This window comes from Narcine bancroftii, chromosome 4, assembly GCF_036971445.1.
Source record: "Narcine bancroftii isolate sNarBan1 chromosome 4, sNarBan1.hap1, whole genome shotgun sequence".
Taxonomy (NCBI): Eukaryota; Metazoa; Chordata; class Chondrichthyes; order Torpediniformes; family Narcinidae; genus Narcine; species Narcine bancroftii.
This window is the reverse complement of record NC_091472.1, coordinates 267,435,974-267,508,062: the sequence shown is the minus strand read 5'-3', so window position 1 is coordinate 267,508,062 and position 72,089 is coordinate 267,435,974. Positions and strand designations below refer to the sequence as shown.

Here is a 72,089-nt window from a genome sequence, read left to right as displayed (position 1 = left end):
GTGGCCACCCATTTCAATTCCCTGCCCTGTTCCTTTGCTGACATGTCTGTCCAAGGTTCCATGCATTACCAGACTGACACCACCCGCAAATTGGAGGAACAGCACTTCATATTCCATCTGGGTACCCTCCAATCGGATGGCATTAACACAGACCACTCCAGTTTCTGTTATCCCCGCCCCCAACCCTATCTTTTCCTGTGTCTCCTTTTACACAGCCCAAAACAACCCTGGCTCCCCCAATCAATTCTCATGTTTCCTCTCTCCTATTCCCTTACCACATCCTTTTGTCAGACTGTACTCCTCACCCTGCCATTCTTCTTAATTCATCAATCTTTTAATTACAGATTGTAATGCGCGTCAAAAGAACCAAAGACTTGTTGATCCAAACCAAGGCTTTTATTAACTAAAAGACTGGAGGATATATCAAGTAGGACAACCAGTCCAGAATGACCTGGTCTGGCTTAGAGCAATCCTTTAAGACCTGCCAGTAGGTATGGCTACACTCTCAGCCAATCACAGTCATCCTACACTACCATCTGTACATATGTACATATACACATTGGTGATAGAATCTGTACTATCACACAGATACCTGTCTGTTTTTTTACTCATATCTTGAGGAAGGGCTCAGGCTTGAAACGTCGGTAATACATTTTAATTTCCTATGGATGCTGTGAAGCCTGCTGAGTTCTTCCAGCATTTCTGTGTTTTTACCTCAATCACAGTGTCTGCAGACTTTTGTGTTTCACTGACTAAATGAACTGTTAACACTAATCCTCTGAGACTCTACTATTTGTGAAACAATATCTGTTTATTTTTTTATCTGTATATTTGTCTGCATATGTGTTGCTTGTCTGAATGTGTGTTATGTCTGGTTGTGTATTTGCATGTTTTGCACTGAGAAATGGCAACACTATTTCATCAGGTTGTACCTGTGCAATCGAATGATAAATAAACTTGAACTGAAAGGAAATTAATGGAACTGAATGCAACAAAGCAATTGCTTACTAATCACAGAGCACCGATGGCATAGGATTACTTAAGGTGGAATGTGAGTATGGGGAGGGGGGGCAGTTTAAAAACCACTGGTCTATATTGTAGAATATGGCTCACCGCCATCTTCACAAATAAATTAGATATAATCAATAAATCTTGTTCCTCTACATATTTCTGCACTCACATATCATCTGCATGCACAGTTATTTTAGTGAGAGAAGAATGATTAGGTACAAGGTTAAAATCTTCTCTCATCCAGCATTGTCTAAAGATCTCCAGGTTCGGAGGATCAGCTCTATTGCACCAACATGATAGTCTCCATTTCTCACTTCAGTTCCAATATCTTTGCTGCATTCAATGGCTAAAAGCATTGGATAGACTGAAGGCTAGTCACGATAATGTTCTGACAATAGTACTGATGATCTGTGCTGCATAATTGGCCATGCCCTTCACCAAACTACTCCTAGTCATCTCCAATACTGGCTATTGTGGAAAATTGCCCAATGTATTGAATTGTGCTCAACAAGCACAAATCCATGTGGCCCATTTGACCCGTATTGGACCACTCTTGATCAGTGGCTAAGTAATGGAATGGATCGTTTATAGTGCTATCAAATGACACTTACTTAGCAATAATCTGCTCACAGAAACTCATTTCAGGTTTCACCAAACTTGTCTTGCTCCTGACCGTATTACAGTCAAGTTGGTAGTGGCGGCGGGTATGGTGGGTCCCTGGTAGGCAGTGGTGGCGGGTCCCTGGTTGGCAGCGGCGGCGATGATGGTGGCGGCGGGCTCAGTGGTGATAGTGGCAGCAAGTCCCTGGTCGGCAGCGGCGGCGATGATGGTGGCGGCGGGCTCAGTGGTGATGGCGGCAGCAGGTCCCTGGTCAGCAGCGGCGGCGATGATGGTGGCGGCGGGCTCAGTGGTGATGGCGGCAGCAGGTCCCTGGTCGGCAGCGGCAGCAGCAGCGGCTGTTGAGGTCGGGGCTGGGGCCTGGTCGGATGTTGTTTCGTGAGGGAGGGTGGACGTCATTGCGGCGAGGGTGGGTTGTACCTTCTGTGCTCGGCGTCTGCCCTGTGATGTCAGGCGCTGCCGCCCGCTGGAGCCCTCGCTCTCGTTGGATGAGGGCTCTGAGGAAGAAGTGTTTGAATGGGAGGGTGGCAATTGGGCTTCACATGAGGCACTGTGTTTGACGGTGGCCATTTTGGAGCGACAGACTACAGCAAAGTGGCTATTTTTAAGGCACTTCTGGCATTTGGCTTTTCTCGCCGGGCACTGGGACCTGCTGTGCTTGTTCCTCCCACAGAAATAACACTGGGGTTGCGTCGGGCAGCGTAGCAGCAATCGACAGGCCATCGGTGTGCCAGGGGGTAGTATGGTAGAGGGAGGGCATCCTACTCACATCAGAGAGTGGGCTCCAGCCCCAAGAGTACACGTCCATACTTAAGACCACAGCCTCCATTGTCTCTGTGTTCCGGATCACGTCCTCTAGGTTTTTTTCCCCATGCTCAAGCAGGCGCTGCCTCACCTCATTCGATCGAACCCCGGCCACATAGGCATCCCGAATGACATCGTCTATGGTCTCCGCAGCAGTTTTGTCTGTGCAGGCACAGTCCCTGCCCATTGCCCTTAGTGCCTGAACATAAGCTCTACAGGACCTACCGGGCTGTTCCTTCCTTGTTACAAGTTTGTACTGAGCATAGACCCTGTTCAATGGACGTTCATAGAGCCCTTACAGCACCTTCATGGCTGCGGCGTAAGTGGTCGCATCCTAGATGTTCTGGTAGACTCTCGGGGTCACCATAGTCATCAATATTAGTAGTCAACAGCTGTCCTCTATCGTGGCAAGGTCAGAGAGCTGTACGTATGTTTTGAAGCATCTCACCTAGTGCCTAATGTCATTCGAGGCTGTAGCTGACTGTGGGTCGATGTCGAGGAGTTCCAGTCGTAGCATATGCTCCATCCCTTCAAAACCTTTTTAGTTAATAAAATTGTAGAGCGTGTCAAAAGAACCAAAGACTTGTTAATCCAAACCAAGGCTTTTATTAACTAAAAGACTGGAGCATATCAAATGTAGGTCGACCAGTCCAAAATGACCTGGTCTGGCTAGGAGCAATCCTTTAAGACCTGCCAGTAGGTGTGGCTATGCTCTCAGCTAATCACAGTCATCCTACACTACAATCTGTATGTATACACATTGGTGATAGAATCTGAACTATCACACTGGGTGAGATGGAGAATAAAAACTGAGATTAATGAAGGTTTAGTGTAAATGGGGGTTAAGCACCACAGTTTCAATGGACAGAAGGAATTTTTCCATGCTACATCTCTTATACCCCAATTACTCTAAAAAAATAAAGTCAAATGAACAATTTCTCAACTAAAACAGCATATTTTATCTGCACTTTTAATGAGCGGCCATCAATACTGTATAATCAGTAGAACGTGTAAAAGGAGAAAAGTTTTTGTTGATCTTTTTGTACTCTCAACTGTCAGAAGGCTTTGTGCCGATTGTTCTGATCCAGAGATATTTCCTTCAATTTCAGTAGGAACACAGTGAACATCTAAATGAGGACTGTCTAATGTTGTCTACTCAACAATCTTAGAATGGATGAACTGAAATTTACCTGTGAGGCAACGGAAGAGTTATGTTCTGGCCAACATTAAAAATACAGCACAGAACTTGAAAAGTTAACCATTCTTATGTGGCTAAGGGTTATGTAAATGCATTTTATCTCACTGTTCAAAGAAAATAGCCTTCCTTGACTCCAGTGAAAGCAGGATAGCATTTATTTGTCTCCAAAGATCAGGTCTTGATTAATTCTATCAATTACAATTTGTCACCATATTGAGTCCAGCCTTTGTGATTTTTCATTTTTCCCCTCATAATCTCCAGTTAGTCTGGCCAAAGAATTCCTTCAGTTTGAAATTCTATTTGAAAGTTCTCTTTAAGCAAAAATATCTTTTATTCCTCCTCTAAACTTCTTTTAAGGCTTTTAAAACAGACCAACAGTTGTTTGGTTCATTAACTAATTATGCAAATATTCTAAAGATAGAAAACAACACAATTATTACATTCTAATCTGGGCTTGATTTGTACCTATTTTTACAGGTACTAGATGATATACCCTTGTCATACAACAATTTACAATTGAATTCATTTGTTTATTGAAACTGTATTTCTCTGGAGATCTCTCAAAAGATTTTCTCATCAAAGAGGAAATTATATTGCAAAACAAAGGATTCAGTTTGATATTTAATTTCCATAACCCTACCCTAACATCAATAACCAAGAGCAAATAGGAGTAAATAACATAGCTAGTTTGCAATGTAAACTATAAAATTAAAGTCCAACTGCATAGCAAATGTATCCCCATAAAAAAAGATTCCCAACAAGCAAACTTAATTGGGTCAAATCAAGCTGATTGACACTCAGTTGTCAGCTGCAAGAACACAAGAGAATAGGAGCAGAAGTACAAACCTGTTTTATTCAACATGATCACAGTTGGCTTTAGCTCTTTATCTGTGCCAATTCCCCATAGCCCTCAATTCCTTCATATTTCAAATATTTACCCATCTACAACAAATAGATCTCGCCATCTGAGATGTAGTAAGTAACAATTAGACTGGGGCTGTGGATATCTCAACTAAATCGTTTTATTGAGGTTGCATATTATGCTTTTGATAAATACGCATCACAAGACATCTAAATTGCAGTCAAACTACTTAAACATGTTTAATTCTGATTTTCTATTGGAGTAGGTGTGTGATTAGCAGCTGTTGAGTTCCTGATTGGCCACTTTGTCTGTGTTTTCATCACAGTATGGCAAACAGTCCCAGGTTTCCTTTATAAGATTTCATCATGTCGGCTCTGACTATAAATGTCTGTGACGAGTTTTGTCTTTGTTAAATTCACAGTCACAAATTATCAGTTCACCAGTCAGATCTTCCTGCTCCTTGATAAAACACATAAGAAAATAAATCCAAGGTTTCTGCTTATAAACTTTCCACTGTTGTACCTTTATTCCAAAGATTTTAATTTAACCATATGACCAATCACTGATAAGCTAGAGAAAGAGGGAGAGGTGGAATGCACTATATTGTAAGTCTCTCCTCCCTCTAATTTTTTTGTCATTCAAACTTACTTGAGTAGAGTTTAAATGTCTGTATTTGAGGTACTTTAAAATAGTTTATAATGTTTTGACAGCAACCAGTGGACATTCTGGGAATGGTAGCTTGGCAGGAAGACAGCTGAGGTTCTATTCACTTTTTAGAGCTTGCTCTGCTTCATAGGCCACCTCGTTGGCACGGTCTCTGGCTGCTTACCCTCCCTAACCTGTCCAGGTAAATCTGGGCAATCTGATAAGTGTCCTGTCGGCTGGATCCAGTACAATTCAGCACAGTATTGAAGAATCTTCACTGAATAACTTTCTCTGCATAACAACATCAGTTTGATGTTAGATACAGAAATTATATTATGACGATCATGAAAGAAATTCATGCAGAACATTTTGCAACATTGGGGGTCCTAAATCACTTAGCAAGGGCATTAATTTTGAATAGTCGCAAGCTGTTAAAGAAAACACACCTACCAATTCATTCACCACAATCTTTCCCCAAAAACAATGCATTACTGACTGGATCACTTGTTTTGGGGTGTTAGTTAAGAGGTAAATATTGGAGATTTCACTATTCTTACTTGAAATAACTGTGATATCTATAAACTATTTTCCTGGGAGTGGACAGAACCACAAAGAACAACACATCTGAAAGACAGCACCTCTGATAGTTCAGTACTTCCTCTGCACTGCTCTGGAGTGCCAGCCTAGATATTTGCTTTCAAATCTCTAAAAATGTACTGAATTATTCTCAAAACAAAATGCTCTCGCTCTCGCTCTCTCTCTCTCTCTCTTCGGTATATCGAACAATTTTGTGTTTCATGCTATGATTTATATGATGAAAGTCAATTAGCTTAAAAAGAACAAAAAGCATGTAACATGAGTGAAACAAAACCATTTGTACATATACACAATCCAGGAATGGAAATTGTTTAGGTATTTATAGTCTAAGGAAAGATATACAATTATAAAAGAACTGACCTGGTGTTTTAATATTTAGTGTACTGGTGCACAGAATTGAAGTTGTGTTATATTGAGAACTAGATTGTGAATTCAAATCCCACTAGTGAGAGTGTAAGAATTTGGATGAAGTTCCTGATGCTCAATTCCATGACTCTCGAGCAGCCATTCTCAACTGGGGCCATATACCCCTCCCCCCTCCCCCCTCCCCCCTCCCCCCTCCCCCCTCCCCCCTCCCCCCTCCCCCCTCCCCCCTCCCCCCTCCCCCCCCACCTCTCCAGGGACCACAGCACATTTAAGGGGGGAGGGGCATGGTCTAAAATCATTAAAAAAATTATGTTTTCATGCAATTTGAGAAGTATGGAAGAAACTAACTAAACTTGTCAGCTTCACAAGGAAGAGAGGCCATAAACTTTGAAGAGAGTCCTAAAGGGGCCAAAGCCAAAACAAGGTTGATAATGGCTTCTCTAGAGGTCAGCCAAATTATTAATCTCTGTACCTCCCTCAGAACTGGTATTTTTTTCTCGTAATGTTTTGGAACTTACAATGAATGATTTTACATTGCACAATTATTATGTGACTGACCACAAAGTACAGTCCAATGCTGGGAAAAAAGTTTTTTGGATTATGTTCAGGAATTTTTTTTAAAGCCTCGTTAAACCACAGGAAAAAGGATGTAGGGCCTCGTTTCATTTTCTCATCCAAAATGTAGCCACCACAGACTATGCAACTTTCTTCATGAATTGTACTGAAATATTGACCTTGTATAGATGCTCAAGAATGAAGTTCAAACCATCAACTGCCTGACTCTGTGACAAAACTTTAAACTCAGTAATTTCCTTGCAAAATCCAATTAATTTCTTATCCTTAAATACTCTCCTTTATTTGTTCCAGACCTCAAAATTGAATGGCAGAATTTCTTCTGAGAAATTCAGTGAGTCAGAGCTTCCAACTAAGGCAAGTTGATATGTTTCAAACACAATATAATAGACTATGAAAGAACTCATGTTAACTTTATCAAGAATGTTAACAGGCCACTGTGCACAGTTTTTGATGCCTTACAATAAAAGCCCACAGCAAGATTGATTTGCTTGAACAATGACTGAAATTGAAAGTATTTTCTGTTCAATTTATTGAAGCATTTCAGAATGCCTGGTCCAACCTTGAAAAGATAGTGTTAATCCACCTTCCTGAAGCATCATAATCTATCCTGTAAAGGTCTCCCATTGTAGAAACATAAACTACAGAACAGTGCAGCATAGAAAACAGGCCCTTCAGCCCTTCTAATCTGTGCTGAACTATTATTCTGCCTTGTCCCACTGATCTGCACCCACTTAATATCCCTCCATAGCCCTCCTATCAATATACTTGCCCAAATTTTTCTTAAGTGTTAAAATTGAACCCGTATTAGATAAAGTGTTCATCTTTAGGCTCCTGTACCTTTTCCTATTTGCAGAGAGAAGAGGGTATGGCCTGGGTGATAGGGGTTCTTGAGGATAGAGGCTACTTTCTTAAAGCAGTAGAGGCCATTGGAAGATGTTGAGGTATAGACAAAGTGATTAACCATAACCATATAACAATTTCACAATAGAATCAGGCCATCTTGGCATCTCTAGCCTGTACTGATTTAAGTTATCTTCTCTAGTCCTACTTACTTGCACCCTGCCCATAATCCTCCAATCCCCTCACATCCATGCACCTATCCAACTTTTTCTTAAATGACAAAATTGACCGCTGCAACCACCTCTTCCGGACGGTCATTCCACTCAGCTACCACTCTCTGAGTGAAGATGTTTCCCCTCATGTTACTTCTAAACTTTTGCCCCCAACCCTTAACTTATGACCCCTCGTTCCAATTTAATCTACCCTCAAGGGGAAGAGCCTATTCACATCTACTCTATCTATCCCCCACATAATTTTAAATACCTCTATCAAATCCCCCCTCAACCTTCAACACTCCAATGAATAAAGACCCAGTCTACTCAATCTTTCTTGTACTCTAGATACTGCAATCCAGGCAATATTTTAGTAAATCTTCTCTGCACCTTCTCTACCTTATTGGTATCCTTCCTATAATTTGGGGACCAGAACTGAACACAGAATTCCAAATTTGGCCTCACCAATGCCTTGAGTAGTCTCAACATCACTTCCCAACTCCTATATTCTATGCTTTGATTTATAAAGGCCAGCAGACCAAAAGCCTTCTTTACCACTCTATCCACATGAGCATTCGCTTTCAAAGAATGATGAACCATTATTCCAAGATCTCTCTGTTCCTCTGCATTCCTCAATGCCCTCCCCTTCACTGCATATGTCCTGTTTTCCCAAAATGAAGTACTTCACACTTATCTGCATTAAACTCCATCTGCCATCTTTCAGCCAACTCTTCTAAGCAGTCCAAATCCTTCTGCAGTCCTCAAAAACCATCCTCACTATCCACAACTTCCCCTATTTTTGTATTGTAGGCATATGTATTCAGTGCATCCACTTCCCCACAAGCTCCCCAGGACTAGCAAAGGTTCTGTTGGCCCAAGAGACGTCACTTTTTGTTTCTTGCACTAACTGGAAATGTGAATATTTATTCATCTATTCTTTGTTAGCTATTGCCTCTTTTTACATCTCCCATTTCTTATAATAATTTTTTTTTTAGTTGGTGTATCTTCCACACCTTTTTAGTTGCAGCAAGAAAGAATTTTAGTGCATCTCTACACTGCACTTGTGTATATGAAATGTACTCACATTGAAGACAGCCTGCATATTATGGAGGGAGCAAATGCTCAGGATAAGAGATGAGTTGGCGATTTTGGACTGTTTTGTCCAGAACAGTTCTGGTTACTTGGATTTGCTGGGGCTGCATTAATCCAGGCAAATGCCCCTTTCCTGTTTTGGAATGTCAAGAGGTGAATCGCACACCACAGGATACCCAGACTCTTATCTGCTTTGGTAACCATAGTGTCAGGCATGAATAATTAGATACTGTCTTGATGTAAGTGATCTCTGCCTGGACTTTGTTTGACAAAATGTTATTTGCCAAATATTGTGGCAGGTCTGAATTTTTTTGAAGTCTTGATTTAGGCAGATACTTGTTCAAAGGAGATATAGGACTATCCCCATTGCCCCAACCCATGAATAGGAGTTTCAGGAAATAAAGACATACAGTATATCTTCATTTCTTCTTTGGCTTGGCTTCGCGGACGAAGATTTATGGAGGGGTATGTCCACATCCGCTGCAGGCTCGTTGGTGACTGACAAGTCCGATGTGGGACAGGCAGGCACAGTTGCAGCGGTTGCAAGGGAAAATTGATGGGTTGGGGTTGGGTGTTGGGTTTTTGCTCCTTTGTCTTTTGTCAGTGAGATGGGCTCTGCAGTCTTCTTCAAAGGAGGTTGCTACCCGCCGAACTGTGAGGCGTCAAGATGCACAGTTGGAGGCGAGATCAGCCCACTGGTGGTGGTCAATGTGGCAGGCACCAAGAGATTTCTTTAAGCAGTTCTTGTACCTCTTCTTTGGTGCACCTCTGTCTCGGTGGCCAGTGGAGAGCTCGCCATAGAACACAATCTTGGGAAGGCGATGGACCTCCATTCTGGAGACGTGACCCACCCAGCGCAGTTGGGTCTTCAGCAGCATGGATTCGATGCTTGCGGACTCTGCCAGCTCGAGTACTTCGATGTTGGTGATGAAGTCATTCCAATGAAATATTGAGGATGGAGCGGAGACAGCGCTGGTGGAAGCGTTCTAGGACCCACGATTTGGAGCCGAACAGGAGCATGGGTATGACAATGGCTCTGTACACACTGATCATTGTGTGTTTCTTCAGGTGGTTGTTTTTCCAGACTCTTTTGTGTAGTCTTCCAAAGGCGCTATTTGCCTTGGTGAGTCTGTTGTCTATCTCTTTGTATACAATATATTCTCCATACCTAATTCATCTTTCACCTCTCCATATAAAACTAAACAGAAGCATAGGGAGGTTTTGGAACAACTTCATCTGTAAATAAGACAGTAAAGAGACAGTTATCTCTCATTTTAATAAACTGTTTTAGTTCCACTTGGTCAGTCTCCTGCACTAATCCAACAAAGCTCTTATGAATTGTAATGTGACTGATTGCACTCAGGGACAAGTGAGAAGAACAAACACGTTTTTAATAGCTGACAATCAATGGCCGGTAAACTCAATGGTCCTCAGGTGAATCTGAGGTAAGGCAGGAAAACCAGGGTTTATATTGGGGTAGATGAGGGTGGAGCCAAGGGAGGAGCCCACCATCTGAACAATACATGGACAGTGAATTTCACTGCATTCATCCCTTCCTTCAGAATTGAGCCCTTGGGTGAAAAACAGAGACCGTTCATTCAAAAATAAAGTAATACTTTACAAACATTTACAAGTTAAGTCTGTCAGGAGGTCTGGTAATTCTGGTCGAGCGCCACAGTACTAGAGAACTTTGGGCTTCCTCAACCTCCTGGACCCCCTGTGGTACCGGGTCAGTGGGTCTCGAAGGCTCCAGCCCAGGTCGTGGGTTGGATTGGACCACTTCCTGAGCAGTCTCCTCCAGGACCTTGAGTGTGGTACTCAATCATTCCTGGCTCACTTGAGGCATCGGATCCTCAGTTCTGGCGGTGCCAGGTCTCCGATCGAGACAGTGTCCACTCTGACATCAGGGTATGCCACATAGACATACGTTGGGTTGGCGTGCAGCAGGTGCACCTTCTCGATCTGTCTTGATCCTCCTCACATACTTTCTCAGCAGGACTAGCCCTGTTGTCATTAGCCAAGCTGGGAGAGTAGTCCTAGATGTGGATTTCTTCTGGAATGTAAACATAAGCTCATGAGGAGTTGCGTTGGTCGCCATTCAGAGGAGTAACCTTATGGAGTGGAGCGCCGCGAGTAGGACTTCTTCCCAGCATGTGTCTGGAAGGCCTTTGGATCGAAGAGCCAATTTCATGGCCTTCCATACAGTCGCATTCTCTTTTTCAACTTGTCCACTCCTCTGGAGATTGTAGCTAGTCGTTCTCCTTGAGGTAATTCCCCTTACGAGCAGGTACTGGCATAGCTCTTTGCTCATAAATGATGAACCCCAGTCACTATGGATATAGCTAGGATATCGAACAGCATGAAAATAGAATGCAAGCCCTGATGACTGTGGTGGTGGTCATGTCTGGGCAGGGGAATGGAAAACATGAGTACTCATCAATGACATTGAGAAAGTATATGTTTTCATTGGTGGAAGGGAGGGGACCCTTGAAATCGACACTGAGTCATTTGAAGGGGCGGGATGCCTTTATCTGCGCACTTTGTCAGGGCAGTAGAAGTGTGGATTGCACACCACGTAGACCTAGTCATTTCCCTGATGTCCTGAAGTAGGGCAGGTTGCATGGCTTGATGAAATGAGCCATGCAAGTGAAGCCTGGGTGGAAAAGCTCATCGTGTAGTGACTGCAACTGGCTGGTGTGTGCAGAGGAACAGCTTCCTCTTGACAGGACATCTGGAGGTTTATTGAGAGTACCAGGCCTGTATATTATGTCGTAATTATAGGAGGAGAGTTCAATCCTTCAACTAGCAATCTTATCGTTCTTCATTTTGCCCCTTTTTACATTATTGAACATAAATGCCACTGATCGCTGGTCGGTGAGCAGTGTAAATTTTCTGCCAGCCTGGTAATACATCTAGTGCCTGATGAGTTCAATGGCTTGAACCTCTTTCTCCACAGATGTGTTCGGAAGCTCATGGCCTTGTAGAGTGCGGGAGATAAAGGCAACCAGCTTACCCGCCTGGTTAAGGGTAGTGGCCAGAGCTACGTTAGAGGCATCACTTTCCACCTGGAAGGGTGCATTCTCATCCACTGCATGCATGGTGGCCTTTGTGATGTAGCTCCAAACATAGTTGAAAGCTGCCTGGGCTTCAGCTGACAATGGGAAAGTGGGGGGGAGGGGGGGGGTGGACCTTAACTGTGTAGTGAGGGACCCACTTGACGTAGTAGGAGAAGAAGCCCAGGCACCTCCTTAAGGCTTTCATGGTCTTCAGGATCAGGAGGTCGAATAGAGGATGCATTTGATCGGGGTCAGGGCCAATGACGCCATTCTCCACCACATAGCCCAGGATCTCCAGACATTTCGTCCAGAATATGCACTTACTGGAGTTGTATATGAGGTTCAGGGCATTGGCCATGCGGAAAAACCTCTAGAGGTTGCCATCATGGACTTCCAGAGAGTGTCCACAAATGGTGACATTGTCAAGATAAGGGAAGGTAGCTTTCAACCTGTACTCGTTGACTATTTTGTCCATCTGTCTCTGGAAGACAGAGTCCCTATTAGTGATGCCAAAAGGGACCCTCCAGAACTGATAGAGCCCTCCAAATATCTCAAATGCTTTGTAGGGGTGGTCCTCAGAACAGATCAGTAACTGATGGTATGCAGCTTTCAGGTCAATGGTCGAATCGACCCGATACTGCACACTTTTATTTACCATGTCCAAAATTCGAGGGAGGGGGTACGCGTCCAGGAGTATGAAATGATTAATTGTTTGGTTGCAGTCTTCCCCTTTCACGACTACCACCTGGGTTCTCCATGTTGCTAGGCTCAATGATATTTTCTTTGAGCAGCCGCTGTATCTCGGCTCTAATAAATTCCCAATCCCCCGCACTGTATCGCCTACTCTTGGTAGCTATTGGTTTGCAATCAGGAGTCAGGTTCGGAAACAGTGGTGGGGGGGGGGGGGACACATTATTTAAGGTGGAGAGATCGCATGTGGCCTCTAGCTTTTGGGACCTTCCGTTCCATACTGTGATTGGAGGGAATGGGCCAGAGTACTCCATGGTCTCACTTTTCAATTGACACAGTAAGTCCAAGCCCAGCAATACAGGAGCACTCAAATCCTTCAGTACGTACAATCAGAACTTTCAGAATTCCTCTCCCCCCTTTTACAGTTAGATGTACTGGATCATCATACAGTGCGAGTGCGAAGCTAGGAAAATTTGATAGTCCATTGGGTACACTCTTAAGTTGTACCGCAGAGCCATCACAGAGTTTATAAAGCTCTCTGTGGAACCAGTGTCTACTAAGCAATCAGTCAAATGTCTGTTTACCCTCACCTCCATCATCAAGATATTCAATTGGTGAGGTATTGCCTGATCCAGGATGACTGATGCCAGTGCTCCGGAAACCCCGCCACTCGCCGTGTTAATGTTGACTCTCTTCTCCTGGCCCATGGGCAAACAAGATGGTGTTGACCATGAGGTGCAGCAAGATGGCCACCCTCCATCTTGATCCAATGAAGGACTAGGTGGCGCCGACCTTGAGGTGCAGCAATATGGCCGCTGTGGCTTCCCATGATGCTTTACTTCTGGTGGCAGGTCCCACCACGAAATGCAGCAAGACACTGGTGGTGATTAGCATGGAGAGCCTAAGGCCGACACTGTAGTACTTGGGCACGGGTCGAGCGATGATTCGGGGGTTGCACACGCAGTCGCCCTCTTTGCGTTCCCTTTAGCCCAGAAGACCTTCACCCAGTGCTTTTTCTTACCACATCCTGAGCACACGGTGTCCTTCGTGGAGCATCGGGCACAGGGATGCTGTGCCTGTCCACAGATGTAGCATCCTCGGTCACACATGGCCACAGCGGTATTGGTCACTGGTGCCCCAATGATCTGGTCTTCTGAAAAGGCACTGCTTTCGCCCGTGGGGCCGTTAGTTCCCAGTTGGTCCAGTTTGAGTACTTTCGCCAGCTCCATGTGCTGGCCAAGTCTTTATTTTCCATCTCGAGCAGTCACTGCTTCACGTACTTCGACCTCACTCCTGACACGAGTGTGTCCCAGATTTGTTCCTCCTCTCTCACCCGGGCCATGGCCACTTGGTAGTGGCATTTTCTAGTCAGGGCCCACAGTTCAAAAGCATAAACATCCAGCAACTCACCCGGACGCTGCTGATGCTGGGAGAGCTGGTGCCTCACCAGCATGTCGTAATGGGGCCTCATGTAATGGGCCTTCAAGCCTTCTATGGCCGACTCATATATAGCACAGTCTCTGATGACAGCGAATCCCTTGGGGCTGACTCGAGAGAGCAGTGCAGATTTCCAGAGACTATTAGACATCTTGTGTGGCCATCAGGTAGGACTGGAAACACTCTAGCTAGTAGGCGAATTCCTCCAGGTCCTCAGGGGACAGAGGGTTGACCTGGAGAATGCCTGGCTTCAACATTCTGCTTCAGAATTGTAATGCGACTGATTGCACTCAATCAATGGCCAGTACACACAATAGTCCTCAGGTGGGAAAACCAGCGTTTATATTGGGGTAGGTGAGGGTGGAGCCAGGGAGGAGCTGGCCATCTGAACAATACATAGACAGTAAATTCCAGTTCACTGCATGATTCTTAATGATTCTGCACTAAGTTCAATAATTTCAGTGGATTGGTTTAATATTGTCTTGACGCATACTACAGAATATTGCACAAATCAGACTGGAAACATAGCTCTTTATTAGGGCAGTTGAGTACCAAATGCACCTAAAGTGCTGTGATTACAATGTTGCAATGGTTACCCAAACAATAGAATTCCTTATCAAAACAGTGACTGCCATCAATATTTACACTAATAGGCACATATCACTGGTTTTTTTCATTTTTGAAAACTAAGTGGTGCTGCATATTTACATTCAAGTTAAAACTATAGGTTTAAGCCTATTACAATTCAAGTTTATTTACCATCTGATTGTTCAAGTACAACCCAATGAAACAGCATTTCTAATTATCTGAAACCTTCTCAACAATGCAGATTTGTTTTGAATTTCCTTTACATTTGGATGTTGGTGATTTTTACCCTGAGGCAAGATTTAGGTTTGATCCTTGCAATAAGTTATGACTCCAAGTAGTCTACAAATACTCCAAGGTTCTACTGTTCTGCTTGCCCTAAAAGAATGAACATCTTCACTTGTGTTATGTCTCTGTATTACTTGGAAGGTTACTCAAATAACTTAGAGATGCAAGGTTCAAATAACAGAAGAGATTTTTCTGATGCCTTCCACCATCTCAGGAAATTGTTCACACACACATATACATATACATACGCCCGCACTACAGTTACTAAAGTGAGAAGGGTATATTCTTACACAATTACAAAATAGTTCACATTATCTTGGCTATATAACAACCTGGTCTTCTACCTGTACTTGTGGTCTCTGAACTCAGAATTTTTGCCTCTGGCCCAAATTTAGATGGATTAGTCTCAACTGAGGGGGTCACATCCTATACTTGAATGGGAATTATACAAGATGTTGGATTACTGAGTGGCTGGATCCCAGATGGATATGAGATTATAAAGAGAAATCAAACTGTGCTTAATTCCATTGTACTGAAATTCAAAGGTTGCAAACAGTGTTGAATGGAGCTCCAAAACATTAAAGTGACAAATTCTTCTGTAAAGTCATACAATTAAAAAAATCCCATCATGATATTTCAGTAAAGCACTCCATGATTTGACAGGACACCATTGAGAAAACTGATTATCTGTCAGAAAGAGATAGGTATCTATTCACAATTGAGAAAAATCGATGTACTCTCTATATAATTATCATGGAGTAGACCGTTCTCATATTTGTAAAGGAGTTCTAGCTAGCAGTTCTTATGGGCATGCATTAATCAGAAGCTTAAAGACCTGTTCAAAATAGGAAAACTTGATTCATGTCCATTATATGGACCATGCCCATGCAGTGAGTCTGAACATCTGTGAATTAATGTATTTCCAGAATAGTAACTTGATCATTCTGTTTCACACAATTTTGATATGGTTTATCCATGCTTCTCCTTCCTGAATTAACTGCATTTCTGCGCTGATACCAAATTCTGATTCACAGCAGCCCAATATAGACCCAAGTAGAATATTTAATTGCTGACATTCAGAGTGATCTTATAATTATCACCTAACAATGCAACTATATAAATAAGTAAACTCATCCACTTGCTGAATTATTAGTTTATTCATCCCGAGATCTTTAGTACCACCTCTGAGTATATTCACAATATGATGTCACTGCCACAGTAGAGTCTCATTAAAATTGTGATTATTCTTGCAGTCCCCAACACTGAGCTTGTATATCAATGTTCATTTTTTAATGAGACCATTGGCCCTAATGATTATTGAGTATCATTTCAGCCTTCCACCTAGCTAACAGTGGTTCCATAAATGCTAGCTTTCCTTTTTAAATCTACTTTTACATGCCTCAACGTATCAAAGTTAAAGCAAATCCAAGGCCAATTGCTTTATTATGTTAGAAAGCTTTCCCAATAATCACACATGATTTGCAACTTCCACATTGAGATAAGAACATCTGCTGAGGTCGAGTGCAATGCACAAAAGTGCTGGAGAAACTCAGCAAGGCACGTGGCATGACACAGGGCTCAAGCCAGAAACGTTGCTTATCTTTTACTTCCTTTGGCTGCTTCATGAACTGCCGAGTTTCTCCAGTACTTTTATGTATACCTCATTGAGCCTGTCTTCTTCATTCATGTGAGTACATTCTGATGAAGGTACAAATGACATCATTGCCCGTATCAGCAGCCCTCTGCACGCTGGAACTGTGCACTGATTGACGTTGCCCCATATTCTTCATTGCAACAGCAATCCAATGTGCTGATGTGAAAGTGGATGTATGCAAAAGCTCATCAATAAGCCTCAGTATCCTTCAAAACCTGGTCCAGAATTGTTTCAAAATTGCACCATTTCCCCAGGTTTCTCAATTTACAACATAATCACCAATTCCCCCTTCATCTGATTACCCATACTAATAATGCAGATTATTACCCATACTAATAATGAAGATTTGAAATGTTTCAAAATATGCTGCATCAAATAGAGCCTTTAACATCTCATTAAACATTGAAACATAGAAAATAGGTGCAGGAGAAGGCCATTTGGCCCTTCAAGCCTACACTGCCATTCATTAGGATCATGGCTGATCAGTACCCGGTACCCTGCCTTCTCCCATACCCCCTAATCCCCTTGGCCACAAGGGCCAAATCTAACCTACACTTAAATATTGACAGGGAACCAACCTCAACTACTTCCTGTGGCAAAGAATTCCACACATTTACCACTCTCTGAGAGAAGAAATTTTTCCTCATCTCAGTCCTAAATAAATTCCCCCTTATCTTTAAACTATGGCACCTGGTTCTGGTTTTTTCCAGCATTGGAAACAACCTTCCTGCATCTAGTCTGTCTAAACCCTTAAGAATTTTATGTTTCTAAAAGATTCCCCCTCAAGCTTCTAAATTCCAGAGAATACAAGCCTAGTCTATCCAACCTTTCTTCATATGTGAGTCCCTCCATCCCCGGTATCAGTCTAGTGAACCTTCTCTGCACCCCCTCCAAGGCAAGGATATCCTTCCTCAGATTAGGCAACCAAAACTGCACACAGTACTCCAGGTGTGTTCTCATCAAGGCCCTGTACAACTGCAGCAGGATCTCCCTACTCCTGGACTCAAATCCTCTCACTATGAATGCCCACATACCATTCGCCCTCCTCACTGCCTGCTGCACCTGCATGCCCACTTTCAATGACTGATGCACAGCAACACCCAAGTCTCGCTGCATCTCCCCTTTTCTAAACAGATACCATTTAGATAACAGTCCTCTTTCCTGTTCTTACCTCCAAAGTGGATAACCTCGCATTTTTCCACGTTAAACTGCATCTGCCACGTCCTGGACCACTCACCTAACTTGTCCAAATCACCCTGCACTCTCCTAGCATCCTCCACACAGCTAACCCTGTCACCCAACTTTGTATCGTCTGCAAATTTTGAGATTCCCACATCTAAGTCGTTGATATATATCGTAAACAACTGCGGCCCCAGCACTGAGCCCTGCGGTACCCCAGGTGTTTTCAATTGCAACTGGCTGCCATTCTGAAAAGAACCCATTTATTCCTACTCTTTGCTTCCTGCCTCTCAAGCAATTCTCTATCCACCTTAATACCATACCTCCTATACCGTGCTCTTTAAGTTTATACGGTAGTCTTCTGTGCGGAACTTTATCAAATGCCTTACTAAAGTCCAGATATACCACATCCACTCGTTCTCCCCTATCTACTCTACTGGTTACATCCTCAAAAAACTCTATTAGATTCGTCAGACATGATTTCCCCTTCACAAAACCATGCTGACCCTGTGCGATGATATCACTACTTTCCAAATGTACTGCAATTGCATCTTTAATAACTGATTCTAGCACCTTCCCTACTACCAATGTCAGGCTAACTGGTCTATAGTTTCTCAATTTCTCTCTCCCTCCCTTCTTAAAGAGTGGCGTTACGTTGGCCACCCTCCAATCCTCAGGAACTAATCCAGTATCTAAAGAGGTTTGAAACATTATCACCAATGCATCCACTATTTCCTGGGCTACTTCCTTCAGCACTCTCGGATGCAGACTATCCAGTCCCGGGGATTTATCTGCCTTTAATTCCTGCAATTTAACTAATACAACTTCTCGACACAATTATTTCCTTTAGTCCCTCCGACACAATAGATCCCCAATCCTCAATAATTTCCTGTAGATTAGTTGTCTTCCTTGGTGAAGACAGAACTAAACTAAAACAGTCTGCCATACCCTTGTTCCCCATGATCAACTCACCAGTTTCTGTCTGTAACAGACCCACATTTGTTTTAACTAACCTCTTTCTCTTAGTGTATCTATAAAAGCTTTTACAGTCATTTTTTTTATGTTCCCTGCCAGCTTTCTCTCATAATCCCTTTTTACCTTTCCTAATTAATCCTTTTGTCCTCCTCTGCAGAACTCTGAATTTCTCCCAATCATCAGGGATATTATTCTTTTTGGCTAATTTATAAGCTCCTTCTTTGGATTTGGCACTCTCTCAGATCTCCCTTGTTAGCCACGGATGCGCTACCCTCCTTGATTTATTCTTCGTACAAACTGGGATGTACATTTTCTGCACTTGCTCCATGCTATCCTTAAACGATTGCCATTGCATTTCTACCGTTAGTCCTTTAAGTACCATTTGCCAATTTCAAGTTCAAAACCTTTGTATCCGTATCAACTCTGTCACATTCCATCCTAATGAAGAATTCCACCATATTGTGGTCACTCTTGCCCAAGGGGTTCCTCACAAGAAGATTGCTAATTAACCCTTCTCCATTACTCAATACCCAGTCTAGAATGGCTCGTTCCCTTGTTGGTTCCTCAATGTGCTGATTTAGAAAACAATCCCGCATAAATTCTAAGACATCAGTGACATAATATGGTGGCAAGATGCTAGGTATTATCACTTAAGTATCCAAGCCCTGCTTCAGTAGAAGTATCAACTGTTTTGCTCACAGATCAATTAATTTTGCTTTTTGGTGTTTTCAATTGCAACTTCTGCAATCTGACCTGTTCTGTCACTTAATTTTCCCCTCACACACATTTATAGTTTCTGCCATCTCTTGAGCTTGCTTTGATAACAATATTTCCTGTGTCTATTTTGGTACACTTTTTTGAAGTGACAACTCATCATTACTTTCACTCTGAGAATATAGATTCTCAGTTGGTACCCTCCCTGTTGCTAATGTGGTGTTTTCCAAACCTTTCATCTACTTTATTGTAGTTTTAGATAACTCAGAAAGCATCAAGAGCAACACCTGACATGATGTGAATGGTGTATTTTATTATCATCTGATTGTTCAAGTACAACCCAACCCAACACCATTCTCTGGTTCAATTGGTCGTTCAGCAGTCTCCCAGCCCCTGGAAAGAAGCTATTTCTCAGCCTGGTGTTTCTGGCTCTGATACTTCTCTCTTTCATCTCTTTCCTGACGGGAGTAGCTGAAAGATGCTGTGTGCAGGGTGGTAGGGATCTGCAATGATTTTGTGAGTCCTCTTCGAATAATGATTCCAGTCTATCATGATATTGGGGGGTTTGGTGGGAGACCCCAGGAGTCCTATCTGCCGCTCTAATGGTCCTGTGAATTGACTTCCAATTCAATGCTCTACAGCAACCGTACCACACAGTCAGGACACTTTCAATAGAGATCCTGTAGAAAGTTTACAGGATGGTGGCTGGCAGCCTTGCCTGCCTCCATCTTCTCAGGAAGTGCAGTTGCTGTTGCACCTTCCTGACAAGAGAGGAGATGTTGTCTGTCCAGGATAGGTCACTTGTTAAATGGACTCCAAGGAACTTGGTGCTTTTTACTTTCTGCACTAGAAAGCTATTAATGTCTAGTGGAGGATGGTCATCTATAGACCTCCTGAAGTCCACAATCATCTCCTTTAAGGTAATAAGTTTAATGCAATAGTAACCCCACCAAACTGGAAATACAATTCATACTTGTGTATTTATACCAAACATGCATCTGGTTATTTTCATTATTTTCCTTTTCTTCATATTCCTCATGATTATTGTATTTACATTCCCTTCAGAAGTCTTTGAAGGTATCTTCTTCTTAACCTCTGTCGGTCATGATCGACCATGGGTATTGCGCCTCTGGTAGTCACTGGGTTGTTTTGCAGCATATACTGTGGCTATGGAGACCCTTCATAGAACAGCAGGCTTTGCCACAGTTGCTGCAAATATAGGGCACTGTTGAATTGTTGTCCACTGTGCTCTTCGCTTAGGTTTCCACTCCTCAAAGGTAAATTGAAGATTATATTTGTACAATTAATTGAAATGATTCCTGTGTTTATCTTATAACAGCCATGTTTATATTTATTCTCTTCTACTTTCCACCAGTCTCATTGTTGTTCTTCAATCCTTTCTCTACATTTTGTTTTCTGTATCTCATAAGGAAACCCTTTCTTTAGAATCAACCCTTTCCTCTCCACAGATGCTCCACGTCTTGAGTATTTCCAACAGTTTGTCATTTGACTAAACTAGAAACATCTAATGGATCAGTAACATTGGGTTAGTGAAAAAACACTATCGATTTTCTTTTATTGTTAGCATGGACTAGACAAAATGCTTCAATTTCAAAGACCATTAGAACCTACTTAAAACATTTACTTCCATAGACTAAATTTTGTAGCCCTAAGCCACTTTGTACTAAAACCTGTTAACTGATTACATACTAGTCATTGAGCAGTGTTCCTGGGCTAGCCATTGACTGATGTCCAAATCCAAGCATTCCAAATAAAGACTGTAGGGAATGATAAATAAATAATCTTTGCAATTATCTATATTATTATTCTTTGTTCATTCAAATTTCTTGTTAGTGATCATGGATTTTAAAATCATATCGAGATCATTTGAATGTATGCAACGCTGCAGTAGCTTAATTCAATGAATTCAAATCAGGTTTACTGACACACCACACTCCGGAGAACTTCCTGTGTTATTTGCGTGTTCACAATCAACAGAAATCTTTCCATCTGTAGTCAGCTCTACAACCACTACATTTATGGTAAAACAAATTATCTATTCTATTTCTGCTGAAGCACTTTGGAGTTTAGGAATGTGGTTCACCCATTCCTAGTTCAGTTCTCAGGGTATTCCCTTTCAGACCCCAAGCAATTCCAATCTTCTCTAGCTGGTTTCCAAAAGTTTTAAAATCCATGGAACCTTGACTGCGTAGATTCAGAAGCGATGCAGATGTGTAGAGGTTTGTCGCAGGTTACAATGGTATATAGACAGAATCTAGAAAAGTGTGAGATGATGCACGTTAAGGCTGAATATGAAGGCAGAATACATGGGTAATGGTAGAATTCTTAATAGTGTGGAGGAACAAAGGGATCTTGGAGGCAAAGTCCACAGATCCTTCAAGTTGATTGGGTGGTTAAGGCATCATGTGGAATGATTGAGATTGAATTCAAGATCTGGGTTGTAGCTTAAGAAACAGTTTAGACCATATTTAAGAGTATTACATTCAGTTTTGGTCACCTCTAAAGGAATTATACAAAAAGGGTGCAGTGATTTACCAGTATGTTGCATGGTTGGGAGAACATCTTAAGTGACAGAACTAGGGCTTTTTGCTTTGGAGCATCAAAGGATGAAAAGTGACTCAAGGTACAAGACATTATGAAGCATAGGTAGGGTAGACAGCTAGCACTTTTTTTAAGTGAGTGGAAAAAAGTAAGTGCCTAAAATGAATTGCCATAGATGGTGTGGAGGTTGGAACAATAGGGTCATTTGAAAAACTGATAGGCACATTGATGCAAGAAAAAAGGCCTATGGGTGTGAAATAGTAAGTGATTACATTGTTGTAGAGTAGGTTTATATAGGTCAGCATAACATCATGGGCTGAAGGTACTATGCTGTGATGTTCTACGTTTCTCCTTTCAAAATCAGCCTACATTGTTAGTTATCTCAGTTTTCCTTCATTAACCCAATTAATTTTTCAGCTGCCACCTAATAGCTCATGTTCTATCACTTGCATCAGTCATTTCACACAAGAAAAACATCTCAGCTTCCCTCTTATTGTACTATCACATTAAGGCTCTGGCAGCTTGTGTCCACATTGAAAATGACTAAACTTCTTGATTTTGAACACATGTCTCAACCTAACATGCAGTCACTCCATCTCACGCAGCATCTAAACCTAGTCCTGTAATATTCTTGTATGTCAAATAATAGTAAACCAAGTGTAATCAGTTTTTTTTATTTGGCAAAGAAATAAGTATTCTTTGTTATAGATAAGCTTTAACAAGCTTAGATTAAAAATACAGTCTAGTGATAAGGTACAGAAGTCTGCTTATTATAAACTGCTTGAATAATTCTAACTGGTGGTTTTTAAAATGAATTATTGCAATAATTTACATCAATACTTGATTACATTTTCCAAGAAAAAAAAACTATACTTCAATAAATACTGCCACAACATTAGAGTGGACTTACAGACTTCAACATTCAAAAAAAATTAAGACACTACAGTTTGAAACATAACTTAAGTTTACAATACCTAGTACAGAGAAGCTTTTGTCAGCCATTATATAATACCACCCTAAAGCATCAAAATGCACCAATCATACAGCATTGTTTAGTGAAGAAACCAAATGTTCAGTGGTGTAAAAACACTGGAATGACCACATTTTTGCAATGATAATGGACAAAGTGCAACTACAGCTCTTGTTACATATTCAATATTATTTGGAAATTATTGGCCCCATCACAGGATCTTGGAAATGTATCCTCAAAAAACTTCCAACCTAGTTCACCTCCAGGTTCAACAGTTTCCTTTTCTTGCCCTCCCCTCCTAACAAGTTCACACCTTCTCTTACTGATACAAGGCCTTTGCTTGTCTTTGACCTGGATTCCCTTAGGATTCCTTCTCACAAATTCCAATGGCAGCACCTACACCCAGCTTTTACCAAGCCAGGTCATTCCACTCGCTGAACCCCAAGGTTGCTCACATAAAAAGGTGAAGGATATCTTTGCAAAGGCAATTTGAGACATTGGTATGTAAATGATGCTGCATACTGTACGGAGTCCTTTCCTTCTGTCAAAATAGCCTTTCATTTCACGTCGTTGTAACTATAGCCGACCATCTCCATCGGCTTCCCACTGCCCCACTGTCCTCACATGACAGTGCAGCTTCGTGCCTTGTCCTTCCGTAAATCAGGAGATACTGAGGTCAGTTCCGGTCTGCTGGGCACATGTGAAATTCGTTTTGTGGCTCGCTTTGATTGGTTGCGTTTCACATTTTTATTCGGTTTGTTTACACAGGCCAGTGTAGCCACGTGAAAAATGTCTCTTACACTGTTCTCAGATGACAATGATGAGCACTCAATATACGTTGCTGCTCCAATCTGTTTGGCCATATTGGTACCCTAAGGAGAAAGAGAGTTTTGAATTGAGTAAGGATTGAGAGTATGTTATTGAAAGGATCCAGTTTAAACTGCAAATTTTAAAGTGAATCATTTTAAGAACCAACCCCTATGGTTTAATTTTCTAACTCATAATCTTTGTCTAGAAGCATGTTCTAAGATCAATGTGCTGTTATGAAGTTTACTTTGTTTTGGATCTACAACAGAGTGTATGTTATACAAGTCTCCATCGAGCATCTAGAGTACAGTGAGAGATTGGGCAGATTAGGTCTTTATTCTTTGGAGCGTAGAAGGTTGAGAGGGGATTTGATAGAGGTATTTAAGATTATGAAAGGGATAGACAAAGTGGATGTGGATAGACTATTTCCGTTAAGAGTAGGAGAGATTGAAACAAGAGGACATGAGTTAAGAGTTAAGGGGCAGAGGTTTAGAGGTAACATGAGGGGGAACTTCTTTACTCAGAGAGTGGTAGCGGTGTGAAATGAGCTTCCGGGAGAAATAGTGGCAGCAGAGTCAATTTCATTATTTAAGAAAAAGCTGGACAGGTATATGGATAAGAAGAAGGTGGAGGGTTATGGTCATTGTGCAGGTAGGTAGGACTAGAGAGGAGTGTTTGGTTCGGTGCAGACTAGAAGGTCTAATGGCCTGTTTCCGTGCTGTAATTGTTGTTAAGTCTTAAAATGAATACTTTCCCAATGTCTTGGAAAGTGGTTGTGTACACAAGCTCTTCCAAACAATCTGGTCTTGGTTAATTTGCTCTACTGCTGTTCCTTCTCCATTTAACCCAGCCTAAAATCATCATTCTAACATGGATATTCATGAACAAGGATGTAGATTCCAATGTTTGTGAAACTTTGAATAACCCAATCAGAACCATTCATCTTAGAAATTGGAGCAGATTCCATGACCATCAGCATTCATTGCCACTAATCCCTTTATTCTCCCCACATTCCCATCAACTCTGCAGATGAGATCATTCACCAGAACACAAGGGGCAATTTAGAGGCCTACAAACACACTAGTCTGTGGGATCAGCAGCGATAAACAGACAGGCTTTTTGATTATTCCACTACAATTAAAATTCTTTAAGCTCAGCAAGGATTTGGAGTACATCAGTTCTTTTGATTTGAGTGCCACCATGAAACAGATTTTTGTATAGGAACAACGATCACCATGAAGCAATGGAGATCACTACCCACCTGATCATAGGACACTGGATTCTGTCTGTGATTGGATAACTCCACTAATGTCGTCAGATCTGTGCGCAGATCAGATTTACAGCCAACCAACAAGGTTTTTGTGTTCGGACAGAATTCCTGAATCTCACCTTTCCACTGAAAATTCAGAAACAAAATGGTGAGGTTATACATGACAGTATAGACAATTTTCCCCTAACCCAAAGGCAGCTTGTAATTGTACATGTTTTCAAATATCAAAAGGAACTTCAAGAATTTAATTAAAGAAACAACTGCATGCTTACAGTTACTGCATACACCCTCCAAGTGTGCAAATGTAGGTCACGTGTGAATAATGTCCAGGATTTTGCTGTGTTTATTACAAGATAAAGCTGTTCTTTAAACCATTCCAAAGGTAAGACTGCTCTGCATGCCTTTGTTCAAGCACGTTTTGTGTCAAACTCCATTGTAAATTTGCCTTGCAACATTTACTACAAAACTCGATACACAACCAGATTCATAAACATTTAAAATGTCAGGAAATTTTATTTGCTGCCTGTAAATTCTGAGATCATAATTAAAGTTGCAGGCTGTTTTTGTTGTAAATACAAATTTAATTGAATTCCAGGAAGTGTTTATTTCTAAGTGTGCATTTAGTGCCTCAAAACCAAGGCAATATGCTTCCACCTGGGTTTTTGTGGGTCACTCGGGAAGGTGGGGAACTCGAGCTGGTCACTCCTTTGGCAGGGCTTTGTGCAGTTCCATTGCACGGCCAAAGTTCTCCATTCCAACCTTCCCCAAATTACTCATGCTTAGATAATCAAACCAAAGGATGATTTAGGTGATTTGGTCAATGAAGCAGGATTTTAAAAGGCATTTTAAAAAAAAAAGCCTACTTAATAGGATAAAAGTAGTGGGTGATTTGTAGAAGTAGGTTAGGTGTTAATTTCAAGCAGGCAGGGAAATGCAATGACAGTCAATGATCTGGGGATCAGGCAGCAAAGGAATTTGCACTCAAGGATGCAAATTTTTAAATTTAAAAATCTTGGAACTAATGACCAATAGATCTGTAACCAATTAAAGCCAGATGTGCAATTTAACAAACTCAAGTTTATTGAAGTTGTAGGGCTGGAGAGCTAAAATAGTTCTAACTGGAGATTCAAATGCCATGAATGTAGGCACAACACAAACTACATCAGAAGTTACTATGTCAGAGGTGGAAGCTGGCATGAGTAATGGAAGGCAAGCTCATGATCAGGATGTGAAACAGTCTGACCACAGAATCAGCTACATGGAGTCATGAATGCAAACAGGGATTCAGGCCAGCTTGTCTACACCTGTCCCTCCAAACCTTTTCTATCCACGTTCCTGTCTAAATGCCTTTCAAATTTGGTCATTGTACCCAGTTTTACAGCTTCCTCTGGCCGCTTTTACCACATACCTACCACACGCTTTTGGAAAAATTGCTCTTCAGGTCAGTTTTAAATATTTTCCCTTTCACTTTGATGCCATCTAGTTTTAGACATGGGTAAACAACTGATTATTCTCCATATCGATGTCTTTCTTGATTTTTGTATTCATCTCCTTTCAAGATCACTTCAGCCTCCTACTCTTTCCCAGCCTATCCAGCTTCTCACTGTAACTCAGGTTCTGCAGACCCAAAAACATCCTCAATGGTTTCTGCTACATTTTCAGGCACAAAATTTGAGATTCTTCTAGCCTTTGCAATGAAAAAACTTACTAATTTTCCTCCAATTTGTCAACCAATTACATCAAATTTATGCATCCTCAATTTGAACATTTTTACTGAAGAAAATTAGTCTATTCTATTTTACTCCATGGCACTCCCTAAAATCAATTACCAAAGAAACAGCCCCAGCATACCCAATCTTGTAACATAGCTAACATGATCTTGCCCCGGCAACCTCAATCATCCTCAAATCACCCAAAGATTGGAATGAGATATGAAAGCATTCAATGGTCACTTGTACAGAGACTAAAATTAATCAAAAAGTTAATTACTACAAATGATCAATGATAAAATAATGTAAATTGTGAATTGGTCAACATTATTTAAATTTAGACATATATAACTGCATGGTAACAGGCCCTTGCGGCCCACGAGCCTGTGGCACACAATTACACTCAAATGACCTACAAACCCTGTATATTTTGAAGGGTGGGATGAAACTGGAGCACCCGATGGAAACCCATGCAGACATGGGAAGAGCAAACTCCTTACAGATAGTACCAAATTCAAACCCGTCACTGGTGCTGTATCATCGTTTCATTAACTACTTTTCACACTCATTGGATTATTTCAAAGTTCACAATCATTCAGTAGATGAAATTTCTGTATCCCTTTATATAAAAATCTATAAAGATAATTTTGCAACAGTTAGTAATGAAATAAAGAGCAAGCTGATTACAAAAGGTGGAAGGTCCATCCAATAACCGACTGAGCCAGAGCCAAAGGTCCAGCAATAACATCAGCTTATTACCTCCCTATCCATCAATTCAAGGTATTCGCTGTGTGGGAAAGAGCATGACATGCAATTGTAATGGCAGAAAAAAAAACAACAACCAAGCTTACACCAAGACTCTAATGAAGATAAAATAACACCAAAGAAAAGGTATTGTTTGATTAATTTCAAAGCCAATTAGATTTAGAAAGAACAAATGACCTCCATGGGGGTGGACTGCAGATCACCCAATGGCAACATCTTTCAACATCAGGCCACTGTTATGGCACCAGTGACTGAGATTCCAGTCAAGCCCTGTCTGCAAGGAGTTTGTATGTTCTCCCTGTGTCTGCATAGATTTCTTCTGGGTGTGTGATAGTACAGATTCTATCACCAATGTGTATATGTACAGATGGTAGTGTAGGATGACTGTGATTGGCTGAGAGCATAGCCACACCTACTGGCAGGTCTTAAAGGATTGCTCCTAGCCAGACCAGGTCATTCTGGACTGGTCGACCTACATGTGATATGCTCCATTCTTTTAGTTAAGAAAAGCCTTGGTTTGGATCAACAAGTCTTTGGTTCTTTCAACGCCCTCTACAGGGTGATCCTGTTTTCTCCCACCCTTCAAAGCATATGGGGGTTGTAGGTCAATTGACAGCACAAATTTTTTTTTCCAAGACCAAATGCAGAACACCCTCTCTGAACCCTTAATGAACAGTGTACCAGCAATTGGCACTGGAGAAGCTTTGAATATTAGCCAGTAGCTCAGCAACCTTAGAAAGAGATTAACAAATACTGGACTTCAGATTCTTCCCCCTTTTAGCCCCCCCCCCCCCCCCCCACTCCTTTCAATTATTCCAAAGGCACAGAAATGGGGAAAAAAATTGAAAGCTATAACTTAGACTGTATTTTAATTAGTTTTGAAAATGTGGGTCAATTTGGTGCTGATCCCAGATCCTACTAACATCCCTTGTACACATTTGGCTGCACCGACACCAAAGATTGAGATAGATCTGGCACCTCCTGTTTCTTACTCAATATGGCTGTCTCTTTAGAGTTACCCTGATGACTCATCCACAAATCTCATGCTTTTTTTTTTGAAGACTTTATTTAAAATTTTATAACATGAATAAAATAAAGAATTACATTTAAAGAAAAATAGAGAAAAAAAATAAAAAATCTCATGCTTCACATGAACTAAGCTTCACAGGTATGCAAAGATCAGCCAACAAACTCCAGCCTCTCCAGCAGTCAGTATTCCAGAGAGTGTACACAAAGCTGTTTTCCTAATGCTCATTTTAAAAAGGACATCTGCTTTCTTTCTACAGTAAAGTGAATATACTCTAGTTGCAGTTGCAATGTTTACTGTAAATACTAGATTGGAATTCATTAATGTTTGCTTGCATCCATTTTATCTTTTGCTTTAAAAAATGGAGCAAGTTAATTGTTAAGTATTGCAATGAAAAATCCAGATAGATTCTCAAAATATAGAATACAAGAGTTCAGATCTGTCAACATGAAAATCTGTTAACAGGCCCACAATAAAATGCCTTTGGCTATGTTAATCATTACAAAGAATTTACATGGAATCCAAATGCACCCATTTTTTCATAACACGCATTACATCTTATTTCATTGTTTATTGCTTTCAAATGATTAGTTGCCAGCACAAAGGCAGGCACAGCTGTACTGACAAACCTATCGCAATTACTTCACCATGTTCCATGAAGGTCAACTTATTTCCGGGGAGTTCTGGCCACTATCCAGATTTGTTATCATCAATCCTGACAAATCAAACCATCAGGTACTCAACTTCTGGTAAATGGATTTGTATCAGCTGGGTACAAGGTCATAAACATTTGGACTTGCCAGGACAATATACAATACAAACGTCTCAAAAATGGGTGTGCTTCCAGCTTGAACATAGCAGCATTTTTTTTTGGAAAAGAGATTTTAAATTAATTTAATTGATGTATTTCAAGGGCTGGAATATCATTCCACTAAGGAAAATGGCAGCTTAGTTCTTCTATGGGACAATTAGCACTACACTATTTCAGTACGAGCAACCAGAATTCAAATCCAGCACTGCCTTTAAAGAGTTTACATGTTCTGCCCCTGTCTCAATGAGTTTCACTGGGTGCTCCAGTGTCCTCCCACTCTTCAATTCACCAGGGGTGGGGGGAGTTGTAAGTTAATTGGGGTTATTTGGGTGACAAAGGTGCCCAGAAGGGCCTGTTACCTTGCATGTATAAAAAAAATTGTAACCACTTATTTACCCCTGAATTACAATCAAGTATGCTGAATGTTAACTCTGGAACTTTCTTTTGCTGTTCCACCTACCTTCTTAAGCACACTGTCGAGGGTCTCTGGGCGACTTATATCAAAGCAAATCAAAACGGCATCAGAATCTGGGTAGGAAAGTGGTCGGACATTATCATAGTAGGGGGAACCTAGACAAAACAAACCCAACCCATCAGTCATACATTAACACTTTGCACAAAGCATTCACGAAATACAGAAGATACACGAGTGGAGATACTGGAATTCAGTACAAAATAAACTGCTGGAACAACCCAAGTCAATCCACATTTCTGAAGGCAAAGAGGTAGTTGACTTTTCAGGCTGAGACCCTGCATCCCAATCTCAAATCAACTCTTTTCCTCCACAGAATCTGCTTCGCCCACAGTTCTTCCAGTATACCAAAATGTAATATGAAAATTAGTCTTCAAATTTCTTAACTGAACACAAAACATACATTTTGCAGTTTTGACCACAATCTCCAAAATCCCCCCTTTGGTGTCCCTCTCACATTTGGACACCCACTCAAGTCCCTTTTTTGTTTCCAAAATTATCTTTGATAATATTTGTGACAATGTCAGCTCTTCAAACTAAAAGTGCTAGCGCTAAAATATCCACCAAGATTGTATCAGTATTTCCAAGGTGGACTTTAATTCAGTCAAGAGTGCTAATAATTAAAATATGGTGGAAAAAAAGGACTAATTACTAAAATGAAGACAAAATAACCTTCAAGGTACATGGTTTCTAAAATTACTATCATGTACATTTCCTTTCAACTCATTAAAAGCAGAAGTATAATGTTTTTTCTTGAGGTACTGTAATGATCAGTGACATTGTAACAATGGCTTGCTGTTTAAAAGTTTTTTTGCTGTTTAGAAATGTACATTGCATTATTTCTAATGAGTAATGAGCAATAGCAAATGGGATTGAAACAGGTGACAGGCCATCTTATACAGATTTATATCTTCTAGCTTCATCCACTCACCAGGAATCATAGCTGATATTAGTAAGTCAGTAACTATACTCCAATACCCCATCAGATTAATTTGTTCTCATCCATTGATATCAGAATTACTAAATTTTTAATTGTAATCTGCCATTTATTTCTACAAAGCTGGCCATTTCCACCCCCAATGTTCTAGATGCTGCATTTGATTGATGTCTGCACAGTTATGGCTATGCTATTTCAATGCAGCCAAATGCATTCAAACTAGAAAGTGGTTACATTAAATTTCTGAAGAAACTGCAATTGACAAAAGGATTACTGCTGCCATTTGCCAAAGCAACAGGTGTGGGTCAAGAGTTAAAGACTAAGATCACTGTGAAGACAAGCTCTGAAGAGACTAGAATTAACCACTAAATGGAGTATGATCATTTCAGCACCAATCGGCTTAGTGGACACGACTTGGAAAGCACATTCAAATGCGAGACTCGTTATTGACAATTGACAAGAGCTGACTGCTCCACCTTGCCATTCTCAGGTTATTCCATTTACTTTCTGATAAATACGACTGCACTGCAGTGTTGCATTATAATACCCATCAATCAAACCAAGTGGACTCTGGGTTGAACAGTACAGCAGATTGTGTAGTTTCCTCATCAACACTCAGTTAGTGCGCTGCACAATCAATTTGCTTTCTCTTTAAAAAAATCAACCTTGCCCTCCCAACTTTCCTTTAGCTTTTATTTACCATTCCAGTAATGACTAATGTGGTTTACTCTAAATTGAACTTAATTTAGATTTAATCAAGGTATGAGCAGCTAAGAGGCTAATCACAATCTATTAATCCAAATGCCAACCACTGGAGAAATAGACAATGAGAATGTCCTTCCATACAGGTGTTCAGACTATTCAAATTTAGATAATTGAGCATGGATTTGGAATCCTTCAGAGCTGCAAATTTAGCTCTACATTGAACAACGAGCCCATTACTAAATTGCACCAGTTTCTCTCCCCCACCCCCCCCCCACCCCCCATAACCATACAATTCCCAGCAGGATAAGGACAGAGAAAACATTTATTTCAAGAATGTGATCTTTCATCGTGCATGATTCTTGGAATAATGTCTCCAAAGATGCTGTCTGCCTTGCTGAGTATTGCCAGCATTTCCTGTTTCTCCCTCCCCACCCCCCACCAAACGTCAGAACATTTTAATACAATTCTTGTTCAAAGATTGAATTGCCTCCCTCAATGAAGTCACTTTCAAGTAACTAACACTCAGGTTTTAAGTTATTATTAATCCGTCAACATTGTATACATATTAATAAGTACTTGTGGCATTAATGCCTTGCATTAGGACAACAGGAAGATCACAATACTAATATTGCACCTTTCTAAGAGTGAACATGAAAACAAATCTCACCATTTCCTTTACTCTGGCAATAATGGTCTTGAATATTTCATTTTAACTTTAAATGCATCTCATTGAATATCTTTTTTTCATTTTACAATACAATCCTTCCTGCTACACATACAACTCCATTAGAATTCCCTCAATGAAGCAAAAGCTAATTTACTTCAAGGTTTCACAGACATTCCCATGTGAGATCATTTGTAGCTCAATCTCTCATTACTTATCACCTGAGAACGTCATTTAACAAATTACACATGGCTACTGCCAACACTCTTCGTAAAGAAATTAAACTTAATCCATGGGCTACTGGACAACACTAATCCTGAGCATCTCTCAGTGAATCTTTGCCATCACAGTTTCTTACTCAACTCACCCTTTGAGGTGATGTCCAAACTGCTGAAAGGCAATATCAAATGGCCCAGTGCTACAGGTTTGAGGGAACAATGTCATGTGAATGTTGAAAACAGAACTAGGATTTCATTAAGAGATGGGAGAGGATCAGAAAGCATCACTGATGGCAATTTTGAAGAAATTCACTCCCAACATCAAGTTTTCTGTTCTATTAGTGATTTATATAAATTACTTGGATAAAAAACTAGGTGGGTGGGTTATTAAGCTTGCAGATGAAAAAGGCTTGTGGAGCTGTGGACCATGTAGAGGGCCATCAAAAAATTCAACAGGATATGGATGTTATAAATATGGGCAGAGTAATGGTAGGTGAGTTTAATCCAGACAACTGTGAAGTGCTAAACTTAGGGACGTCAAGTAGAATATATAGTTCATGGTAGGGCACTCAAAAGCATTGATACATGGATCTGAGGCTCAGATCGTAGCTCATTGAAAATGCCCACACAAATGGATAGGGTGGGTAATGATGGCATGTTATATACTTAGCATCATTAGGCAGGGGATAGAGTACAAAACTTTGATTTCGCCCCAGTTACGTGCAATTCTGGACACTCCATGCTTGGAAGGGTGAGGAAAGAATACAGAAGAGGTTTACCAGGATGTTGCCTGGCTTAGACGGTACAAATTGTGGAGAGAGATTGAACATACTTGGGTTGCTTTCTATTTGATATCTATCAATTGCAAGCAGCAGTTTTAGTTTGATTTTCACAGATTTCTGTGCTATTCCCATACTTCTGTGCTGTTCTTGTTCCAAGTTACCACAAGTTGGGGAACTGTTCCAGTAGTCATAATAGGTCACAAAGGGAATGTGAATCCTGAGCAGTTCAGTTCTTCATAATTGGAAGCCAAGGATGATCTCATCTGATTTGTCAAATTAAACTCTGCAACCCTTCAAGCCCAGTGTTTAATAATGCTTCTCCTGCAATACAGATACATTATGGATAAATTGCAAGAAAAATGCAGAGGACTAGATTAATGAACTACAGCAGCCATCCTCAACAGGAGCACCTATCCATCCTTCCACCCCCCCCAAAAAAAAACAAACAAACCAGGACCACAGCAGATTCAAAAGCAATTTTCTTTTAACCTCAAATGCAAAAAAATATTTTATGTATTGGATAGGAGAGGTATGGAAGAAATCAAAATTACTGACTCACACGGAGTAGGGGAGCATAGCCAAAAAAAGGTTGAGAATAGTTGATTTAGAGACATATTCAAATCCATTTTCACAAATGTAACTAAAGAAATCTCAGGAGTCAAAGTGAGTGCTAGCCTATGAAAACATTCTAATGCTTTAATTTAACATCTTTCAGGTTAAAAAAAAACCTGCATTCCTTACCCAGTCTGATGTACTCTTGACCACCTACTCATGTGATTAGCAAAACAATTTGGGATGGACAATAAATTCTTGCTTCGATACAACAAAAAGACCCTAAAAACAACTAAAATGATTAGTTGGCAATTGAAACTCAATATTGGTGCACAAAAAGACGGGGAATAGAGTGATACAATCATATGCAGGTAGATGGGAGAGGTTTCAGATTGACATCATGGTTAGCATAAATGGTGCGCTAAAGGGCCTGCCCTTTGCTCTGATCTATGTTGTTTCTGGGTATATTGAACATAATTGCATTGCACACCTGTGTGCACACGTTATCATTTGACATCTTCAACCCAGCTCTCACCATGTGCTTGCCATCTACAAAAAACTTGGATATCCTGCATATTGTTTTAGAATTTCAACTACAATCAATGAAATTTAAGTGTATACTGGAGCAACTGCTTCATCTCAACTATTCCAGTAATGTTCAGAGTGATTATTGGATAGTACCAAGTCATGCACCCAATGCATCTAATGATCTGTACCCGAGCCAAAAATATTCAAGCAATTCGAATGAATTGCACTCAGAACATATGCAAAAGTTCACGAGAGAAAGAATTCAATAATCTTATGACATCAAGACTGTCCCCTTTTCACACTTCACTAACCAAGTATGAACAATATTATCAATGAATGGAGTTAACTTTGCTACATACCATAAAGGGCTTAGTGCTTTCAAATTATTTAAAGCTATCATGCAGTTATTAAACACACCTTTTCTGTGATCCATTTAAAAAGGAATTAATGAATGAATATGGATATGGATCACATGAAGGCAGAGATTTAGCTCAATTTAACATTATGTTCAGCATTGACATCTTGAACCGATGGGACTATTCCTGCGCTGCATGTTAATTATAAAAATGTTCAATGATGCAAACACTAATTTTTATAGAACACAGGACAAATAATCTTCATCAGAACTGCATGACCGAAAGAGCAGTCAGCACTTTCGAGATAAAACTATATGCATCATACATCTTTCAGCATTTTAGTCTTCTGGGAATGGGATAAGGAACAATCAACTTGGACAACCATTTCTTTGGGGCTCGTTGAGATATGATTATTGATCAAATAAGTCCACTGTGTCTATAATAACCTTATCATTACAATGAACAGAATTTCAGAACTACTTTAAAAGTAATTACCAGCAGCCCTCAAGCTGTTTGCTATTAATACAAAGAACTGCATCAGACCAAAGATGTATCTAAATTAAATTGCTTGCTCTCATATCAATGCAAAAATGGTATGCATATTCAGTCACTTCTTCAAGCGAGTCTTCTGGGATTGCTACTGCATTTTCCAACAATGAAAGACTCAGCCAAAAAAGGCCCAACATATCTCGTTGCCAGCTAAGCTTAATGTATTTAATAATACATTACATTAAAAGACCACAGACTGCATATACAGCTCCTATTGAGAATTTCACTAAGCTCTAATGCTGTGTTTCAAGAATCAAATGATCAATTTATTATAGGTTTATCAAGAAGAATTCCCTGCAAACTCTAGCATTTTAACCAAGTGAAAGAACCAGATCAGTTACTTAAAAGCTAAAAATAACATCATGCTGAAGTTGTTACTGTTGAGTTGCAGATAATGAGGTTATTTTTCTTTGCAGACAGAATGGCCTTGCAGAAAAAAAAACATTTCTAACATTCTGCAACTAAAGGCCTTCAAATAAAATAGAACAGAACCATTTAATCATAACCAATGATATATTTTCTTAAAATCTAAAGAGTAAAATGGAGGCAAGAGTATTCATGACTGCTGGAAAATTATACTGGGAACAAAGAAACAGCAGATGAAATAAGTATCTTGCATCAGTCCTTGCTGATGAAGACACCAGCAATATGCCAGAAATTCAAGCGAGATGGGGACAGACGAGAGTGGAATCATCACTACCGAGGAGTAAGTTCAGGAAGCGGAAGGGTTTTGGAAAGAGGTAGCTGAAGAGATTGTGGAGGCATGTGGAGTAAATCTTCCAAGATCAGTCAAGAATGGTTCGAGAGGACTATAAAAATCACAAATCTCAATCTACTATAAGAAATGAGCGATGCAAAAGAAAGGAAATTATAGGCTGATTTCAGAGGTTGGCAAGATTTTATAGTCCATTTAAAATTAGGTTTCAGTGTATTAGAAGCACATGATATAAAATCTGAAGTCAGCATTATTTCCTTCAAGGGAGATAATGCCTACAAATCTGTTGGAATTCTTTGAGGAAGTAACAAGCAGTACAAGGAAAGTCAGCCTTTGACAAGAAGCCACACGAAGCTACTAACCAAGATAGAAGTTCATGGTACTTCAGGAAAGATACAGGGAAAGAATGTGAATAAATAGGGCTTTTTCTGGTGTGCTGCAGATGACTACTGGTGCTCCACAGGGGTTGATGTTGGATACCCTCTTTTCATGATATATGTTAATGATTTAGATGATGAAATTGATAGCTTTATGGCCAAGTCTGCAGATGATTCAAAGATGGGTTGAGCAGCAGGTAGTAATCAGAAAGCAGAACATCTGCAGAAGGTGTTGAACAGGTTGGGAGAACAGGTAAAATTGGTGATGAAATAGAGCATAGGGAAGGAATAAAGGTGTAGACTATTTTATAAATGGGGAAAGTATTTAGAAAGTGGGGGTCCAAAGGGAATTGGGAATCTGAGTGAATGATTCCTTAAAAGTTCATTTGCAGGTGGAGTTGGTAGAAAGGAAGGCAATTACAATGTTAGCCTTCCCAAGATCATGTTATATGGCGAGCTCTCCACTGGCCACCGTGACAGAGGTGCACCAAAGAAAAGGTATAAGGACTGCCTAAAGAAATCTCTTGGTGCCTGCCACATTGACCACCGCCAGTGGGCTGATATCGCCTCAAACCGTGCATCTTGGCGCCTCACAGTTTGGTGGGCAGCAACCTCCTTTGAAGAAGACCGCAGAGCCCACCTCACTCACAAAAGGCAAAGGAGGAAAAACCCAACACCCAACCAACCAATTTTCCCCTGCAGCTGCTGCAACCGTGTCTGCCTGTCCCGCATCGGACTTGTCAGCCACAAACGAGCCTGCAGCTGACGTGGACTTTTTACCCCCTCCATAAATCTTCGTCCACGAAGCCAAGCCAAAGAAGAAAGAAAGAAAAGATTCATTTAGAGAGTACTGAAATACAAAAGCAAAGATGGAATGGTGAGGCTTTAGAAAGCAGTGGTCTGACCATATTTAGCGCATTCTAAGCAGTTTTGGGCTCCACATCCAAGGGAGCATATACTGGTTGTTGGAGAAGGACCAGAAGAGGTGTATGAGAATTATCCCAGGGATGAGGGGGTTAATGTACAAAGAGCATTTGATAGCCTTGGGCCTGCACTCACTTGAGATTAGAAGTATGATTTGGAGATCTCATTAAAACCTACCATATATTGAAAAGCCAGGATAGACAAGATGTTTACAGCAGTGGGAGAGTCTGACCAGAGGGTACAGCCTCAAAATAAAAAAAAATAATCTCTTTGTATCAGAGTTGGGAGACATTTCTTCAGCCAGAGGGTGGTGAATCTGTGGAATTTGTTGCCACAGAGGCTGAGGAGGCCAAGTCATCAGGTATATTTAAGGCAAAGGTCAATTCGTTCTTGAATAGTAAGAATGTCAAAGGTTAAGGGGAGAAGACAGGAGAATGGAGTAGAGAAGAAAATGCATCACCCATAATTCAAATGGCAGAGCAGACGCAATGGGCCAAGTGACCCAATTCTGTTCCTACATCTTGCACTCTTCAGTCAGATAGAGATTTCACAGTTCACCACCTGGTTGAATTGTCCAGTATCACTGCTCAGGCAAAGACAAAACGCAGGAATGAAAGTCCAGGCTGCATGAAAACTAATAGCTTCAAATATAATGTGTAAGTGTTTTGATTCAGTGAGGAACACAAGTAGTTAATTGACCTAGAATAAACTACCCCCGCCCCCCCACCACCACCAAGGGTCCAAAAGGATTATAGTCAAAAGTAGCTTAGCATCTGGTGAATTTAGCCAATTATACCAAAACAACATTCTCTGGCAGAATTTCTCATTTGAAAATGTGCAATTGAATTGCACATCAAACTCCTTACATCATTAATTGTAGAAAAATGTGATGAAGCTTCTGCACCAAATGCCTTCCTTAGTGCGATCTACAGAGCCAAGAGATTTCAACGTCTGTAACGTTTAAATTGCATGTTGCGTTGTTTGGAATGACTCCAAAGGCTCGGCCCATGCAGTTTGCTGTTAGATACCTTTTAATCAAGAAAAAAAGCAAGATCGTCGGAGGATAAAGGTGAGCAATTTAAATAGAAATGATAATGGAGCGATATCACCCTTGGCAGGTTCAGAGAGTGGGAGTTTCAGACAGAACATGGGGGGGGGGGGGGGGCGGCGCAGGGGGAAGATGTGACATGTTGTTAGCTACTGACTAAAAATGGTTCGACTACACAATTATTTCATCTTTAAAGCCACGTGAATTTCCGGAGTTGGGAAACATGTCCGGGCACAATCTTTCCAGAGAGGGGAAAAATATGTTCACCAGCAAGCAATTTGTATAGGGGGCGATATTCCTCTCCCCCCACCCCCGCTTCTGCTAGTGAAGGGATTGATTTAAACTCCGAACATGGCTTGTCAACGCAATTCCTGACATACCAGTGTGGAAAGGGAAAATGCCAGCACTGTTGGATCCCATCGTTTAAAGAATGTCTGATGATCACAGACTTCTGCAAGCAATTACACTCCCTGGGTGGTTATCTCGCCTCTTTGAAGTGCCTCGGAACTACAGCCCGTGCCTTTTCTCTGGGTTGAAAAGACAATTTAGTCCCGAAAGAACAAGCTCGGAATTTTGGCCCATTTACCCCCCCCCCCCCCACACGTCGTCTGCATTTGTTCCAACAAATAACTATTGCGCGGAATGCGTCCAGCATTCATACAATGCAGTGCAATAACCGACTTCAGTGATTTAATTTCCAATTAAAGCCACGCATCACAATTGATATTTTTAGTTAAACAATTCAAATCCTTTAAAAACCACGGGATATTTGAGATATGGACATTTCCCCATCGTTGCCTCCATCTCCACGTTTGCGTTTCGTGGTATCCGATTCACCGAAGGAAGAATCCCCCCCCCCCCCCACAGTATCTGTGAACCCCACCCTCAAACTCTGGTCGCTTCGGAATGAGATTACATGGGGTTGTCTACCTGCTTCCTGCTAGGAGGGCGGCGTAATTACCCACACGCGAGCAAACCCACCCGACCCGTACCAAATTGTGCACCAAGAACTGCCGAGAATCAGTCCTGTCGCGAAAAGGAAGTCTTGAGGTGCAGGCATTTAACACGCACCGATGAATTTGCGGCGCTTTTCATCTTGATACATCAAGTGAAACTCCACCATGGTTCCCAAACTATTGGTCCGGAGAGTTTGACTGGGGCGTTTAGAAATCCTCGGCTTTAAATCCACCTACTCTGTGAGCTTGAATCCAGGAGCAAGGTTCCTTACCTGAAGTATCCCAGAGACTCAGTTCTATTCTCTGTGTTTCAATTTCAAAGCTCGCTGTGTAATTTTCGAAGACGGTGGGTACATAGCTCTAAAAAAAAACCAAAGAACAATCATAGCTTCAAAACAGGAATTTTACTCTTTAAATTCAATGAAATTGATCCGAGCTCCAGGAAATGCTTAAAGCAAACGTCAGTGTGAGTTTTTAACCAATGAGTCATAAAAATTTTAACATATTGCCTCACCAAAAATAGGTAGACCAACAGCAAGCAGATACTAAAACACAAAGAAAATGACACAAGCGGGTTGAATTCTCCTACAGGTACATTTTAGGAAATGTTGAAAAATCACTAACATCGTCCAGCCCCTGAGTAAATCGGCAACCTACCTCTGGGAAACAATCCTTGGCAAAAACGTGCAGCAAAGCCGTTTTGCCACATTGACTATCGCCCACCACAACTATTTTACATTTCACAGTTTGATTATCCATCGCGTTTTTGGTGAGTTTCTGGCTTGATCTTCTTTCCTTCATTGACGTGGATTTGGAAGATTTTAAAATAACACAATTTCGCTGGGGGGGGGGGGGGGGATGATGAGGGTGAACAAAGGCAAGACGGTGGAAACAGAGGCTGCTCTCGACCCCCCCCCCGCAGCAGAGAGCCCGAGACTTGCCTTCCTCTACCTGTCCGGATACCTCCGCAACTCAACACCACTGTTCCTCACTCGGTGTCCGCGCACCTCCTAATATAACATCTCGCTGCCAATCCTAGCGCCCCGTCAGCCGTGTCGGTCCCGCCTCTCAGATCATTTAACTCCATCCAGGGCGCTTTGCACTCGAAAATGTTGGCTGTGCCCTGAGAGCAGCATGAATGCTGGCTGTCGAGGACTCAACGGTGCATGAAGTCCAACTCCTCGTCGTCCCCAGACGTCCACCCTCCTCCGGGTCGCCGGAGGATCCACTGGAGCCTCCCCCCACACAGCAGCTTGGACTTTAAATGTTAATGATTGCAAAACAAAACCAACTCCGCATTTCGACCGAGGCAGATTCTCCCTCCAGGAGAGGGATATTTTGACTCCCACTGTGTCATGTTACCCCGTTTGGATTATACAGCATCATTGCATCACAAAAGAAATGGGGCTCTGCAGAACATTGCGAGGACTGGTGCGCCCTGCCAATATATTTCCGCTCAGATATTTCGCATATGATCTCTGGGGCTAATAAATAGACCACCCGCCTCTTTCTAAAAAAAACCTCAACCAGGTTAGGGTATAGCACTCTTGCTTCTTGCTTGCGCCGTGTGGAAAAGGACCAGGGATTTAGGATTTCTTTAAAAAAATGCAACATTTTAAAGACTTGCGTCGGTAAGAAGGGTGTCGGAGACGGTCGTTTCGGGCGGTGAATGGGGAATTTTCTGGACATGTTGCAATGTTAGGATTCCAAGCGCGACTTGGAGAATCCAGTTGACTTTGCCCAGACGCGTTTCTCCATTTGCAAACTAAATGTCCCAGCTGTGTGAGGCTCAAAGCATCGAGCTGTCGCCCTCTCCCGTCTGAGATCGGGGTTCGAGGAGATGGTAACAGTCTGTCGGACGAGATGTCCGAACGACTGAAAGGAGTGCGAGGCATCTGCCCTTCATCTGGAGTTTAAAATCGTGCGAGGATTAATGATGCTTTAAATTAAGACTTTGGAAGGGTGAGATCAAATTTTAAAAAAAGCATTTCACGTTAATACACGAATGCAATCCTGGAAACAGCATGAATTGGGAACGACCAACTGGTCTGGGCTGGAGCATTCCTGGAAGAACCCGATTTGTTCGGTTCCATGTGGAAGGAGGAGCAGAAAATGCATCTGGATTGAATTGGAAAAGACCGCCCACGTTCCGTGTGCAATCAGCTGAAGAGGCGAGAGCTACATTTGGAAGAGACAGACCACCAAAAAAAAATCTGCAGCTGGTAGGAAGCAGTAAAGATGAACCAATTTTGAGAGAGAGAGAGGGGGGCAGAAAGTCGGTTACCTTTTAAGAGGATTGAGAAAAATGTTGGAACTAAAAGGGGGTTTCCCTCAAAAGAGGAAACAAAAGGGAAGGGATGTGGTCGGATGGAAGATTGGAGAAACTAAAAGGCAGAAGTAGGATGATGAGGCTCATTTGAGTTATTTAAACATGCATTTACTTGCATTACAGGAGACATTGGCTGTCAGGCACCAATTTTACTTTCACTGGGCAGACACCGACCCATTGGCGTTGAATGGCATAGTTCGTGGTGGATATAGCCAATTTCATTGGGACATCTGCCCTTAAACCTTAAAAGAGATGCACTTTATTTGCAACCTTAAGCCATTCAAGATATTAAACGTTTTGGTAAAATGAAAGAAAGCATTGCATTTCCAAATTTGAAATAAAAATGGAAAGTGATTGAAATACTCAGCAAGTCAATGAGAGCCACAGAGTTCATTCCTGGGTGTCAACATCTCTGAGGATCTCTCTTGGGACCTCCAAGTTGAGGCAATCACGAAGAAGGCTGACCAACAGCCATACCTTGAGGAGTTTGAGGAAATTTGAGATGTCACCAAATACTCTCGAAAGTTTCTATTGGAGAGCATTCTATCTGTTGCATCACTGTCCAATATCAAGGTGCCAATGCACAGGACAGGGAAAAAAAACTCCAGAGTTGTTAACTCAGCTAGTAACATTACAGGCACCAGTCTTCACTCCATCGAGGACATCTACAAGATGCGGTGTATGAAGAAAGTAACCTCTTTCCTCAAAGACTGCCACCATCTGGCTCATGCCCTCATCACACTGCTACCATCGGATAAACGTACAGGAGCCAAAAGATGAGCACCCAGTAACACAAGGACAGCTTCTTCCCTCTGCTATTAGATTTTTGAATAGACAATGAACCACAGACACAACCTCACTTTCTCCTATTTTCTTGACTATTCATTTATTTTGGAAATGTAATTTATAACAATATTTGCACTGTAATGCCACAAAACAATGAATTTTCATGACCATAAATTCTAATTCTCAATATTTCAGGTCAATGTCCTAAAACACCTCGCAATTTTGCATTCTCTTTAATGGGTTTCATGACTTAAGTCTATTATAGCCAATGAGGTCCTTGTTGAAATGAAATAGAGTAGTAGCAGAAAAAAAGATAGAAACTGTTTTGAATTCTAATTAGCCCAGATTATTACAAAGGAAGGAAATGCTAATAGTTATATAGTATGATTCCCATCTTTACACAGCCCAAGTGAGTCTAAATGATGCTTATTCCATCAAGAGTGAGTATATTAATGACCAGATAACATTTATTTCAGTGTTGCACTGAGTTCAATATTGGTAAAGTCTCTAGGGAGTGCATTGTTTACTCTTTGTCAAAATAATTTAGACATGCATGCATACAGCACGATTATAAGCCTCTGCTGTCCAATTATAACCAATTGACCCACAACCTCTGGTACATTTTTTTTAATGGTGGAAGAAACCAGAACCATTGGGGAAAACCCATGCAAACACAGGGAGAACATATAAATTACTTAAAGACAGCGCAGGATTTGAACCCTTTACATCGGCTTTGCACTGAAACTTTCATTGGATGTCATTGTTATTTAATGCACAAAATAATTGAAAGAATTTAATTTCAATTGGAAATTAGTGAGCTCCTGCAGATGCATTTTGCTAGGGGCAACTGCATTCTCTTATCTTGCTAAGCCCAAGCCAAGCACAGAAATGTACTAAACACAATAAACAAATTATTTTTATCTGAAGGGAGTTCATTTATTATAATTCATCAATAATTACATTTAGCATGGAAAGAAGCTTTCACCTTAAATCTAGTTCCAGCTCTGGGTAATGAACCAGGTAAGATAACAGACCTCTTGATCAGTGAGCATTTCACAGTCAATTACTATGACTCCCTGACATACTAAGGATAGAGATTGAAAAAAAGTGTTTAATTGGGGAAAATCTAATTACCATATGTATTGGGAAGGGCTGTCACATGATAGCACTGCCCCCTATCTAGTCAGAGGACACACCAACTGCCAATCAAGGTTTGGTTCCATCCCACCCATTAATTGTTTGATGTATATTACCTGGACTGGATTCTCCAGCCTGCCTGTATTTGGCTTTGAGCTGTTGTAATTGGATTAATGCTCCTGGTACTGAGCCATTGGGCCCTGCTAACAACCTGGGCTGAATCCTTTAGCACTATAAATGTGCCATGTGTTCTTTGTTCTATTTCTTTGCCAACTTGGGACCACCCTGCTTTACTCAAGGCCTAGAAATGTAGAAGAATGCTGAAGAAACTATTGGTAAGATGTGCACTGCTTTAAAAAAAAAAATCCACTGAGCATTTAATTAGTGTCCCTTGTAGCATAGAGATGTGCCTGCACTGAGTCAAAGGGTGGTGGGGGATTGTAGTGATTTTTCCATGATCATGGTGTGTGTGTGTGTGTTGTGCATCTGTTAGGTGGGGAAGAATGCTTGAGTAAAGTAATAAAGAATGCTTGAGTAAAGTAATAAAGAATGCTTGAGTAAAGTAATAAAGAATGCTTGAGTAAAGTAATAAAGAATGCTTGAGTAAAGTAATAAAGAATGCTTGAGTAAAGTAATAAAGAATGCTTGAGTAAAGTAATAAAGAATGCTTGAGTAAAGTAATAAAGAATGCTTGAGTAAAGTAATAAAGAATGCTTGAGTAAAGTAATAAAGAATGCTTGAGTAAAGTAATAAAGAATGCTTGAGTAAAGTAATAAAGAATGCTTGAGTAAAGTAATAAAGAATGCTTGAGTAAAGTAATAAAGAATGCTTGAGTAAAGTAATAAAGAATGCTTGAGTAAAGTAATAAAGAATGCTTGAGTAAAGTAATAAAGAATGCTTGAGTAAAGTAATAAAGAATGCTTGAGTAAAGTAATAAAGAATGCTTGAGTAAAGTAATAAAGAATGCTTGAGTAAAGTAATAAAGAATGCTTGAGTAAAGTAATAAAGAATGCTTGAGTAAAGTAATAAAGAATGCTTGAGTAAAGTAATAAAGAATGCTTGAGTAAAGTAATAAAGAATGCTTGAGTAAAGTAATAAAGAATGCTTGAGTAAAGTAATAAAGAATGCTTGAGTAAAGTAATAAAGAATGCTTGAGTAAAGTAATAAAGAATGCTTGAGTAAAGTAATAAAGAATGCTTGAGTAAAGTAATAAAGAATGCTTGAGTAAAGTAATAAAGAATGCTTGAGTAAAGTAATAAAGAATGCTTGAGTAAAGTAATAAAGAATGCTTGAGTAAAGTAATAAAGAATGCTTGAGTAAAGTAATAAAGAATGCTTGAGTAAAGTAATAAAGAATGCTTGAGTAAAGTAATAAAGAATGCTTGAGTAAAGTAATAAAGAATGCTTGAGTAAAGTAATAAAGAATGCTTGAGTAAAGTAATAAAGAATGCTTGAGTAAAGTAATAAAGAATGCTTGAGTAAAGTAATAAAGAATGCTTGAGTAAAGTAATAAAGAATGCTTGAGTAAAGTAATAAAGAATGCTTGAGTAAAGTAATAAAGAATGCTTGAGTAAAGTAATAAAGAATGCTTGAGTAAAGTAATAAAGAATGCTTGAGTAAAGTAATAAAGAATGCTTGAGTAAAGTAATAAAGAATGCTTGAGTAAAGTAATAAAGAATGCTTGAGTAAAGTAATAAAGAATGCTTGAGTAAAGTAATAAAGAATGCTTGAGTAAAGTAATAAAGAATGCTTGAGTAAAGTAATAAAGAATGCTTGAGTAAAGTAATAAAGAATGCTTGAGTAAAGTAATAAAGAATGCTTGAGTAAAGTAATAAAGAATGCTTGAGTAAAGTAATAAAGAATGCTTGAGTAAAGTAATAAAGAATGCTTGAGTAAAGTAATAAAGAATGCTTGAGTAAAGTAATAAAGAATGCTTGAGTAAAGTAATAAAGAATGCTTGAGTAAAGTAATAAAGAATGCTTGAGTAAAGTAATAAAGAATGCTTGAGTAAAGTAATAAAGAATGCTTGAGTAAAGTAATAAAGAATGCTTGAGTAAAGTAATAAAGAATGCTTGAGTAAAGTAATAAAGAATGCTTGAGTAAAGTAATAAAGAATGCTTGAGTAAAGTAATAAAGAATGCTTGAGTAAAGTGATAAAGAATGCTTGAGTAAAGTGATAAAGAATGCTTGAGTAAAGTGATAAAGAATGCTTGAGTAAAGTGATAAAGAATGCTTGAGTAAAGTGATAAAGAATGCTTGAGTAAAGTGATAAAGAATGCTTGAGTAAAGTGATAAAGAATGCTTGAGTAAAGTGATAAAGAATGCTTGAGTAAAGTGATAAAGAATGCTTGAGTAAAGTGATAAAGAATGCTTGAGTAAAGTGATAAAGAATGCTTGAGTAAAGTGATAAAGAATGCTTGAGTAAAGTGATAAAGAATGCTTGAGTAAAGTGATAAAGAATGCTTGAGTAAAGTGATAAAGAATGCTTGAGTAAAGTGATAAAGAATGCTTGAGTAAAGTGATAAAGAATGCTTGAGTAAAGTGATAAAGAATGCTTGAGTAAAGTGATAAAGAATGCTTGAGTAAAGTGATAAAGAATGCTTGAGTAAAGTGATAAAGAATGCTTGAGTAAAGTGATAAAGAATGCTTGAGTAAAGTGATAAAGAATGCTTGAGTAAAGTGATAAAGAATGCTTGAGTAAAGTGATAAAGAATGCTTGAGTAAAGTGATAAAGAATGCTTGAGTAAAGTGATAAAGAATGCTTGAGTAAAGTGATAAAGAATGCTTGAGTAAAGTGATAAAGAATGCTTGAGTAAAGTGATAAAGAATGCTTGAGTAAAGTGATAAAGAATGCTTGAGTAAAGTGATAAAGAATGCTTGAGTAAAGTGATAAAGAATGCTTGAGTAAAGTGATAAAGAATGCTTGAGTAAAGTGATAAAGAATGCTTGAGTAAAGTGATAAAGAATGCTTGAGTAAAGTGATAAAGAATGCTTGAGTAAAGTGATAAAGAATGCTTGAGTAAAGTGATAAAGAATGCTTGAGTAAAGTGATAAAGAATGCTTGAGTAAAGTGATAAAGAATGCTTGAGTAAAGTGATAAAGAATGCTTGAGTAAAGTGATAAAGAATGCTTGAGTAAAGTGATAAAGAATGCTTGAGTAAAGTGATAAAGAATGCTTGAGTAAAGTAATAAAGAATGCTTGAGTAAAGTAATAAAGAATGCTTGAGTAAAGTAATAAAGAATGCTTGAGTAAAGTAATAAAGAATGCTTGAGTAAAGTAATAAAGAATGCTTGAGTAAAGTAATAAAGAATGCTTGAGTAAAGTAATAAAGAATGCTTGAGTAAAGTAATAAAGAATGCTTGAGTAAAGTAATAAAGAATGCTTGAGTAAAGTAATAAAGAATGCTTGAGTAAAGTAATAAAGAATGCTTGAGTAAAGTAATAAAGAATGCTTGAGTAAAGTAATAAAGAATGCTTGAGTAAAGTAATAAAGAATGCTTGAGTAAAGTAATAAAGAATGCTTGAGTAAAGTAATAAAGAATGCTTGAGTAAAGTAATAAAGAATGCTTGAGTAAAGTAATAAAGAATGCTTGAGTAAAGTAATAAAGAATGCTTGAGTAAAGTAATAAAGAATGCTTGAGTAAAGTAATAAAGAATGCTTGAGTAAAGTAATAAAGAATGCTTGAGTAAAGTAATAAAGAATGCTTGAGTAAAGTAATAAAGAATGCTTGAGTAAAGTAATAAAGAATGCTTGAGTAAAGTAATAAAGAATGCTTGAGTAAAGTAATAAAGAATGCTTGAGTAAAGTAATAAAGAATGCTTGAGTAAAGTAATAAAGAATGCTTGAGTAAAGTAATAAAGAATGCTTGAGTAAAGAAAAAGGGGGCTAACTAGTCAGGAAGAATACATAAGGTACAGGAAACAAAAGTCTGCAAGGTATCATGAGAATTGTATGGTAGGAAGGAGCTTAATAAAGGTCAGGGGGACAAGAGAAGGCCTTTGCAAGCAGAATTAAGGAAAATAGGCATGCTACATGTATGTTGGTTAATAAAGAAACTTGGTTTTTTGGTATTTAATATTTTATTAACAACTCGTGACTTTGTGTGGCAGCCATTTTTATTGTATCTAACCTGAGGTGCAGCATTGCATCTCTGACTCTAGTAGTCAGGAGTATCACTAGCCCTCTATCACTACATCTCCTCAATCTAGCAACATTACTCACTAATACAGTATTCATTTCATTTTAAGGTTAAACACCAACCTAAACACAAATATAAGTAATGCAAACTTTTTAAGTGTGCAGTTCTTTGTTCTTTCAGAGATTCAGCCTCTCAGATGCTTTGATAATCTCCTCAACATGGATGCTTGTGTTGGCTCTGCTGCTCCACTACCAACATTGGTGGTGTTTCCTCAGTTGCTGTGTAGGCTTCTGCATTTGTCGGTTCTTACAGTGTCACTTGCGTTTTCAGCAGGCTCTTTCAATTTCTTCTCAATATTTGACCATCCTCTGTTCTGATAACATAGGATCTTGGATTTACTTTCTCCAGAATAGTAGCTGCCTTGCCCCAGGTGTTTGAATCTCTGAGTCTCACTGTGTTATGTTCTGCCAGTGGCTAATCTTGCTGACTTGTCATAGTTTGCTTTTTGTCTCCTTTGCAGACAATTTTGCTTCCGTTTGACATCTCTGTTCGTTTTTGGGTCTGCATAGTCTACAGCCCTTTTTACACTTCTGTCCCAGTAAATCAGCTATTCAGTGTCCTGGGATAGGAATGGCATTTTTGCTGTTCACATTTGGGCACTCATTAACTGGGGCACTGCACACTTTCATACTCACCACGAGCCATCCCTGGGGATGGCCTTCTCTTGGTGATGAAATGACATATCAAGTGATGGTGGACCTGCCCCAAATCCTGATCAATGTGTTATGATCTTGTATTTAAAAACAAATTGTCTAATTATAACATAGTTAAGCTTTATATACAGCACATTATGAGCCCTTCAGCCGTTGTTGTACCGACCTTTATAAAGGAAAGTACGAGCAATAAAAAGCAAAAGCAGACAATTTTTAATCAGCGTGGAAAAGTTGGTAGTGCTATCGCACAAAATTTATAAATGCCTTCCCAGAATTCCATGTGGCAGAGAAAGGGCTATATGTATGGCTGTATGCATGGAGCACTCATGAATGGGTTTCTCTGCCATGCAGAATTCTGGGAGGGCAGATATGCCATTGCTTTTCCCCATGGTCTTTATAAATTGTGCACAGTAGCACTATTAACTTTCCCACGCCATTTATAAATTGTCTGCTTTTGCTCTTTATTTCTAGCACTTTCTCTCTCCCACTGCGACTTTCCCACTGCAAAGTTTATACCTTCATTCTAATTTTTTTCTTCAAATTCCTGCATTCATGCAAAAAAATGTCTTTAATTTCTGTCCTAGGATGCACTTCTCACTCTTGGCTAATCTGCACATCGGCGTTGGGAGATGCCAGGGATTGCAGTAGGGATTGAAATGAGGTTATTTCATGCTGATGTTTAGACTATTTTCCTTTCACACTTGACCTTTAACCAATCAATTAGCCATTAATTCCTGGGACATGGTGCAAGTGTGAAAGAGGCTTGTATCTCATCAAGAGCTCAGCAGGTCTCATGCCATGTTCAAGTGGTGAAAGTTGGTAACTCAACAGCTAAATAAGGATCGTGTGTTTGAGCAGATGGGTTCACCTATGAACTCCTTTACCATTTGACTGGGGATGCAGAAGACTTGAAGTCACATGTTAAATCATACTTCTCTGCAAAGTTCTGGAATTCTCTGCAACTGTATCTTCTTTGGCTTGGCTTCGCGGACGAAGATTTATGGAGGGGGTAAAAAGTCCACGTCAGCTGCAGGCTCGTTTGTGGCTGACAAGTCCGATGCGGTACAGGCAGACACGATTGCAGCGGTTGCAAGGGAAAATTGGTTGGTTGGGGTTGGGTGTTGGGTTTTTCCACCTTTGCCTTTTGTCAGTGAGGTGGGCTCTGCGGTCTTCTTCAAAGGAGGTTGCTGCCCGCCAAACTGTGAGGCGCCAAGATGCACGGTTTGAGGCGTTATCAGCCCACTGGCGGTGGTCATTGTGGCAGGCACCAAGAGATTTCTTTAGCACCATTTCATCAGATGCAAGGATCGACAATGAGATAGACAACAGACTCGCCAAGGCAAATAGCGCCTTTGAAAGACTACACAAAAGAGTCTGGAAAAACAACCAACTGAAAAACCTCACAAAGATAAGTGTATACAGAGCCGTTGTCATACCCACACTCCTGTTCGGCTCCGAATCATGGGTCATCTACCGGCACCACCTACGGCTCCTAAAACGCTTCCACCAGCGTTGTCTCCGCTCCATCCTCAACATCCATTGGAGCGCTTACACCCCTAACGTTGAAGTACTCGAGATGGCAGAGGTCGACAGCATCGAGTCCACACTGCTGAAGATCCAGCTGCGCTGGATGGGTCACGTCTCCAGAATGGAGGACCATCGCCTTCCCAAAATCCTGTTATATGGCGAGCTCTCCACTGGTCTGCAACTGTAGCATTTAAGGAATTCCATATCTTGCAAAAATCAATTTAATGTCTGCTGTTTGTGATCAAATACATATTCAGAAGCAGTGCCATCTCAGGATAGTTTGATAGATAATTAATAACCAGCAAGTAATCCCTTCCACCCAGGATGAAACTGTCAGTCCAAATTTTCTGCTATGGTTCTGCCAGTAAGTCGTTTATGATTATGGGTTCCTTTGGTTGCTTTGGATGATTTTTCAGGCAGGACTCGTAGCTTGAAACCATCCTGTCAATGTCAGCATTTGTAACTGGCCAGTAAACAGCAGTTCTGTCGCTCCACTTGCATTTTTCCATTCCAAGGTGCCCATGCACACTTTTCAGCATCTCTTGTCACAGTGATTGAGAAATAATAATTCTGTTGTTTATGTACAAGTCCATTGACAAGACTTTGCTCTGTATATAGTTAACATTCACCTCTAGGTCATCCTTCATTCAGATCCTTGATCTCCTTTTGTAGATATGTCCTTTCCTGCTTCAGCTATGAGCCAAAGGCTGGTAAACCTGTGGATTTGTTGCCACAGATGGTTGTAGAGGGCAAGTCATTGGGTGTCTAAGGCAGAGATTGATAGGTTCTTGATTAGCCAGGGCATCAAAGGTTAATGGAGGAAAGGCTGGGCAGTGGGGCTGAGTGGGGAAATGGCAGGGCAGACTTAATGGGCTGAATTGCCTATTTCTTGTATGTCTTATGATCTTAAGCTCATAGCTAATCCCAATGGTAACAAATCTGACTGCCACTCTATTATGGGAACTCAAACATTTTGACATTGACACTCGGTGAGATGTGACAAGCAGAAAATGGTCAACTTGAAGAATAAGGCAGGTATTTATCTCTGGAGGGGCAAACTGGAAGAGAAGTGTTGCCTGCTTCAAGCGAACCTTGCTGTCAAGAATAAGCTCATCAACTCTCTGCAGAATTAATATACACCTTTGGTTCACTTTATTTCCGAACCACATGCTGTGATCGCCAGTATGTACAACTGAATTGAAGTTTTGGGTGAAGCCAAGGTCTTCAACTTTGACCAAGGAAACATTTTTCTTTCACATTCTAAGGGAAGATATCCTGATCTTCCTGAGTGACTTCTTCGCAGAGTGGTAAAGGATGCATTGCTCTGGCAAGACCTGATCAACAAGGAAAGAGGAGTTGAGGCTTGTAGCAACTGGGCCTTCCCTCGGCAAATGCTTGAAACACAGCCACGTCATGATGAACATCTTGTCAGCAAGGCCAGCACAATCATGTGTTACAAACCCAAAAAGCTCAAAATGGAACAGAAATTCACCAAGACCATGGCTACTTAAACAAAAATTAGTTTTATTTTCTTAATACATAATAGATGAATATTTTTCTTGTTACTATTAACTTAACTCTTCTAATTCTAACCACACATGTATGTAATGTTTGTGTTCAGGAAAGTTCTTTTTCATTGTCCAATCATTCACGTTTCACTCCTCCAAGTTCACTGGTATCAGGCAATTTTCCATACTGTGCACAGAATTAAACATTTATTATCTTTACCAGGCTCTGGTGCTTTAAACTTTTACCACACAGGAAGTTCTTTGTTGGTTTCCGAGAGATACATGTTCATTGGACATCCACAAACTGATCCCCTTCAATCAGCCACTGAAGTGTCTTGCCAAAGAAACTTATCCCCCTTGGGTTTTTCGAAAACGATAACCTCTCCCAGGTTACCACAAAGAGTTCTTTTTTCCCCTATTTCAGGAGAAACATATTGATCAGCCACATCCTCTGCAATTGACAACAGATTTATAATAGGTTGAACTCTGATCTCAAAACCCATCTTAAAAATGGGGTCTTGCAGCAGGTCTGCAAACTTGTAGACTTCAACTCCAACCACTAACCTGCTCCTTGTACTCGCCCAAAGAATAAATATTTTCTGAAACCACATGACCCCTTTTAGATCAGCAACCTTCTACCAGTAATCTAAACTTCTGGTACCAGTCTTAATAGCAAAATATTTTCAGGTCTTGGGCCTGGACACTGTACAAACATGATGACCCATTAACACCTACTTGTAAAACTCTGTGTCCTTCCATTGTCTCAACAAAGCAAATTGGAGACATGAACTCCTGCATGGCACTTGAAATGTTTGTTTGTGAAATGTGATCTAACAACTAAACCTTATAATCCTACCCCTTTTAACCATATAACCACTTGCAGCACAGAACAGGCCAGTTCGGCCCTACTAGTCCATGCCGTAACAAATCCCCACCCTCCTAGTCCCACTGACCAGCACCCGGTCCATACCCCTCCAGTCCTCTCCTCTCCATGTAACTATCCAGTCTATCCTTAAATGTAACCAATGATCCCGCCTCAACTATGTCTGCCGGAAGCTCATTCCACATCCCTACCACCCTTTGTGTAAAGAAATTTCCCCTCATGTTCCCTTTATAATTTTCCCCCTTCAATCTTAAACCATGCCCTCTAGCTTGAATCTCCCCCACTCTTAATTGAAAAAGCCTATCCACATTTACTCTGTCCCTTTTAAAATCTTAAACACCTCTATCAAGTTCCCCTCACTCTTCTACGCTCCAGAGAAAAAAGCCCTAGTCTGCACAACCTTTCCCTGTAACTCAAACCTTGGAATCCTGTCAACATTCTTGTGAACCTTCTCTATACTCTCTCTATTTTGTTTATAAAATGTATTTTATCATAATTTCATGATCCATTTTGTAACACATGGGAAGAGGAAAATATTAGAGGATATGTTCAAAGAATTTTTGAAGAAATATAATGACGAGTGAATCTCTGTCCCAAAGCAAAAAAGAAGCATTCAGAATGATATTGGGAAATCTTAACTCCAATGCAATGGGAACAAAGAGGGCACTGCTGGAGGATAGGACCATCTCACTTCTTGCCCATCTGCCAGCACATCTGTAAAAGAGTCTTGATTTTTAAAAATAGCCTCAAATAACCATCCAAAAAAAAATTGGATAAATGTCTGATCCAGAGAAACAGTTTGGAAAGAAGATATGAAAGTGTAGCTACACTTTGCTTTTGTAAAGTGGTACAAGCAGTGAGAAACTTGAAGGATGCATCTTAAAAGCACTGGAGGGCATTGGCAAGGTCGATTTTCTATTTATTTATTTATTTTTTAAAAAAATAAATTTTAAAAAAAGGCAGGCAATCGGAAGCTCAGAGTCATTGCCGAAAACTCTATATGGAGCTCTGCAAATAGTTCTCCAATCTGTGTTTGGAGAATATGTTTGGGGCGACATGCTGTTGCATTGTCAATGATTGGGAGATGGGTTCAAATTCTGTGCTGTTTGTATGTGCTCCCTGTGTCTGTGTTGGTTTCTTTTGGATGCTCCGGTTTCCTCCACCCTTCAAAATGTAGTGGGGCATTGTGGGTCAATTGGATGTATTTGGGGAGCATAGGCTTGTGGAGTGAAAGGGTCTTTTACTATGCTGTATGTCTAATTTTAAAAAAAAGAAACAATGCAAAGAAGTGTAAGTATTAGAAATTGGAGCTCGAATCATAGAAAATGAACAACACATGATAATGGTAAAACTGTGTGGCGTATTTTGTCCATACTGGGAAATAAAAAGCTGTGTAGCCTAATTCTAGCATTCGAGTCAATAACCTTGGTATTGGCTGTTCAATTGTACTTCCATGTGAAATTTGAATGATTATTTCAAATATGAAATAATTAAATTGTCCTGGCACATATGGACATGCACTTCAATGTCCAAATATTTCCCCATTTATCTCAGGTTTTTCCAATTTAATGTGTTTACTTGTTGCATCTGCCCTGGAGTGAATTCTGCATTCACCTTTTCTGCCTAACTGAGTAATCATCTCCATCTTAAATCAAAGTCTTTAATGTGTCCTACTCAAAGTAGGGAACCAGATTCTGACCCCACTACTGAACTGCACTGGTAAAAGATCCTTGGACTCCTGTCGCTGCGAATTTGGAATCTGGTTTGTCAGTCTCCTCTAGATCACATGGGTGTTAATATTCTTGATGAGCCAGTCATATGAAAGCTCGGCAAATGCCTTTCTGAAATCCATATCAACGACATCAAACATTCCGTCCTCATCAACCTTCCGTACTTGTTAACTTATCAAAATATTCAATCAAGTTCATCATAAATAAACCACACTGAGTGCTCTTGCTCTGTTTCTTTCTATAGAAGGCTTATTCCAAACCTCAGAATGGATTAGAGTAATTTACCCATCCCCCATATTAAAATAATCAATCTGTGATTGATCATTTTATCCTTTCCTTTCAAACAAAGTTTGTTAGCAGTCCATCAATCCTTTGGAATCACAGCTATAGCTAGATGAAATCAAATAATGAGACCAGAGACTAATTTCATCCAGGTCTTGCAATGAATCCCTTTCAATCCTGTTATCCCGTTCCTTCTTACTATGTTTCTTCCATCCAATATTCCACAGTGTAAAGAAGGAGAATCCTTTGATGGTGCTGCTTCATGAATGGTTTATAGCTTGTTTTGTCTATGACCTCCTCCAGGACTCTGCTCAAAGTTTATGGACCCTGTTCCCTGTGAAGCAGCCAAGTTTTGGTTTCTTCCATACTTCTCTCCTACCAACTACATTCCTGCTTTTTTTTCTTAAAAGCTGTGAATGGAATTGCACATTCATCTGCAAATATTCCCAACTCCTAATAATTCAAAAGGAATGTCATTAATAGTCTCTGATCTTAGGACATTCTGTGGTTATATGCTGTACTTAAAATTGTCATCTTGCATACATGATCATCTTCCTTTGAGACGAATCCACAGTGGCATTGTTTTCCTTTGATGCCTATAGGCTTCTGTTTCACCAAAGTATTTCCACATCGTACTTGCTCAAATAGCACTTTAATGTTAGGCAGACACTCTCACATGGCATCTGAGACGAAGCTATGTGGCCCAGGTTTGCACTAAGACTGCACTGAAATCCAGAACAGTGTTTCTGGGCATCGGTAACTCAGTTACACTAACAACAATTTTTTTTCAAAAAGGTTTGCTTCTTGGAAAAAAAAATTCAATCTTAAAAGAAACATTCTTTTGAACAGGGGTGGTGTACATTTAGAACTCAATATATCAATATATCTTCAAGTTTGAAATCAATACATTTTAACTGTTCTACATAAAGCAATAAACGGCAAAGATACAGATCACTGTCTTAACCAGTCTCTTAATCAGACTGTGGGATTTCAATATTAGGAGCTATTTATAATCTCAAGAAATTTTAGTGGATTAGTTCTTTTTTCTGTGATTTCTTAAAATCTTTACATCATTTTAAGGTATGGAGTGAATGTCCATTGTTCTTGTGAGATGAGTGAGTGGTTAATGAAGACATGGAAAAGATTGAGGATCAGAGATGTCAGATCCTAATGTGCAGCATGTACTAAACTGGAGATGCGTATCACACTTCCTGTGAATATGTTGGCATGGGGTATAGTCATGGCTTACCAATCAAATTATTATTGACTCAGATTATGTTTTGTCATGAAGAAAAATTGATATCTTCATGTCCTATGGTCTCAATTAATTTTGATAGTCCATGTTGTGGAAATTCAGAGAAAGAAAATGCCACCAGTTTCTGAGCCATAACACCAAATAATTACCAAATGTTCAATCATTACTATTTAGGTGAAGGAAAAAAAAAACAAGTTGTTGGAGGAACATTTTGAGTTAGGCAGCACCTGTGGAGGGAAATGGTGACCCAATATTTCAAGTCAAGACCCTCAGCAAGACTAGCTATTATGGCTATTGCTATTTGTGTCCTCCATATTGGAAGGTGAATTTATGGTTGTTTTAGTTACAATGCCGAGATAGGATGCAAGGATCGACAATGAGATAGACAACAGACTCGCCAAGGCAAATAGCGTCTTTGGAAGACTACACAAAAGAGTCTGGAAAAACAACCAACTGAAAAACCTCACAAAGATTAACGTATACAGAGCTGTTGTCATACCCACACTCCTGTTCAGCTCCAAATCATGGGTTCTCTACCAGCATCACCCACAGCTCCTAGAACGCTTCCACCAGCGTTGTCTCCGCTTCATCCTCAACATTCATTGGAGCGACTTCATTTCCAGAATTGAAGCACTCGAGATGGCAGAGGCCGACAGCATCGAATCCACGCTGCTGAAGATCCAACTGCACTGGGTAGGTCAAGTCTCCAGAATGGAGGACCATCGCCTTCCCAAGATCATGTTATATGGCGAGCTCTCCACTTGCCACCGAGACTGAGGTGCACCAAAGAAGAGGTACAAGGACTGCCTAAAGAAATCTCTTGGTGCCTGCCACATTGACCACCGCCAGTGGGCTGATATCACCTCAAACCGTGCATCTTGGCGCCTCACAGTTCGGCGGGCAGCAACTCCTTTGAAGAAGACCACAGAGCCCACCACACTGACAAAAGACAAAGGAGGAAAAACCCAACCCCAACCAATTTTCCCTTGCAACTGTTGCAACCGTGTCTGCCTGTCCCGCATTGGACTTGTCAGCCACAAACGAGCCTGCAGCTGACGTGGACATTACCCCTCCATAAATCTTCATCCGTGAAGCCAAGCCAAAGAAGAAAGAGTTACAATGGTATTATAGGTAGTGTTGAAATTATTTTTGATTTTTAATTCTGAATAATAAATTGAAGAGTTTTGCTGAATACATGTCAGTCCATGTGTCAACCCTTGGGAGATTCACCTCAAAATTGGACTGAGCTTTAGCTTCTAGAAAAAGGAATACTTATCCTTCAGATAATCAGTTCTAATATGTTCTGGATATTCCATTAGCTCATAAAATTTTAGCTTGTGCTTTTTTTTTATTGCTGACTTCAGAAGCAGAATTATTACCCATGCAGGCCTGAATGAAATGATCTGTGACTGAAGAACTGTGATGGGCTGTTGGTGACTCAAGGTGAGGAACCCACACAGGCTGCTGGTGACTATGGTCAAGGGATTTGCACCAGGTTGGAGACTGCTCGAGGCTGGCTGAAGGGGTACCAGTTATCAGAACCAGAATGGAATAGGATGCAGAGGGCACTGACTGCTTCCTGATTGTGTTGGGTCAGGTGATAGTTTGGACTAAAGTTTGTGTGGCTGCAGAGGCAGCGAGAATGCTGGAGGTGAATCCATGGAAACTCAGTGACTCGGAGAGGACTCTTTTTAGGTCTTTGTCTGTAAGGGGTGCTGGGCAATTTCTGTTGATAGTGAATCTTTGCCTTATGGTAGACTAAATGTAATTTCAAGTTGTATCACATTTTAAGTTTTATTACATGACAATGAAAGAATCTTAAATCTTCATCTGGAATTCTAGCAAATCATGAGCCTGCTTCATTATCATTATTTTAATTGAGAAGAGAATACCCAAAATTTAGCATTCCCTTTTCTGGGCTAATTACCAAACTTCTGATTGATTTACAAATTTGCCAAATATCAACATGTCCTTAAGAAATAAAAAAAAGTTTAAAAAAAAAAAAAAAAAAATTAACACTTGTCAATGAATTTATTATTTCTGTATAATGTACAGACTTAAAGATGCTCATATCATTTCAAGTATTACTCTATTTAATTATTATTTCATGTTAAGCTGTCCCTGAGAAGCAAGGTGTGCATCATCCATTGGTGTGCCTCATGCTAATTGATAGCTATTGGCACTGCTGAGGGATCTGAACTAGAAATGCAGCTGCCAACACAAGTAGATGGCATAAGTTGGGACAGAAAAAAATTAGTTTGACTATACATCCTGAAGGGAATGATGCCTTGCCTTAATTAAGTTAGTATCCACATACCCAGTGCTAAATTGGATGGTGGCTGAAAACAGGCACAGGAATCATGATGTGTGATATATGCATATATGATTAGATGGTTCAGGGAATGCACCAAAGACACTGCAAAAATTGAATCCCAAAAATCCTGAATCCAGTTCTGCAGCCATCCTAATGAGCTTCCATATGATGTCAAAGTCAGTAATTGCATCTTCAATCACCAACTGCATCACTAGCCTAAAAGGACAATGCACAAGTGAGTAGAGCACTTCTGGGAAGTTGAGCTGAGGTGTGATGCTTTGTTAAACCACGTATTGTTCAAAATCATAAGCCAGTTGAGCTTGTAATTGAAGTGTAGTGAAAAAGATTGTGATCTGCTCAATATGCCACACCTCTCACCTAACAAACAATGTCTGAATTACATTCATACACTCACAGACTTCTCTCGCATGTGCATAGTTGATACTTTGATCTTGGATTGAAAGACTGGCAAATATTAAGTTCGGTAGCTGCATTGCCCTATCCCCTGTAGAAGAAGTTTATTCATATTTGAAGCTGTCATAAGTTACAAAATTGGAATGGCTGATACCAGAAATTGTTGAATTTGTTTGAGACCCAAGGTCTTTAAAAGGATCTAAAGAGCAAATCGGAAACTGAGGTAATGATCCTTGTGCTTGCATTGCTTCAATGGAAAAGTGGAGAAGGCCAAAGGGAACAAGGCCAGGGTATGAGTGAGAAGGGGAATCGGAGACAAATATAAAATCATGGATCTCCAAATGGACCAAATTGAGGTGCTTTGCAAAATGGTCACTCAATCTGCCACTAAATATAGCATGTTTTTCTTGGTTGTCAGTGCAGTGTCAGCATTTGGACTTTAATAAAGGATTATCTGGATTTTGAATGCTCTGTAAGTGAATATAATTTTGAAAAATTACATTAATACACTTTCAAATTTATTCCATGAATGCACTTCAGATCTGCATATTTTAGAACTTGATAAGTCTGCATGAACTTAGTTTGCATTGCATTACATTCAGAAAGCTGAGTGTTAAATTGTGTACAAGAGGGACAATGATAGGTAGAAAAAAAAAACACAATCTGGAGATCAGCAAACTTTGTACCAAGGTTCAAGAAATGGAAATAATCCAGAAAATTTAGACACTTGACTAGGTACCTCATGGTAGGATGATCAAGAAGGTGTAGATCAATTGGATCCTTTTGTGAATTGATTGTTTGGATTTGGAATTGTCCAGTATGGGTAGTGATGGAAGTTTGCTAATCTAAATGGAGGTCCATGACCACTGGTGCTTTGCAGGGATTGGTATTGAGTTCACTTTTGTTTGTGATAATATTGGGGGAGCTGTAAGTAGTATAGAGGGAGTAATAAAGAATACTAAAATAAATGGATCAGTTACAGACATGGGCAGAGAAATGACAGATGACATTTAAGGTGGACAAGTGTGAAGTGTTGCACTTTGGATGGTCAAATTTAAGGGCAATGTACAGTTAATGGTAGAATAAACAGAGCTTTGGTTTCAATTCCAAAGCACCTTGAAAATGTCTGTGCAAGTAGACAGTGGTAAAGAAGGCTTATGATATGCCTGCCTTCATTAGGCAGGGACTTGAGTATAAAGTTAGGAAGACCTGTTTCTGTTAGATAAAACTCTGGTTAGGCTGCACAGTGTATTGTGTGCAATTCTGATCACTCCATTTCAGGAAGGATGTGGAGGTTATGGAAAGGGTACAAAAGATATCAACCAGGATATTACTTGAATTTGAGAGTATGAGCTACAAGGAGAGGCTGGACAAATTTTAGATGACTTCTCTGGAGCACTGGGGGCTGAAGGGAGACCTAATAGAAGCTTATTAAATAATGAGAGGTGTTGACAGTCACAACTAATGGATCTGTACTAATATTAATATTTAGGTTAATGTTGAGCTACATTTCATATAATTTTTTAATCATAAATTAACAGAATTAAGTATATTTCTAGTGAGGGAATTGTGGGCTGGATACAGGGCCACAGCACATTTGCAGAAACACCAATGCAATAAGAGAGAGAGTTCAGTTGGAGATGTGATGTTTAGAAAACTGACCCTAATGGTACTGAAGTGTTCTTAATTGAAACTCAAGAACAATGGAGTGTTTGCTGCATTAAAAACTGAAGTACTCAAGATGAACTTTTGAAGGAGGCCATCTGTTTAAACAAAAACAGGTTTTTACTTGTGTCATCAGACTTCCTGGAATCATAAACTTCTTAAGGCACTTGAACAGAGATGAAGTTAGAGGTTGTTATGGATGTGGAGTGGTTTGAAGAAAGGCAGGAGGTTTTGCAGAAATTAAACTAAAACTGGGCTGATGTCATGTCACATGATGTCATAGAACTATATACTGAAGTCAGAGAGACATTTGAATTATAAAAAGACTGAAGAAACACTTGACAACCTGGAAAGACAGACTTGGAAGAGAGATTTGGATACTGTTATGCATTGTATTATCTTTAGCATCAAATATACACAACATAAGTGGCTTTTAAATAAGTAAGACCATTTCCAACTGCTCTTTTAAGAAAAGAGAGGCAGCCTCATGTGCCCAGAAGCTGGTCACTCCTGTTTAAGAAATAACTCGTTGTGAAGATCACAGTTCTCCAACCCTAACAAGAAAGGGGGAAAATTATGAAAACACTCATGAAGAATATCTTTCTGAAAGTTAGCTCATCAGGAGGCTTGTGAGTATCAGGAGATCTGAAGATATAATGTTTAAAAGTGATTTATAATTATTTCTGAACCACAGTTTAAAAAAAAATGTTTGAAACTGGACTTTAAAATTGACTTTTCATACTCGAGTTTAAACTGAAATAATCTTGGACTTTAACATACACACATATTTACATGGCACATAGTGGGGTTAAATTTAGAATTAAGATAAGCAAGAAACTATTATTAGTTTAATTAAAAACAATTATTTTGAATTTACCATTGTCCATTGCTGTTCCTTTATTAGTATTTATAAAATTTGTTAGTTTGTAACACAATCTTTTTCCAAAAAATGTCCCATAATGTAAGACACAAATTTAATATGGGGGGATTGATTTTATAGGAGATGTATGGAGTAAGTTTTTTCACAGTGGTAGATGCCTTGAACAGGCTGCCAGGAGTAATGTTTAAGAAGCCTCTACATGGACACAGGAATAGAGGGATATGTATTATATGCAAGTAACAGAAAATTAATTTTATTTGGGCATCATATTTGTTGCAGATACATGTGCCAAACTGTTCTATATTCTGTGTGATTGTAATGTGAAAATTAAAAATTAAAATAAATTGCAGATGGTGACATTTTAAAAAAACAACACATACTGGAGTTGTACAGCAGATCAGACAGGATCTTTGTAGGGAGAAGCAAAATGAACTTTTCAAGTCAATTACCTTGCATCAGAAATGGAAAAGTGAGAAGTGGAGGAAAAAAACAGGATACCAGGATGTTTTCACATATTCGTAAGAATTTGGAAACCCTCTTTTTCCAAGAGGGTGAATGTTAAATTAATTGAAACTTTCAAGGATGAAATTGAATAATTGTACTTGGGTAACTGAGCCAGAGTTCGTAAATGCGGTAGAAATACAAATCGTCCATAACATAACGACATGCAGGATCGAAGATCGGAGTGACCTTTGTCTATTTTACTTTTCAGGATATTTCAAATGCTTTTCTTTATCCTTCCTCTTCCTAATGATGAGATATTATGCCAATGGTGAGATGGTTCATTTCATGTTGCTTGAATTGTCAGGGGACTGACATGGTTGACCATTTCCTCATACAAGATGAATTAACATGATGACACCAACTCAGGAGTTAGAGACAAAACTAAATTATTTAAACAATCTTGTGTTACTATGAACATAATAAACTTGAGATTTGAGAAATATACTGCATAATGTGGAAGCATCACCCCTGATTTCCTATGCAATGTCCTCAAATAAAATTGTTTCTCAATTTACAGTTTGATATAAATAAATGTTGCTGCTTTGATTTAACTTTTACTATCATGTTACAGTACTAATCAAATTTTATCAAATGTGGTTACTGCTGTATAACACTTTTTAAATTACAGGGATATTCAAAAGGGAAGAAGTGTTGCTATAAAGCTGTTCTTACACAAAAGGGACAGGAATGGATTGGTTGACCTATGTCAAAGACTTTTCACCTCTTTGATATGGAATATGAGTTGACAACATACAGACCCCTCTTGAAAGATGGAAGTTAAAAATAATTACATCTCACTTCAATATTGTTGTGCCTATTTCTAACTTTTACTTTAAAGAGTGAAACAACAGATTGATCATGTATTCTGGTTGGCAGATCTTGCAGTGCAGGAGTTGAATTAACATAGCTCTTTCTTTAAACCAGGCTGCTGCGTGAGGTGTCACTTCTGCGCCAGTGGTTTGTTCACCTCTCTCATATTTTTGCATTCAATGGCTCTTTTAAATTGGTTCTCCCAATTATCTCACCACTACTGGTCATGGCAACACAATTATTCTAAATTGGTTGCAGGAATAGGGAAAAATTTAGAAATAACACTTCTGTGGGAGTGGGGCAGTGGTTCTTCAGGTCACCCAATGTAATTACTCCACAGCAGCCTTGGAAGCAATTACCTGCCAGCTATATTTCTGCTCTAGTAGTCGAGACTAATTCTGCATAAAATGCTGAAGGTACTCAGGAGGACAAGTGGCATCTACAGAGAGAGAAGCCAATACCCTTTTACACACTGATCCCATTTAATTGGCATGTGAATGACCCATGTTTAAAGCCAGGTCAGATCATTTACACTGGACCAAGAACAGCTGAATCAGTGCATAACCTGGCAAGAGGTGGTGGGACCTGCTGCACAGCATCCCAGGAAGGCGTGTAAGCCTTTAACACAGGAGCCAATGTGAAATGCATTGGCTTTGAAACACCCACCTTGCCAAGCAATTACTGGGATGAAAATGACCACCCCCCCCCCCCACCCCATCTGACATCTGTTGCATTCACACAGGTGTGAAGCTGTTAAATGCTGTTTTTAAGGGCAGTCTAAAAAGGCCTCAAGTCAACATTTCAGTTCAATTCTTCCAAGTGAGGGAACCATCATGTTTTTAGTTCAGGAGGTACATGAGCAGAATATTTGTGATGAGGTAAACACCAAGGTTGTCCAGATGATTAAGTGGGGGTGGGGGTGGGGATGGGGGGGGAGGAGAGAGGGATGGGGAAAAAGAGACAAAATTCCAAAACAGTCAATGCTGGAAAAAAAGCTGTTGCAGGAAATCTGACATTTAAAAAAAAATAGAAATGCTTAGCAGATAGGACCACAACTGTGAGGGGAGACTTGATGTCAGAACTCTCCTATTCTTGGAGGGGCTACTGATCATAAATTTATGAATTCAGTATTGATTCCCAAGAATTGCATTGTACTTGGATGGAAACTGACTTGGATGGGTCCTTCTACACATTCCCACATAGGGATAACAGACGTGTTGGGGCACCATAGTTAGCACGGCAGTTAGCACAATGTGGTTACAGTGGTAGTGATTGGTACCGGAGTTTGAATCCTGTGCTATCTGAAAGGAGTTGGTATGTTCTCCCTGCGTCTGTGGGTTTTCCCTGGGGGCTCCTGTTTCCTCCGACCTTTCGCGATGTACCGGGAGGTTATTGGTTAATTGGGAGTAAATGGGCAGTATGGGCTTGTGATTCAAAATGGCCTGTTACAGCGCTGAATGTCTACATTTAAAGACGTGCAACTATCCCGTCAAGCCTGAGAGAATTTTGAGCATTTTTCCAAACTCAAGAGCATAGGTTGAATTTGATTAATCTCTTCTCAAATAAAAACTTACCATGGGGCAGAAGGTACAGAAGCCTGAAGTCCAGCACTACTGGGCTCAAAACAGTTTAATTTTGCAATACCCATTCCCCATACTAGCCTTAATTCTAACCATAAACTAGTCTGGGATCACCAAAAAAATCTGTTTGTATAATTACATTTTTTTTCTTGCACTAATGGTAGCTGTGAATATTTATCTATCCTTTTATATTTATTTTCTCTCTTTGTGTCTTGACATATTGTGATAACTTAATTTGTATTATTGTAAGAATTTTGGTGCATTTTGCAACTCAAGAGGAAAAAAAAATTCATATTACTGATTTAAATTATTTTCCACTATTGTTTTCAGATTTTACAACATTTCATGTACAAGTGGCTAATTGATTGTCCTATCTGTTTATCTTAAGCACTGAAATATATGCTTGGATTCTGACACTGATGTTACTTTCCATGTAAGAGGAACTTATTAGTTTTGATTAAAGATTGGCCATTACTAAAAATGTATTGAATTTGTAAATTCATAGTATTAAAAATGTTGACATTTATCTGCTTCTCGCATTCTCTTGGGTACAATATATCGGTTCAGACCATGACCAAAAATAAACAATCTATATTTATTAGGATCAAGTTATCTGATCTCTCCTCTGTAATTTTAAAATCTGAGAACCATTGCCTTCATCTGAGTGAGCGAATAACATTGCAATGCATGACATGAGTGCCTTTAATGCAATAAAATGCCCAAAGCAATTTATAGGATATTATCTGACATAATTCAACAGTGAGGCCCATAAATTTATATTTGGGAGGAGGAAACAAATCATTGTGCTGATAGATGATATGTAACATTTTGAAGTAGGATGGGGAGATTGAGAGAGGATTATGAAGGAAATTGGTCCTGACATTCCGGAAGGCATTAGTACCCATAATGTATGATAAATGAAAAGATAGCTATGAGCCCAGACCTAGAGGAGGAGCACAGAACTTGGGCTGTAGGGGCTTGAAAATAAGGACATGGAACGTTTGGAACAAGGAATAAATGTTGTAAATTTGAACTATTACTGGATGCTGAGGCAATGCAGATCAATAATTCAAGAATGACTAGGAAGGGGACTGATGGCAGAATGTTAGGATGCAGGCAGTGGAGTCAACCATGAGGTCAAAAGGACAGGCAGTGAAATGAAGACTGGCCAAGAGGCTATGGACCATATCTGGTGACAATAAATCCTTGAGCTGAGACAGATGGATGAAATTATAGCTGGGGAAGTTGGTCTCATTGTAGAGAAGATGTGAGGGTTAAATATCAGCTCAGATCCAAATAGAAAAGTGAAGATATACACAAAATCAGTGACCAGAGAAGATATGGAATCAATGTCTATGAAATCAGATTTCACAATGTTCAAATCTACTAGATCACACTATAAACCAGCCATTCTCCTCAGGGGCCCTGTGGCCTCCCTGGGAGGCACAGCCTTGTTTTTTTTTCATCTTGTGTAACATATACTGTACATGTCTATATGGAGCAAGACCAAGACACCAAGTGGACACGGGTTGTTAAGTGGCAGGTTACATTCACACCTTAAAGTTGCTAGACAATAACTATTAATCAACAGGAAAAGTCTAACAGCCTCTTTTTGCTACTTTTGTGATTTTTATTTTCAAATTTTATTTTATTAGCACATGTAACGATTGCATAAAGAGCCAAAAATTCTATATATCAAATTCAATACATGCTTTTTTTAATATTTTCTCCCCCACCCGCTCCCTCCCACACAGAAAAAAAACCCAAAGAAAGCAAGAAAAGAAGGAAGAAAAAATAGACTAATTTTAAAACAATATTGGGTATTCCCTTATGGATAAATTAACCTATATATTTTAGCACTTACAACTATCATCTTTTAAATATAAAATATACACTACTGTGTAATACATAACACTTGATCAAAATCTAAGTGTGTGTGTGCATATATACATGCAATATCTAATAAAATGAAATACATTAAGGTGAGAACAGGAAGTGACAAAGTTCACACCAAATTTCTACCAATTGATATAATGTAATTATATAAAATTATAACACTAATCTTTTGCATTTGTGGGAACTAACTTTTCAAAAAATTATCATATTTGTTCTTTAAATTATGTAATCTTTTCCAAGGGTATATAACTTTGCCTTTCAAACTTAATATGAAATCCATATCCAATTTTCATGAAACAGATTTACATTTCCTGGCAACTGGCAACATGACCTGTTAAAAATTCTTTTTGAAACCAATCCAATTTTAAATCTGGACCAATCTTTGATATATCCCAAAAAGAAACAATATAGGGTTTCACAGGAGGTTAACAAATTTGAAAAAAATCTATTAAATAATTCATAAAAGATTTCAATTTGGGGCATGTACATGTAAGTTTAAAAAGGTGCCTGTGTCCGTTTACATCGAAAACACTTATCCAAAATATCTTGCTTTAATCTATTAAGCTTTTGTGGCATAATAGATAACTGATGTATGAAACTGTATTGCATCATTCTGTATTTAAGGGGTTGGTGAAGAGCCAGGTACTGATGAAGGGGAATCATGAAAAGGGGAAAGTGTAAGAATTTTCAAATTTTTTACAATGAGTAAAGGATTAAAATTTGAGTTTTAATGTAAATGTGCTTCAAACCCCTATTTTTGACATGTTAAAAAAATTGAAAGTAGGTATTGCTTTTCTACAAGGATCACATTTAATTGAAAAAGAACATCAAAAACAGAAAAGGTAATAGGTTGGAATGGTAGTAGCATTGCACTTTAATGCAAAAGATGGAGGAGTAGCAATTTTGATAAATAAAAATCTTACAATTAAAATACCTAATACAGTTTTAGATCCATTTGTTTGGTTTGTTTTAATGAATTGTCAGATTTTTTTTCTGGACAGTAGACATCAATGGATTTTTATGCACAAAATGTGGATGATGGTAAATTTATACAAGAAATCATTTTAAACAGGGGGGAGGCTAATGAAAATACCTTAGTGGGTGGAAGTTTTATTTTTTTCCTTAACCCTTTATTGGATAGACCTACAAAGAATGTGTCAAAATCTAAGGCAGCGAAAACAACTTTTGTTGTTAATGCAAAATTTGAATTTGGTTGATATTTGGAGAAGGATATACCCTAGAGAAAAGGACTATTCATTTTATTCAAACAAATGTTATTCCAATTCTAGAAATTATATGTTTGTGCTATCAGCAAGACATCAAGGTAGGGTACAACAGGTTCAATATAAGGCGAGGCTTGTATCAGATTTTGTTCTTAGCATTATATTTAGAGGATAAGCAGGATGAGTTTTAGATGGAGATTTAATAGCATGTTGTTGAAATTTTTTTTTGCGAGTTTATTAGAAATCAAATAAACCAATTCTTGGACATTAACACTGACTCTATGGATAATAAATTTGTTCTCTGGGATGCAATGATGCTGTATATACATGGACAGATAAGTTTTATTCTAAAGTTAGAATGGAGTATATGTCTCATCAATAATTTAGAGACAGAAATATTGACTTTAGAAAAGGAATTACATAAACAGTCATCAGAAGAAAAAATAATTCTTTTGAATAAAAAGTTACAGTATGACATTACAATCTTGTAGATTGGAAAAAATGATTGAGAAATAAACTTATTATGAACTGGGGGATGGATACAAAGTTTTAGTGTGGTAATTAAAAACTGAACAAGAGTCAAGTTTTTTTTAAATTGCAATGAGAGATGAGACTGATCACATATCCTTTAAACCCCAGGATATAAATAATAGTTTTAAGCAATTTTATATGAAATTATATAAATTGGAATCTATGCTGGATGATAACAAAATTGATTTTTAACTCAAGTAAATTTCCGTAAATTAAATATGGAAGAACAGAAAATATTAAGAACCTCTTTACAGTTGGAGAGGTTGAAAGAGTTATAGCTTTTTAAAATTTTATTTAAGTTTTACAAAATACATATATATATATATATATATATATATATATAAAATAATCTACTAAAAAAGCCCCTACTACCCCACCTCCCACCTAACCAACCCCTTACAACTCACCCTCCGAGCTTAAAAAAAACAATCATGCCGGGTATTTAATGGTTTCTGCTCGGTGTGCCAACCCTTTACATTACAAATAAAAACATTTACTTAATATCCAAACCCATACATTCCAAATATAAATTCCACATTTTAACAAAAATTATTATTTCACAAATTTAAGTTATCTTCTCCAAATAAAGACATGAATGTAATTTATTGTGCCATCTCTATATATTCAATTCAACATAATTTTTCCACGTTAATAGCTATACATTTCCTAGCTACTGCCAAACTCAAACATATAAAGGCAATTTGGGGTTTGTCCAATTGCAATCCTCTCATTAGTGTTATGCATATAACCCAGTAAACACACTAACAGATCAAGTTGTAAATCGATCTTGAATAAATCTCGCAAAAACTTATTTTTTTCCCCAAAAAGGTATAACTTTTGTGCATTCCTTTACTGTTCTGTTCTCCACATCAAAAACACAAATCCAATAAACTAAAACCATATTTAAAAAAAACTTTTCAGGGTTAAATACAATTGATGTAATAAATTATAATTAACCAAACTATATTGTACATTAACTTCATAGCATTGTTCGCACACATATTTGACCATTCCTCCCAAGATAAGGTAATAGATAAATCTTCCATTTGACTTCATTTTATATACATCAACCTTAGTCATCTTTTCCTGTGGTAACATATACATTTCTGAAATAAATCCCTTTTCCTTTATCAACAATTAATATCTCAAATTTTCTTTGACCAAATAACACCAATTCTCATTCAAAAATTTCTAACAATAAATCTTAAACTTGATAATAATCAAATAAAGAGTTATGTAATATACCAAACTTCTCTCTCAATCTATTAAAAGAAAGAAACATGCCTGCTTCAAAACAATCCTCCACTAATTTCATACCTTTCATATCCCAGTCTTTCAAATAGGGGTTATTTAGAGAAAAATAAATTATCTTGTTCTGATATAATGGTGCCTTAGCTGAAATTTTACCTTTAGTTCCTATAATTTGATCATGCTTATATGATATATCCATTAAATGTCTCAATACTGGCAGTTTATACTTTTGCAAAAGAAAAGGATTCCATTTATATATAAATTGATGTATTGTAGCAGCTACTATGGTAGGATTAATAAAGTAATACAAACACACGCCAGATTAGTCAACTCAAAACTGATTTATTCAGAGTTTACAAGCTTCTTTTGTATACCGCATGTCCCAAGCTCCACTGGACAAAGTGGGATGTCACTATGGGTTTGCTGCCAATTCACGGGACTGGCAGGTTTAAATTAAGCCTTATGAGCCTCTCACGCCTTCCAGCAGGAGACTCAGCAGACCAGCGGGGCTCTCCTCGACACTCAGTATCTTTTGTGTGCGGTCCATTAGGTGAGTACCGCGCCGGCAACAGTTCGTGATATCGCGCTGTGCACCTGTTCAGCTGGCTACCCAGCCAGTACAGTATTTTATTTTTGGAAATCTGGTCCAACTCCACCTTCGCCCATACTGGAGGCTGATCAGTATCAAACAACCTATTGATAAACTTTAATTGCACCGCCTCATAATAATTCTGAAAATGTGGTAATTGAAGTCCACCTAAATCATATCTCTATGTTAAATTCTGCATATAAACTCTTGAAAACTTTCCATAAAAACAAACAAATTTCTTTATTTAATTCCTTAAAAACTTTCTTTGGTACATCACTTGGAATAGACTGGAAAAGATATTGGATACAGGGATATATATTCATTTTAATACAAGAGTGAAAGTTCTTTACAGAATAATAAATCCTCTGATGAAGATGGATTTACATCAGAATTTTCTACAGAATTTAAGATATGCTAATTCTTGTTTTTAATGAAAGTTTTAATACATTTGGAAGAAACTGGAAATTTACCTGATTCTTTTAAGACAGCAATTATAATGGTAATTCCAAAAAAAGTCAAGATCCATTAATGCCATAGTCTTATAGACCAATATCGTTATTGAATGTACATTATAAGATAATGGCTAAATTATTGGCAAATAGGCTGGAATTTATTTTAACCAAAATTAATTAACAAGGACCAAACAGGATTTATTAAAAAAACCCCACAAAAATAGGCAGATAATGTAACTAGGTTAATTAGTTTAATTCATCTAGCTCAAAGAAAGAAAATTTAAGTGTTGCAGTGGCTTTAGATGCAGAAAAGGCATTTAATAGAGTGGAATGGGACTTTATTTTTAAGACACTTGCTAAGTTTGGCTTCAGACAAATATTTATTAATTGGATAAAAGCATTGTATATTGATCCAAGAGCAAGAGTAGTGACAAATGGATTTGTGCCTGATTATATTAAATTAATAAGATCAACAAGACAAGGTTGTCCATTATCGCCTGCCCTTTTTCTATCAGCAATTGAACCATCAGCTGAATTAATTAGAACAGATTTAGATATTAAGGATATTAAAATAGGGGCTAATGAACATAAAATTGGTTTATTTGCAGATGATGTAATTGTTTATTTGACTGATCATGAAAATTTGCTAGGTAAATTACATATGCAATTAGAACAATATTGAGCAGTTTCTGGATACAAAGTTAATTGGGATAAAAGTGAAATCATGCCATTGACTTTTGGTGGCTATACTGTTAAGAGTTCTGTGTTGTGTATTGGCCTATGTGTGTGGTTTTATGTTAAAAAGTGGCAGTTTGTCTTGGAGAGCCAAGGTGAAGGTGGACTGCTGAGAGAGTGGGAGATGGACTGAGCATGTGCAGAAAATGAAAAAAAATGTCTGGACTTGGATGATAAACCACCACTGGGGGTGCTGTGGAGTGGAAGAAGGCCCAGAGCATGAGTTATGGTCTGGAGGACAGTTTAGAATGTTGGTATTTCAAAAAGGATGGACATTCCGAAGGCAGCCAGAAGGATCCGGATAAAGCCAGTTGTTCCTCTCTGCAAGCAACACAATACAACTTTGAATTTTGTGTTCTCTCTCTCTAAAAGATCTTTTGGCTTCAGTTTACCAAACAAACTGAATTTTGATTATGATCTTTGCTTCAGTTGAGATTGAAGTTTTGTGAGTCTTGTGTGTTTTGTGTCTAAGTTTTTCTGTGGGTTGGTGGGAAATATAACTTAGACTTTAATTACATATGTTATATTTAGATTGGGGAATTTATTAGTTTTACACTATTATAGAAATTTGCATAGTAACCAGTGGGCATTGTTTTAAAAGGGGGGATTTTGAATTAAAGTTTGAAGGTGAATTTTTGTTAATAAAGTAATTGTTCATCTTTACCCCTGTGTGATATGCCTTCTTTGTGGTTGCTGGTTTGATCTTGTAACAATACCCAATGTAGACAAAATATGAAATTTAAATGGCCTGAATATATGTGAAAATATTTGAGAATTAGAAATAATCAGTTAGGAAATCTTTTTAAAATTAATTATGGGCTATTGTTTAAGAAAATTGAAGAGGATACTTTAAAAAAAAGTTGATTTACCAATTACATCAATTGGCCAAAGTAAATTGTATTAAAATTAATATTTTTATATGGGTGCAATATTTATTTCAAACTTTACCTAATGATATTCCTAAAAACTTTTTTAAGGATCTAAATAAAATTATAAAGAAATTCTTGTGGAAAGAAAAAATGTTGAGGATTTCTATGGAAAAAATTAAGTTGGAGATTTGAATCAGGAAGACTACATCTTGCAAATTTTGATTACTATTATTATAGAGCAGCCCAATTATGATTTCTTTCTTTTTTTGAGGAAGGAGAAATGAATAAGATAGATGAAAACGAATCTAAAGAATTGTATATAAATGGAATGAGGCATTATTAACTGGAGAAAAAGGTACATCAATATTAAAACATTTGGTCAGAATATGGCATAAGGTGCATGTGTTGATGGGATTTAAGGGTTATGCATGCCACTGGTGCAAAATAAATTGACCCCATTAATGTTGAATAACAAATTTTATTAACTGGTCAAAAAAGGGAATACTATTTATTAAATATCTGCCTTGATAAGTCTTTAATGACATTTGAAAGCCAAATATGGAATACAAAATAATACAACATTCAGATATTATCAATTAAAGGCTTATTTACAGGAAAGATTAATTACATCTTATTTACTGTTTGAAGATAATGAAATAGAAATAATAATATCAAATCCAAATAACAAAGTTCATGTCAGTTATTAATTTATTTTTTTGAGGGGAGTAAAGAAGGATTTTTATAAATCTAATCAAAGGTGAGAAAGAGACCTGGGTATAGATATAAATTTAAAAATTGGACAAAAATATTATGATAGTATGAAAAATACAATAAATGTTGAATATAGAATGATGCAATGCAATTTCATACATCACTGATGAGTGACTTTATAGAGGAATATAAACTCACGACAGACATGGATAAGGTGAATGGTCACAGTCTTTCTTCCAGGGTAGAGGAGCTGAAAACTAGAGGGTATATGCTT

General features: G+C 39.0%; 1 protein-coding gene across 1 annotated transcript; it reads right to left on the bottom strand.

Moving 5' to 3' along the window:
- Positions 1-22,619: 22,619 nt before the first annotated feature.
- Positions 22,620-40,027, bottom strand: rnd3b (Rho family GTPase 3b). The gene is made up of 5 exons (XM_069934967.1): positions 39,761-40,027; positions 39,376-39,463; positions 29,781-29,890; positions 25,000-25,134; positions 22,620-23,803 (listed from the first exon to the last, which is right to left on the bottom strand). The coding sequence occupies exons 1-5, from the start codon at positions 39,902-39,904 to the stop codon at positions 23,552-23,554; spliced, it is 729 nt and encodes a 242-aa protein (XP_069791068.1). The 5' UTR covers positions 39,905-40,027; the 3' UTR covers positions 22,620-23,551.
- Positions 40,028-72,089: the final 32,062 nt, after the last annotated feature.

Excerpts from the sequence above, each read along its gene's own strand:
- rnd3b (XM_069934967.1), bottom strand. The coding sequence starts at position 39,904 with ATGAAGGAAAGAAGATCAAGCCAGAAACTCACCAAAAACGCGATGGAT. Across the intron at positions 39,464-39,760 it reads CCAAGGATTGTTTCCCAGAG|AGCTATGTACCCACCGTCTT; the intron begins GTAGGTTGCCGA and ends GTTTTTTTTTAG. Across the intron at positions 29,891-39,375 it reads GAGTCTCTGGGATACTTCAG|GTTCCCCCTACTATGATAAT; the intron begins GTAAGGAACCTT and ends TGTTTTGTCTAG.